Genomic DNA, 69,649 nt, shown 5'->3' on the forward strand with positions numbered 1-69,649 from the left:
CTGAACCCTAACCCTAACCCTAACCCTAACCCTAACCCTAACCCTAACCTAACCCTAACCCTAACCCTAACCCTAACCCTAACCCTAACCCTAACCCTAACCCCTCCACGCTGCCGCGCGACCTGCCGTTAGCGGATTTGCACGGGTTCACCCACCAACCCACAAAATCCTTCTCTCTAACCCTATCTCTTGTGCTGCCACACCCCTGCCGGGAGCTAAATATACGGGTTCACCCACCCACCTAAAGAAACCTTTCTTTTAACCCTAATCCTAACCCTAACCCAGCCCTAACCCAGCCCTACGCGCTGCACCTGCCGTGCGCCCCGCCTCCGGCGGATAGCATTACCTTCCTTCCTATTATACCCTTCTATTAACCCCTAAGTCCCTAAGCCCCTACTTAAACCGCTATCGCGCTTGCACCTGCCGTGAGCTGCGCCTTCGGCGCCTACTATTACCTTCCTTCCTACCTTACCCTCTTATCTCCTAACCCTTATATTAATTACTCACCCTAACCCTCATATTAATTACTCACCCTAACCCTCATATTAATTACTCACCCTAACCCTCATATTAGTTACTCACCCTAACCCTATCTCTTAATTATAGTAATATTTACTTCCCCTACTCTCTGCCCTTTTTACCTACTAACCTCCTTACTCTATATTACCCTTACCTCTCTATACCCTCTGACTTACTTGCCTTATACTATCCTTTACTCTCTGTCTTACCCTCTGACCTATCTGCCCTTACCTTAACCTCTTAATCTCTCTAATCCCTTTCCCCTCACTTTAATTTCCTTACCCTTTAATCCCCTTACTCTTACTCTAACCTTTATAGTAATAGCTTCCCCTAATCTTATCCCTTATTTATTATTGCATTTACTTCCTTTATTATTAGCTTTTTATACCCTATAACCTACTTACCTTATATTATTCTCTACCCTCTATGCCCTCCCCCTAACCTAACCCCCTTATTATTACACTATTTACTTTACCTAACCCTTATCGTAATCCCTTCCCCTAACCTTTATTTTATATTAACCACTTACCTTAACCTTTATATTAATTACTCCCTCTAACCCTCCTTATCTCTTACCCTCTCCCTCTCTTGCTCCCTTACCATTTATATCCCTTATCTCCTAACCCTTAGCATTATACACATACCTGCCGTTAGCAGATACACGGGGTTCACGTCCCTAACCGCCCCTCCCTATCCCTAACCCTCTCACCCTCCTGCTCTCTTATCCCCTTACCCCTCTTACCCTATACCCCCCTACCTCCTCTTTATCTCTCTCTACCCTATATCTCTTTATTACTCTCTCTATCTCTTCACCTCTCTTATACTAATATATCCTTATTATAATCCCTATAGCTACCCTATAGCTACTCCTTATCCTTATATATCTGCCAAACGACTGCTTCCCATAACGCGTGTGCATTTGTCCCCTTCATCCCGTGAAACCGCCTTTCAACCCCTAGCCAGCGATAAAATCCCTCCCTATCCTTTATATCAATCCCGAATGCAGCCCTTGCTATATCTCCGATCCGCCAGCTCCTCAACCCCATCAACACCACCGGCAGCAGCTTATCCTTATACACACACTTACCCTCTTCATCCCGGGTTTCCTCACACCAGTCTAACGGCAGCTTGCATATAAAGCAGCATGATAGCTCTTTAAACCTGATCTCCCTGCGCGCCGCATCATACCCTTCCTCTCCTACTACCTTGCACCACTGCCCGGCCTTCTCATGCCGCGGCTCATCTGGGACCTCCCCTACCTCTAGTCCCTTCTGATGACGTCGGACGTGACATACCGGACACTCCTCTGCAACATCGTCTAGCCATCGGAAAAGCATTCTGATCCGCATACCCTCTTCCTTGCCAAATGCCTTCCAAATCCTCCCGCCTTTTCTCGTGTCATAACCCTCACCCTCACCCTCACCCTCACCCTCACCCTCACTCTCTGCCTCACTCTCTCCTTCAATCACCTCCTCGGCCCTGCCCGCACCCTCATCACTGTTATTATCCTGCTGAAGCAGCTCACATCGATCACAAAGTGCAGCCCCATCCACATCCTTACACGTTTCGCCGGCTGCTCCGTCCATAAACGCCGAAACCACAGCCCTTCGACATCCCGGCGTCGATATGAATGCCTCCATCTGTGCCTGATTGATATCATCTACAAAGCTTCGATGCTGATCCTCTCGTTGCCGCCGTCCGTCGTGTACGATGATTGACCGGACCACCTCGCCTGCCCGCCGCCCTCCTCGCCCAGTCTGCTGCACAAAATCAACGAGCCCATACGGCTTCTCCATATGAACCACGGCCACAATCCCCTCGATATCAATACCTGTCCCTAACCCTGTTGTTGCTGCAATCCAACGGCTTGTGTGTCTGCCCTCTATCCATGCCGTTCGTGCCTCGTGACGGTCCTTTTCGCTCATGCCGCTGTGATGAAACCCGCAGCCGATCTCTTCAGCTATCGCTTCACACTGACTCTTTGACCGGCAGTATATGACCCCCTTCTGACAACCCGTCATATCTCTGTCTAGCTGTTTGATCACCTCGACCGTGCGATCCTCAACAGCATCACGCCCGGGCTTGACCTGCTGAACTTCATAGCGGCAGTTCGGCTTGACCGTCCGATCCCGCACCATGACCGCTGACTTCGCTAGCATCTCACCACGGAACCAGTCCTCCAGCACGACGGGTAGCGTTGCTGTGAGCAGTACTAACGGGCAGCCAAACCGACGTAGCCCAATTAGCTCGCCAAGCTTAGCCCGGTAGCCGATATCCATGATCACAGTATGACATTCATCCACGAATATCCGCTGCAGCAGCCCTGTACACGACAGCCCGTCAACGTACCCGGAAAACTCGGCGCTTGACACGATATCGGCACTGACAACGATCAAGCGTGCCGCCCGCGGCATGCCCTCTCGTCCCGAATTCATCGATGACCTATATCGGATGCAGTCGACCCCCATATCTGTTGCTCTTGCCACCAAGTCATCCATCAGTGCAACAAACGGCACGACCACGATGCTCGTGCCTGTATCCTGCATCACGGCCGGCAGCATGAATAATATGCTCTTGCCGGCCCCGGTCGGTAGCACATTGATCGCCGTCTGATCTGCTTTGAGTGCCATGATCGATCGCATGCACTCAGCCTGCTTGTCGGATCGCCAAGTCGTCTTCGGTCCAAGCAGCCTTCGCAGCCCATCCGCCATCTCGTCCTCTAGCTTCTTCCTCTTCTGAGCCGCCTCTCCCTCCTTATTCGTCTTTCTCCGCTTGCGGCTAGTTGCTCGGTTTGAACTATCAGCCTTTTGCTGCTGCTGCTGCCCCGTCACTTGACTATCCCGCTTACGCTTCACCGCCGTCTTCTCTTTATCCCCCTCTCCCTCTGCACCGCTTCCCTCCAAATACTGATGCCACAGCCTGCTGATCTCCTTGAATGTCGCGATCATCTCCGGTTGCAGCTTACCCGGGAAGCCGATATGTACGGCATAGTGCTGCCTCGCAATCCGTGTTCCGTGCGTCGACTGCAAATCCCACACGATATTCCAGCTTCCTCCACAGTCAACCGGCTCACCTGTGATCGGATCGATCTCGACGTTATCATCCTCATCTTCATCATCCATCTTACCTTCTAGCTGCTTCATCACAAGCCCTCGAATCTTCCGTCCCATCTCGATCGCGATCGCTCGATATCGTCCCACCCCGAGTCTGACCCCCGTCCCGGCCTGCATAACGCGAGCAAGCTTCCTGCTAAGCCGGTCGGTTTCCCATACCGACGAGTTGCCATCCCTCCACATATACTCTAGCTGCTCTCCACGCGGCTCGGTAAGCTGACATTCCCGCCGTAGCACCCTCTCAGTCGGAATTAGCCATGCGATATATGCCACAATCATCCGCCCGATCCGGTCGGGGACGAACCGTGCGACCTTCCGGCCGTTGTCACGGATTGCCTTCATCTTATCTCGATCGGTCACGATCATGACCTGACCATCTAATATGAATATATTCCGGATCAGCTGCCACGAATCGCAGTGCCGCAGTGTTGTGACTTCCGGTCCCCTTCCCGGAAGCCCACCCCACGTATGTACGAGCACGAGCAGCGTCTCTCGCAGCAGCCGCAAGTCTCGAAGCCACCTCTTAACACGCTGTCGCTTCCATCGAACCCTTGCAGCATCCCATATCGATGCTTCCATCAGCCGCATCACCTTTGCCGGCCCGGGCTCGAGCCAGTTGTTCTTCGGGTTGCTTGCGAATGACTGACCTGCCCCGAGCCGTACCATATTATCGATGATCCGCCCCATATCGATCTTCTTACTGACCGACTGCCACACCCCCCCGAACAGCTTATCCAGTAGCTTCTCTGCCTCGGTCACCTCATCGCGCAGTGTGCGGGTGAAATCCTCGACGCTGATATGCTCGCCCATGTGAAATAAGCCCTCTCCGTCCTCGGACCATCGTATCGACGGCTGCCCCCCCATCTTCTGCCGATACCCTTTCCCGTATGCCATCCATCCGATGATCGTGCTCATGACAGTGTGAGTGCCCATACACATCCACGATGTATGCTGCTCTTGAAATGCAAGTACGGCCTCGACCCCGACCTCGTCCCGATCTAGCGGCTGATTCTCAAATGCAGCCTCCAAAAAGAACAGCCGGGCCCACCATACTATAGCAGCTAGCAGACCAGTATATAAATGCGGCTCTATATAGCCCATCGGGCGTGGTTTGATACCAAGTGCCGCACAGAAGCACAGTAGCGAATTCGTATATGTGTTTCCGCCAACGTGAGTTTTGATCGAAGCCACGATAAACCGGAAGACGGCTCGGTCTAGTGCATCCTGCAGCGGGCTAGTCATACCTTCATCCCCTTGCTCGCCTTCGTCACTATCATCATCGTCTTGATATTCGTCTCCGTCTCCGTCTCCGTCTCCGTCTCCGTCTCCGTCTCCGTCTCCGTCTCCGTCTCCGTCTCCGTCTCCGTCCCCGTCTTCGTCTTCGTCTTTATCTTTAGCTTGTCTCTCTCTGCCGCTGAAGAATCCGCTGTCATGACTGCTTGGAACCCTATCACTCTCGAGCTCTTCAGCGACATCATGCAATAAGCTCCACTGCTCATCCGTAAAGCGAACGGCCCAGCATTTAAACGCTTCCTTCCGCCCGATACGGTATGCCTTCCAGCAGAAGCTTAAGTAACGGTGACCGACAGACTTATACTGGCTCATCGATTCTTCCTTGCCTTTACGGCCAAACGGCACGCCGCTTGGGGTCATTGATGTGATGCTGCCGAGCCACTGCAACGTCTCGGTCGGCACGCTATCGAGCCGCCAGCAGCAACGGTCCACCTCACGATCAAAGCTCTGTCCGAGCCGGCTGAGCAATAGTCGCTCACGAGCTGCTTCCTCATCTTCCTGATTCTGAGCCCACCTGCCTGTTGCTGCCCTCGCCCGTAGCCACTGGGCTGCATCGTGAATACTGATCAAGTCCCGGGAGCCAAAGTGTCGTACCCAGCCTAGCCTCTTGACCCACGGCGAATCACGGTCGATATCTTCCTCCAAGTCACCCTTCCGTAGTCGTACGGCGTCTTCTTCCTTTAGTCGAGCCAGACTTGCAGCAATGACCTTGTCTATAGCACTCTGATTTCCAGCATCAGCTTTGTTAGCCACTTCTAACGGGCCATTCCTATCGCTATCATCTCGAACGATCCAGTAGCGCGCATGCCTTCCTCCCATCCACGTCTGTAGCCGCACCTTAGTCCACGGTTCCTCTGCTGTATTATGCCCTGCCTCTCTCCAATGACGGACAATATTATCGTATGCAATAGTAAGATATCGGCATATACAACAGCTATACCCACCTGAAATAACGAGCTCTTCGATTGCTGGGCCGTTATCTTCTGGTACTGCAATACGCTTCGGGTCAGCTAGTTTTAGTTCACCATAGTAGTCTATGATATCCTTGAGCACTTGTCCCTTGAGCTGATGCTGCCGTCGAAAATGTGACTCAATGCTGCTGCCGGGCCGAACGGCTGCTTGACATAGCCGGCAGATGAGTATTTGATAATCCTGATTGAGCTGTACGATGTCCTCCATTGTTGTTTGATATCGCCTCTTTAATCTTGATTATAGAAAGTAAAGAGAAAGTAAAGAGAGAAGCAGTCTTGTTGTTTTTCTCTATCAATTATAGTCCCCTTTCCTCTGCATTATGCTAACCCCAAGCTCGTACTAGCTAACCCCAAGTGTGGGGTTGGGGTTATTTTAAGCCAATCAGCAACTCGGCCCAAGCCCAACCGATTCAAGTCCAAAATCTAAGCGAGATAACACAATTTATTAGACGATTACTGTTCAATCGTCTCTTAATAGTACCTAGGCTTTGGGTCAGGCTTTGGGTTAAGGTTAGGCTAGCTATTTTATTAGATAATAGCCCTTTGGGCTATTATAGAGATACAGAGACCTCTTTATAGAGGTTAGGGTCTAGGTTAGGGTTAGGCTTTGGGTCAGGCTTTGGGTTAAGGTTAGGCTAGCTATTTTATTAGATAATAGCCCTTTGGGCTATTATAGAGATACAGAGACCTCTTTATAGAGGTTAGGGTCTAGGTCAGGGTCAGGCTTTAGGTCAGGCTTTGGGTTAAGGTCAGGGTTAAGGTCAGGGTCAGGGATAGCTTAAGAACCTTCTAGAGAGATAGGCTAGGGGTAAGGCCAGGGATAAGGCCAGGGTTAGGGTCAGGGATAGGTTAAAAAAGAATTTACTAGAAATCCCTCTTATAGCTATATAATATCCTTTTTTTCCTTTTTTCTTTTTAATTAAATAACCTTCTCTTTTTTATCTCTTTATTATTATTTTCCCTTTTTATAGCTATTTATCTAGCTTATCTCTTTTTTATTAAGCCTATCTTTTCCCTATTTTATCTCTCTTTTATCTCTACTTATCCTACCTACCCTATATCCTTTTTTCTAGCTTATATAGCTACCTACTATATAACATGCCCTCTCAGGTCTGCCCTACCTGCCAAGGGGGCTATAGTGACCTACTAGAGCATATCTGGAAAAAACACCCTGCTGAGACCTATACTAACCAGCAGCTCCAGCCACTTGGCTTAGTCAGCTGCCCTTACTGTGCCACAGCCTGCCGCGGCTTACATGGCATAAGAACCCATAGTGCTAAAATCCATGGCATAGAAGGAAGAGCTAAAATCTCTACCTTACCTAGGCCAAGGACCTATATAGCTACTAGGGCCACTAATACCTTTACAGCTAGCCAATCAGAAACCTGCACTACTCCTAATCAGGCTAGTCAGGACCTAATTCCTAGCTATAAGACCTCTTTAAGAAGGAAAAGGCCAGCTAGGACCCCTTCCCCAGACTGGCAAAGACCTTCTCAAAGGCAAAGGCAGCTACAGCCTACCCTAGACCCTAGATCACAGTCACCTACCCTAGACCCCCTGCCTAGGTTAAGATCAGGGTCAGTTACAAGCTATAGCAGCCTATCTGCCTATATAGAAGACCCTCAAGAGGACCCTCAAGAGGACCCCCAAGAGGCTACCCTAGACCCCCAATACGAGGAGGCTATCCTAGACCCCTCCGAGACCCAACCTCCCCTAGAAGACCTTCCTAGGGCTAGGTCAGGATCAGAGGCTAGTTATAGGTCGTCTTCTAGCTATGAGGGCAAGGGAAGACCTTCTATAAGGGTCTCCTATAGGGCTTCTAATAGGGAAAAAAGCCCTAACCCTAAAAATAACCCCCTAGACCAAGGGGATCAACCTAGGACTAGGGAAGGGTCTATCTCAAGCTATACCTCTTTTTCTACTTCTTTTTCTACCTCTTTTTCTAACCCTCAAGAAGACCCTCCCCTATAGCCTAACCAAGAAGAGCCTACCCTACAGCTAAATCAGGAAGAACCCACCCTAGAGCAGCTACATAACCAAGCTATAGCCCCTATCCTAGAAAGGGCCCCTATAAAGAAGCTATTAGCTTTCTCAAAGGTCCCTATACCAGAAAAGAGGCTACATGCTAGGCAGGCTGTTATTTTCATAGCTGCAGCCTATAAGGCGGCAGAAGCCTTCCTGAAAAGGCCTACGGAAAGGGCTCTATTATACTTCCTTCTTCTCCCTAGGCTCCTAGGGCTAGGGCTACAAAAAGGAGGTCTAGGTACCTTATTAAGGTCCTATCCTACTAATATCCCTACCCTAGAAAGCCTACAGCCCCTACAGCAGCCCCAAAACTACCCCAAGGCAGCTAGACCTTCTATAGCTCTTAGCCCAGCCCAGAAGGCTACCAAGCTATTAGAAAGAGGCTACCTAGGCCGGGCTGCTAGGGCACTCATAGACCCTACCCCAGTGGCGCCTAATACCGCTGAAAATAGGGCTATATTACTAGAAAAGCACCCTATTGGCTCTAGAGACCCCTTCCAGGGCAAGACCCGCCCAAGACCTGGCCAGCCAATTACACCAAAGGCTATTATACAAGCTATTAAGTCTATAGGCAAGGAAAAAGCCCCTGGCCTTAGCGGCTGGACTAGACCCCTGCTAGACCTAGTAGTAGCCAAGGAAGATTCCCCTGTAATAGCCTTCCTTAGGCTGCTAGCTGATATGATTCGTCAGGGCACAGCCCCAGGGGCTGACCTACTATGTGCTAGCCGCCTTATAGGCCTAGAAAAGCCAGGTGGGGGGGTTAGGCCTATAGCTATAGGGGATCTTATCTATAAGGTAGCTATGAAAGCAATCCTTATGACCTCCTATAGGTCTGAGATGCTGTTACCCTTCCAGCTAGGCGTAAACAGCCCAGGAGGGGTTGAACCAGCTATTTTCCTTCTAGAAGAGGCTATCTTAGGCCCTAATAGTGCTGATTTTCAGCAACTAGTCTCTATAGACCTTGCCAATGCCTTTAATTCAGTAGATAGGGCATCTATAGCTGCTTCTGTGGCTACTTATGCCCCTACCTTCTATAAGGCAGCAGCCTGGGCCTATAATAGCCCTTCTCTCTTGGTTACAGAGGATGGATATACCCTAGCTTCTTCCAAGGGGGTTAGGCAAGGTGACCCTCTAGGACCTCTTCTATTTTCTCTAGCTTTTCGACCTACCCTAGAGACTTTAGCAGCTAAGCTACCAGATGTAACCTTGGTTGCATACCTAGATGACCTCTATATCCTTAACCCAGCCCCTAACGGCACCCTAGAGGCAGCTAGGAAGGTCTTCTCTAGGTCCCCTTTTCAGCTTAACCTAACTAAAAGCAAGGAAATAGCTATAAGGGACCTAAAAGAAGAAGGAATAAAGGCCCTAGGCTCCTTTATAGGACCTATAGCGCCTAAAAGAGCCTTCCTAGAAGGGAAGATAAGGACCTTAAAAGAGGCCCTAACTGCCCTTCAAGACCTACCAAAGCAGCATGCCCTCCTCCTGCTTAGGGGAAGTATACAGCTCCTTCTAAGGCACTTACAGAGGCAACTTGACCCTATAGGTCTTGAAGACCTGTGGGAAGAAGCTGATAGCCTTATTAGGCAGGCTATTATAGCCTTATTGGCTAGAAGCCCTAGTGACTGCCCTAAGGAGCCTAGCCTAGACCTTATAGCCCTTCCAGTCAGGGAGGGAGGCCTAGGAATTCCCCTACATAAGGAGCTAGCTGCACAGCTGCATCAGGCAGCTATGGAAGCCTCTGAACCTATCCTGGAAAAAATCAGAAAAAAGCCTCCTATAGATATAGGCCCCAGGCTAGGAAAAACAGCCCAGGAAGTACTAACAGAGGCTAATCAGGCCAGGTTACAGAGCTTCCTTCAAGACCTACCTACTAGCTATAAGCAAGCTAGGCTTGAAAATACAAGCTACCTAGGCCGTAAGTGGCTAGGAGTCTTGCCCACTAAGAAAGACCTATCTTTTGCAGACTCTGAGATCACTGAAGCCCTGAGAAGCAGGCTTTTTTACTCTATTAAGCCCCCTAGCTTGCCCTGTAGCTCCTGTGGGGCTATAGCAGCTTTAGGTCATGAAGATACCTGTAAAGGTGCTAGCAGAAGGTGGATTGCAAGGCATGATAAGATTGTAGGGGCCTTTTATAGAGCCCTTAGCAGCCAGCCTTCCCTAGAGGTGGAAAAAGAACCCCTAGTTAATAAGGAGACCAGCCTACGGGCTGACCTAGCTGTTACCTTAGGAACAAGCCGGTACTTCTATGATATCCAGATTGTTGCTATTTCTAAGGATTCAGCAAGGGAGGACCCTTATAGCACCCTTACAGAGGCTGCAGAGGAAAAACGCCGGAAATATAGGTCTTTAGGGGCCTTCTTTCAGCCTATTATTATCTCTGCAGGTGGCCTTATGGACCTAGAGACTGCCAAGACCTATAAGAAGCTCCAGCAGCTTGTAGGCCCTCTAGCAGCTGCCCAGCTTGATGCCACAATAGGCCTGACCTTGACCAGAACTAGGGCTATCTCAGCGGCTTCTATAGCCAAAGAGATCCCTGCAGGCCTAGCTAGGTCGGTCTGGAATACCTCTAGAAGGTCTTCCTAGACCTCTTATAGGCTATTCTAGCTATATCTCCCTCTTTTAGCTTTCCCTAGCTATACCTCCCTTTTCTAGCTTTTCTAGCTATATCTCCCTCTTTTAGCTTTTCTAGCTATATCTCTCTTTTAGCTTATCCTAGCTATATCTCTCTTTATTACCTATTTAGGCTATATCTCTTATTTTAGCCTATTTCCCTATATATCTCTTTTTATCTCTCTTTTTATCTCTTTTTACCTCTTTTTACCTCTCTTTTTATCCCTTATTACCTCTCTCTTTATCTCCTTTATTTCTTATTTTCTTACCTATATTCTTATTTCCTTATTACCTTCTTCTAGAAAAATCTCCTCTCCTTCTTATTAGCTATATCTTAGTTAAAGAAAAACACCAGGGCAAAAATAGCTTAGATAGTTAATACTAACCCTATCCTAACCCTATCTTACTCCTTAAATCCCCTACCTGCTGAAGTTACTACCCCACCTTTAAACCCCAGCTTAAAGAATAACTTACTTGCCTTATCTAGAGATAGTATATAAATATATAAAATCATTAATACTATAACACCCTGGTATTAATACTTAATATTATTAATCTCTTGCTATCTACCCTCTGCCGCATTCTCTTCCTATTTATTATATAGTTCTTGCAGAAGAAAGTAGCCATAGCAGCCACTAAACTTCTCTACTTCCCCTTCCTTTCTTAAGCATGCCTGCATTTAAAGCCCTATATTAAAAATCTTTTGCGGCAACCTACTACCTATCCGCACTATAGCATAGTCTATCCTAATGTAGTCTGCATTATAATTAGCTATACTAAGCAGATAACAGAATATATACCCTCTATATAATTGCTCCTAAAGCCTTTCCTGTAATAGCTTAACTTCCCTTGCTTTATAAATAGCCCTATTTGCAACCTGGCTTCGAATCTGCTATATACTAATCTCCTGCGCTCTTAAGTCTACCTCTTTATCCTCCTTGCTAAGCTCTATATCTTCTAGTTCTACTACCTTATTAGCAGCTTAATAGATATCGCACTACTCCTTGCCCTTCTTATACCTATCCTAGTTATTACAGCTATCTATCTCTAAGTCTAAGATTACCTGCCTATATACCTGCCTATTAATAAAATCATCTACTATCTTGCTACTCCTAAGCCCTATTAACCCTCTCTGCCCCTTAGTAGTAACCTAGATAATAATCGCCTCGCTTTATTTACCGTCCCGTCTAGCTTAACCACTCTACTACGCATAATCTGCCATCTTAAATGGCATCTCTATATGTATTACTACCTAAATATCTAGAACATTAATACCTAGACTAAGTGCATTAGTGGCTATAATTACCTATCCTCCGCCGTATTGTTCCTGCTCTAGTCTACTTATCTAAGCTTATAATCTTTCTGCCTTTCTATCTTATATATTAATATCTCGGTAATAAGTATTATAGTTTAGTTTAATGGCAAGAGTATCTATTACTACCACAGTATTATAGTATATAATTATCTTTGCTAGCCATAAATACTCCTTTAGCTTCTAGTCTAATACCTCCTAAACTTTTATTATAATTACTTTAGTTGCCTACTCTAGAGTCGCTACTATTAATATCTATATACTATATACGACATTAACGCAACTTATACTAGTCCTAATTATAATTACATCCTCTGATTACATATTTATAAGCTTAAAGAACTCTTCCTCCTTACTTAGTAGTAATATTGCTATTAAATATACTATCTAGACCCTAACTAGTGCTAACCGGCCTAGCTCTCTTAGCTTTAGTCAAAAGTCCTATATACCTTCTAGTATTATATATACTTTATTAAATACAAACCTATTAAGTTATGCTATTACCTAAAGTCCTTTTATATAATTATAGAACCGCTTAGTTATTGCTAATTCCGGCGTAATAAAAATAAGCAATGCCGGCCCTGGGGACTAGTTACTGCGCCACTTGGCATATAATATCTTTATCTTTCGGCACCATTCTATTAAGTCACCCTGTAGCAATATAAGCAGAACTACCATAATAGTTACCCTACCTAGATAGCTTGCTGCTAGTAGTATAAAGCTTAAGCTCTTCCTGCCCCCTGTCCCTATTATGACTATAATTAGGCTCTTATTTATTATAATCGCATAGATTGCCTTACGCTAAACACCCCGAAATCTAGCTTACTCTCCATATAAGTAGATAAGTTCTCGGTTAATATTAATCTAGCGATATAACTTCTATCTCTCTAACTGCAATTTTCGAAGCGCCTTATTATATATAAATACATTCTTTTGCTTACGGCCTGGCATAAGAACCTTGCTAAACCCTCCTATTATAAATAGGAAGCTTAATAACTAATGCTATTCTTTACTAATATAATAGAAGTTAACTTGGTATTTATTTATTTTAAATGCTCCTTTGGTAACTAACTATCTATAGATTAAGCCTGTAGTCTTAGACCTATAACCTACTTGCAAGTTATATAGGCTATCCTTATTACTATTACTCTTGCTACTGCTATTATCAGAGTCTACTTTGTGTAATAGCCTTATATGCGCTATAGATATGTTTTAGAAGTATTATTAGCTAATTATAGTAGAGATATACCTCTAGCTGCTAATATTTAGCTTTTGCCTATAAGATAGAGCACTAAGTCTCCTAATGCTGCGTAATAAGCATGGAGATATCTAATGTTCCCTGGGACCTAGTCTCTAACCATCCTGGCTAGCCTCGACTTAGCTAGCTTCTATAGCTCTATCTGCCTATTTATCATATTACCTCTTACTCTCTTAAGTACCTTCTATTGCCTATAAGCCAGCGTTGAAGATAGACTTATCCTATATATTAGCTTAGATATCTTCCCAAAACGGCAGAACAAGCTATAGATAGTACGTTAATAAAGTGCCAACCTCTTGCGGCAAGAAGCAGTAGATAATCTTAAGCCTCCTAGTCGTTATAAAGCCTTTATGTGCCCCTATAATAATTATAATAAGTCCTTAATCGCATAGAATATTACAAATCCCTCCATTACTGGTATTATAATGCCATATAATAAGAAGTTCCTATGCTCTCAGCAGGAACCTGCCGCTAATATATGCAAGAATGGCCAGCAGTTTTAATGCTTTCTCTATCCTAAGATTATATCAATATGCCATCTTAGAATTTATTTCCATGCCGTTATCGCTTATTAACTTAATCTATTTACTTCTTAAGCTGCTATATTATAAGATCTTTTTAATAACCTAGCCTTTACTAGCACCACTATCGCATTAGAATAATATATTAATAAACAAATGCCTGATTATTTCGTTAGCCGTATTATCTAGAAGCTAGTCCTATAGGATTTTAGGCAGTCTAAGTTTAGCCAGAGACTGCTCTAAGTACTTGCTAAATAGTAATAAATCCTTATAGAGTATAGTCTCTAGCTATTAGACTGCTAATCTTATTATTGCCTATATATCTAGAACGCTAAGATAGATACCCTTATAAATAAGCTCCTCTCTGCCTTTATCCCAGCTTACTAAGCTATATACTGCTATATTATTTTATGCGGCTATGCCAAAATTTCGGAGCCGGATAATAAACTGCATTAGTGTTATTTCCTAACCCTTGCCCCTACCTACTATAAACCGCTAAGTTATCTCAGAGATTAGTGCAAAATAGCTTAGGCTATTCTCCTCTGCTTCCTCCTGGCTTTATCCCTATTATATCTTTTACTTAATAGTTTTGGCTTATTAGTCTATAGTATATTTAATAATACAGAGATAAGAGATAGCTATAATGGCAGAAAGCTTTGGCATAAAACCCTTATAGCCCTCCTACGTACTATCTGCCTATACACTAAGAATAGTTAAGAAGCTAATAAGAATGCTATTATACTCCATATCCTTAGTAAAATAGTCAAGAACAGAGATATATAGCTCGAGAACGGCAGTTTCTAGTAGATCAAGAAGTCTAATAATCTCAGGCGCTTCTAGATTACCCCTACTTTCTTTCCAAGCCTTAGTTAAGTTATCTGCATGTTTTATTATAGTATTATAAGCTCTCTGTTGCCATATAGTGAGTTTAAACGGTGGTCTATTGGCTTTATTCTTAAAAGATATATATTAGATAATATAAGCAAGTAGCTGCTTAACTATAAGTATATACCTCCTCTATATCTTAGGCTTAAACTAGAAATAAAATAGCTTTATCCTCTCTTTTATTAGTTCTTTATAATTAACCTTAAATAAAGCATTCTAAGATATAATATCTAGTGTAATAATAGCCTTGGCATAGTTAACTAGCCGATTAAATATAATATATATAAAGCGCAGTTAAGTATTATCTAACTTATCTAGGTTATTTAGATTTACTTTATATTCTATAATAATTAAGCCCCTTAATAAGTCCTTTTTCCTACTAAAATCCTTTAAGTAGATAGTAGACCTAAGCCAATAAAGCCATAGGTTTAGCACAGTAAAGTCATTCTCCTTATTAATATGCTCTACTTCTTAACTTCAAATATCTTTACCCTTACTCTAGAATGTATTAACAGCCCTCTAGAGTGTAGCTTATAACTTATTATCTTAGGCCCTTAATTATTCGAGATTCAGCCCTCTTACTACCTTAAATAGCTTACTTCCCGGCCTACTAGAGAATAATTATTAATAACAGACTCCTATTCTCTACGGACTATTACTCCTTTCTTTATCTGTTATGGCAGCTAAGTAATATCTACCTTTAAGTTCCATATCCTAATTATGCTTAACCCTGAGATATTCTCGAATCCGCCTTAACTCTGCGCCTATATATAGGTAATTAGGCTAAGATAATATGCTTTGCTCTAGGATAAACTTATACTAAATACCTCCTATGCCTAGGGGACCTAAAGCTGCGATTAGCAGTGCATTATCAGGCCTAGGTAATAGATTAATATAGGCCTCTAGCTAACCCTTAAAGACATTATGCTTAGATGCCTACTTTTATGCAAGCCTAATCTCCTAGATATTAAGACTATATAAAGCACTGCAAAGATATAGCTTTACTTGCTTCTGCGTAACCATAGTCTGGCATATATAGCAGCAAAGAAGCCAGAATTCTGACTTATATATAAAGTATTTTATTATAAACGAAGTTAATAAGATTAAAGTCTTAACTTAACCTTTATATATTATAAGCTATTATGCAGTATTAATACTTTCCTTAAACCCCTTTACTTTATATCGGCAGTTTAAGCTAAATATAATTTAAATATAATAAGATATATGGCTATAGCTATTACTAAACTTTATAAGTTAAGAATATGCTCTGGTTAGTTATGGCAGACTGATTTATATTTATAAACCCTATTGCCTAATAACTATTAAAAAAAATAACCTTAAAGTAAATTTACTGCATACTTACTAATACCATAAGTTTATATATTAATATTAGTATTAATTAATTTATAAGTATTTCTTTTATATTCTTACCTGTTTTAAGCTTATTATAGCTACTATAGCGCCTAAAATGCTAATCGTTAGCACCTGCTTATTTTAATCGTCATAACACCTATATCTTATTAGTGCCACGAAATTTCCTATACAAAGTTAATTATCGGCAGGCTGTCGACGCAAATAATAACTATTAGGAATACTTATTATATTACCCTGCTGCTAAGGCCAGAGCCTATTAGATTATATAAAGTAGTATATTCTAGGGTTAAATAAAACCCTAGGCTATATAGTATACCACCAGCCTAGGTGTTAATCTAGAGCTAAGTCCTAGCTGCAAAGCAAATTATAAGATTAGGTACTTAAGGTTAGCTCCTTTAGTTAACCTATGCCTTTTTAGACCTAGCCGGATTTACACCCCTCTTATATACCCTCTAAGACCATTTTAATAGCCTATATGCCAGAGCTACCTTATATACTACTTTTTATTTTCTATAATATTTATTTATATAGGTAAATAAAAAAATTAACTTATAGCTATTAAACTATAAAACTATTTTATATATATTTTTCTAAGAGGTGCCCTATAGGTTATTTTGGCTAAGGCGAATTAAATAATAGTAGTCTTATTACTATATAGTATTTATAGCAGGCATAAGATGCATTTAAAGTATGCTATAGAGGTAAATAGGATTTTTACAGCTTAGTAGGCAGCTTAATAGGTCTGGCAGGTAGTATAAGTTAGCTCTAGAAGGTATAATAAGCTGCAGTAGATATAACTACAGAGGGTTAGCTATTAGTAATCTAGAAGGTAGTTACAGTGAATTATAGGGCTATCTAGTAGTGAATTATAAGGCCGTCTTATAGTAAATCGGAAAGCTGCTGCAGTGATATGGAAGGCTAACCTATAGTGGTTTAGAAGGTTATCTTACAGTGAGTCTAAAATCCTTTCCTTCTTCTAAGCTATAAGCCTCGCCCTTCTCTACCTCTTCTTATTTGGCTTAATATTATAACAGATATAGGCTAGGATTCCTCTTATTTATATTATATATATATATCTATTTAAAAGGTTATCTCATAGTGAATCATAGGGTTATCTTATACTAATTCAGAGGGTTATCCTACGGCAAATCAGAGGGTTATCTCACCCTAATGCAGAGGGTTATCTTGCAGTAAATTAGAGGGTTATCAGAGGGCTATCTCACGTTGATTTAGAGGGTTATCCTACGGTGAATCAGAGGGTTATCCCGCAGTAATTCAGAGGGCCATCTCGCAGTAAATCAGAGGGTTATCCCACACTAAATCAGAAGGAGAGATATATCTAATTCATCTTTAGAAGAGCCAAGCCCTGCATATATAGATAAGCGGCAAAGAAGACAAATAAGGCTATAAAACCTCACAGCTAATGCCAAGATCACACATAAGCAGCAAAGAAGATAAATAAGGCCATAGAACCTCACAGCCAATGCCAAGATTATATATAAGCAGCAAAGAAGACAATAGAGGCTATAAAACCTTATTACCAATGCTAAGATCACACAGGCATAAGTAAGACCTATATAAGGAGGAGGCCAGTGAATTAGAGGGTTATCTTATACTAAATCAGAAGGTTATCCCACGGTAAATCAGAGGGTTATCTCACACTAATTCAGAGGGTTATCTTACAGTGAATTAGGGGGTTATTTTATACTAAATTAGAAGGAGAGATTTATCTAATATATATTTAAAAGACCTAGCCCCTGCCTATATAGATAAGCGGCAAAGAAGACAATAGAGGCCATAGAACTTCACCGCCAATGCCAAGATCACATAGGCGCAAGCAAGACCTATATAAGGAGAAGCCAAGTAACTTAGGAGGCCATCTTACAGTAAATCAGAGGATTATCCTACAGCGAATCAGAGGGTTATCCTACAGTAAACCAGAGGCTTATCTTACAGTAAATCAGAGGCTTATCTCGCAGTAAATCAGATGGTTATCTCACAGTGAATCAGACGGTTATCTCGCACCGAATTAGATAGTCATCCTGCAGTGAATCAGAGGGTCATCAGAGGGCCATCTCACGTTGATTTAGAGGGTTATCTCATAATAATTCAGAGGGTTATCCTGCAGTGAATTAGAGGGTTATTAGAGGGTTATCTTATAATAATTTAGAGGGTTATCCTGCAGTGAATCAGAGGGTTATCTCACACTGAATCAAAAGGAGAGATTTATCTAATATATATTTAAAAGACCTAGCCCCTGCCTATGTGGATAAGCGGCAAAGAAGACAATAGAGGCCATAGAACCTTACAGCCAATGCCAAGATTACACATAAGCGGCAAAGAAGACAATAAAGGCCATAGAACTTCACCGCTAATGCCAAGATCACATAAGCATAAGCAAGACCTATACAAGGAGAAGCCCAGTGAATCAGAGGCTTATCTCATAATGAATCAGACGGTCATCTCGCAGTGAATCAGATGGTCATCTCACAGTAAATCAGACAGTCATCTCACAATGATTCAGAGGGTCATCCCGCAGTGAATCAGAGGGTCATCAGAGGGCCATCTCACATTAATTCAGAGGGTTATCTTATAATAATTCAGAGGGTTATCCTGCAGTGAATTAGAGGGTCATCTTGCAGTAAATCAGACAGTCATCTCGCACTAAATCAGACGGTCATCCCGCAGTGAATCAGAGGGTTATCAGAGGGTCATCTCATAATAATTCAGAGGGTCATCCTGCAATAAATCAGAGGGTCATCCTGCAGTAAATTAGAGGGTTATCTCGCACTAAATCAGAAGGAGAGATTTATCTAATATATATTTAAAAGACCTAGCCCCCGCCTATATAGATAAGCAGCAAAGAAGACAATAAAGGCCATAGAACTTCACCGCCAATGCCAAGATCACATAAGCATAAGCAAGACCTATATAAGAAGAAGCCTAGTAAATTAAAGGCTTATCCTATAATAAATCAGAGGGTTAATCTTATAATAAATTAGAAGGTTATCCTATCTCTAACCCTAAGCTCCTGCGCCTATAGGTAGGAATTATCTTATTTACTGCAGGTTAGTTAACCTTATAGGTAAAGATAATAATAAGACTTAGGGTTATCTTCTTAGCCTATTCCTTTTACTATTCTAATATAATATAAATAACTCCTTAGTCTTATCTTATATAGTCTTAGTATTAGCGGTAAAGTCCTAAGCTTAGGGTATAAGCTTGGGGTGGAGCCTCGGGGTGGAGCCTTGGGGTAAGCCGGGGGTTAGCTGGGCTTTTGTAGGTGGTTCTGCGTGAACTATGGTTCTGCGTAAATGGTCTGTGTGCCTGGCTCTGTAGGCCAATCAGCTTACATAGGAGCTAACCCCGCGCCCTACCTGCCGCTGTGGTTCAGCGTGAACCCGCCCGGGACTGGCGACCAGGAATTAGGGGAAAATGGTATCCTTAAACCGCTGATTGAATTACCTTTCGAAGGTTATAGTATTATATCGGTTAAGAAGATGATTAGTGGCTTTTCTTCCGTTAATTAGTACCCAGGGTTGAGCTCCGGGAGATATTATAATAGATATCATTCTTCTTACTTCTGTAGCATTATGCAGAAGATGAGGCTGACCCTGGAAAGGGTGGAAAAGGAATTGCCTTGCCTTAGGTTGAAAGATTTCGGACTTTTGACAGGGCATTAGTGCCTTCATGGCTTGAAATCCAACAGTACGAAAGAAAAAGGCTGAAAAAGGATATCAAAGTTACACTTGGCAAAGGAAGTAACTCGAGTTATAAAGCTTCTTACGAGAGGGAAAGATAACCTATCTGCTAAATTCGTGTGATAGCAAGTGAATCGTTATACGAGCCGAGTTTACTCGGAAGACTTCAGATAATTCTTCGATTCTTTAAGTATTCATGTTAGACTAATACTGAAGGGTAGGCAATGTTCATAGACGGAGTCTTTCTGAGTTTCTTCATCAGTAATCAGTGATAATCTACGATAGTTGGGGGGGTCCGGGTTGACATCTATGTTCAGATAGAAGGGGAAATCAGATTTTGACGCACCACGTCTCAGCCACACCGATGCACGAAGTAAACGGTATACTAGAGTATAGGAAGAGACCTTTTCAATTGATTCCTTCCAATAAGTTGCATTTTACTCATTTGAAGTAATCTGTATCGGCCAAAAAGACGATCGCAAAGACTGTATAGGGTAAGTAACTGGTAAACCGATCGGAGACTGTTTAAAGTGTACGGCCATCTCTGCTGCTTCTTCGCGAGCCAATGAAAGCAAGCACCAATTAAAAATTCAGCGAACGAATCAGTTGATTCAAGTCTCTACGGGCTGCTTTGTCGACTTTGTGGATTTCCCCGAGATGTCGAGATACGCGATCCTTGTCTGCCGTTATAGCATAGCCACATTGCTTACAGATGATAGCAGGCTCGGGCTAGAGTTGGACGTAGAGCCTTGCGTAAGTAGAATACTCGTTGTCTGGCATCGTTGTCAATCAGTTGATATAGAAGCACTACCTAGGAAGGGAGGATACGGATGAGCCAGTGGTGGTGCCGTGGTCAATTGGTTTCTACAGGGATGACACGGGCCAGGGCGACGGGAAACGCGACGCGGCGCATTTTGACCAAGAATACTTGAGTAGAAAAGTTACAATTAAGACAACGGGGCTAGGTATCTGTTTTTTAACTTGAATGAACCTGTGTGCTATCTATCTAGTCTCGAATATGTCCAGAACCGTCGCTCGATAGGTTTCAAGCTGCGAAAGATCAGTCTGTCCAACAGTATACTGTCCCTCAGCTCTTCTCGCTTCCATAATAACCCTCCCCGTCTTCCTCTTCACCAGCGCCCTAGCACTCTGATATATGCCCTGTCCAGGCAAAGCGACCAACCCTGCAGCACCAGAAGACATCTTGGTTCCCAGGTTCAGCAGCCCAATACCAACACCTTTAGCAGCGCCTGAAGCGCCCTCCTTCTTAGCCCCTCGGACAGGCTCCATCACTATGCCTCCGATTCCTTCAACGATACCGTGTGCAAAGTTCTTTCCTGCTGCAATACCACCGGATTTCCAATCTGTCACTGCACCTGGGTTATACACTTCACCTCCGTAGAGTTTTGGCGCATTGCGCATGCCTTCTGTGATGGCATATGGGAGGTCGAGGAGGACGCCCTTGGAGGAGTGCTTGAAGAAGCCACTAATGCCAGATGCAGAGGCCTTCATAGCAACGAGAACGCCATGTTGAGGTTTCTTGGTGTTATTGGTCTGGGGGTGAGGGAGTTCCAAACCTGCTGGTCGTCCAAAGATGTCTTCCTCAGACTCTCGCTTGGAACTGGTGCCAGAGTGGGTTTCGGTCTCTCGACTGCTGGCCCTACCGCTGCCCGGGGTAACTGGGCAGAATGCTTGGATTGGCTTGACGACGATGTCAGCAGCTGATTTGGTCATGCCCCAACCTGTTGAGGCGAGAGTAGAGAGTGTGGCTGTCACGGGGTCCCAACGTCGGTTCTCGATGTGAACAGGTTGTGATTGATACCTAGCACAGGGTTAGCAAACCTTATACAAGGGGCTTTGATGACACTTACGGCTTTAGGTTATTCCACGAAATCTTTCCGGCCTCCACCAATATCTCTATAGCAATCTTAGATAGTTTGACGTGTTTCCCCTTCCACTCATATGACCAGACTGCAGCCAGATTAGGTAGCACATCACAGCGCATCTTTTCTAGAGGCAAGTTGGCATGGAAAGAGGCCACTGCGCGTCTAACCCCTGCTTCACTAGACATTTTATTAGCGATTTGACGAGCAGCAGCAGATGCTTCGGGCGTCAGACAGAATCTTATAGCATCGGCGAGGTTCTGGCAGTTGAGACTCTTAAATGGGATGGGAGCTGGACCAGCACCACCTGCGTGGGCCATATTTCCCCAAAATGGTTGACTGGACGATGACAATTAGTTTCTGAAGCTGCTATTGGTGTTTGAAATACGCACTCTCCAAAGAACGGCACAATAGCTGTGGGCTTTGCGTTGAGTAACCCGCAAGCAGTTGTTCCAGCTCCTCCATGATGTACGACTGCAGTGATATGTTGAAATAACCACTCGTGAGGGCAATCGTCGAGGAAAAGCACCTGGTCGTCTCCAATTGAATCTCCTCCAAGTTTACTCCAGCCCCGTGAAACAATGGCCCTGGTGCCGGTAGCGCGCACAGCTTCCATGATTGTCGCGGTGAGCTTCTCGGGGTCGTCGATAACGATGCTGCCAAAACCTATATATACTGGAGGTGGGCCACTGGAGAGGAACTGGTGGAGTGCGTCGTTGGGTTTATAAGATGGTACTTCGCGAAAGAAGAAACCACAAACATCTATAAAAAAAAGGTTAGATAAGAGATATATTAGGCATCAAGGAGTCAATCCATACCAATATTCTCAGGCCAATCTGCTGGTTTAGGGACCAAAGCTGGCGACCAGCAATATGTAACTGGAACTCCCAGTGTCTCGGTCAAACAAGGACCCTCACTAAACGGGATCGGCTCCAGGTCTATCGTATTTCGCCATGTGTTAATAATATCCCCAAGACTATCACTTATTAATATGCCATTCATTAGTTCAATCCGCTGATAACTTACCCTTGCCATGTCATCCACTCCACCAACGAATAAGACACATAGTTCGCCGCGCTCGCAGACATATCACTGCCATTAGCCCTGAGGTTTGCAAGTGGGTGGCAGAACTCCCGAGTACTGGTCCAAGGCATCGTGAACATAAGATGCAGCGGAACACCCAGGGCTTGTGCACAATGAATATGAGCAAAGCTTGGCGGGTTCGCAATAATTGCATCTGCCACGAATGACTGACCCGTTAACTCATCGGGTTCAATGCAAGACTTCCAGCACTTATGCAGCATCTCGTTAACCATCTTGCGTTTTCTTTGGATCTCACCTCCACGCAGTGTCTTCATGCTAGGGAAGAGACCAGGATTCTTAACCATATACGCCATCAGCCTTTGTAACAAATATTAGCAAAACCATAGCCGTAAGATTGTTTGAGTTCACTCACTCAGAAGGATCACCACCGATGGAGAAAAACTCAAGACCAGACTCTTGCACGAACTTGTAGAATTGGCCGTGTGTGGCAAGTCGCACTCGATGACCGTGGCGCTGTAATTCTGTCCCGAGGGCAATGAATGGCTGAACATCTCCTCGACTGCCGACAACCTGAATAACAATGTTGAGGCGGATGCTTCTTTCGCTTGTCTCTGAGTATTCTGGCGGGCTGCTTGGGCGTTGTTCATATGAGAACGGGGGCTTCTCAGTGGGAACTAATCGCGAAAGTCGTCGAGCTATCCTTGAACTGAGATCAATGTCAATGCGACCATCGTCTGTTACTAAGTTAGTTCTGCTGATAAAAATGTTTAAACTTGAGTTCTTACCTCGGGCGGTTGTGGTTGCTTCCAATTCCGCCAATGCCTCGTATTGTGGTGGACCATCTGGCGTTTGAACAGCATTCTCGCCATTTGCCACCATTTCAAAGTACCTGGTCTGGCGATTGAGTTGATCATCCATTGAGGGGGACATTCTGTGTATCCCACAACGCTAATAAATATCTGCACAGAATGTAAGTCAAGGTTTTCAGAATCTCTATCATAGCGGCAGGTATTTTCTATAAGTATCTGCTGCGCTCAATCTACGTACGGGTTTTGAAGGCTATTGCGGTGGGCCAAATATTCTTGTATTCTGACCCAGACCCAGAATTCCCAAAGAAGGTGCATGGGCCACAAAAAATGGTAATAAGTGCCGTTACCGGTGGTTATTGGTACAGTAGGCCTTCTAGGATAGAAACTGGCATAGGGAAGATGATCCTGAGATGGGGGATGAAATAACAACTCAAAGGTTCTCGTAAACCCCCTTCTCTTTGACTGTGGTTTAGAGATGCTTGGCGCCATCAGAGTTGATGGTATGCATCTACATTCGATCCCGACCACGAAATCCTAAAATAGTTCGACGCAATGCTTCCCGTACATATGCAGCTAAGAGAGAGCTCTATCTCGTGTTTATCGAAGATTTCCATGGTGGGGTATCGGATTCGTACTAATGCGAACCAATCATGAAAGACCCGAGTCATTTGGCTCGAATTTAGGTCTTGACCCTGGTTAGCCATCTGCGCCTTCATTGGAGCTGCTCCGCACAGCCCCATTATTCAGGGATTCGGCTTCGGATAAAAGCACCTCGTTCCCCAAACGCGAGAGGCAAGTGTCGCATTCCTCGTTCGCTCGTTCACTGACGGCTTCTGCCTACTCTTCGTCATCATGACTCGGCGCAGAAAACATACGAAATCTCGCACCGGATGTTCGGAATGCAAACGTCGCAAAGTGAAGGTACGTAAGGCTCGTTACATTGGGATCCGACAAAGCCAAACTCCTAGAGGAGCCTTTATGCAGATGCGAGGCTGAACGTCGTTTCTTTTCCGCAGTGTGACGAATCGCATCCTGTCTGTTTTAACTGCATACGATATGGAGCTACTTGCAGTCTCGAATCAGCCCCTCAACCAAACAACCCGGGCTCGGTCCACACACTTGCAACTCACCCGTCGTGTTTTCGGGTCGAGGGCTCATATTTCCGTAATAACAATGCTGCCGCATGGGAAAGCACTATCCCTAACCTGAGCCGCCGCTCTCGCAGCAAGACCCCGTCTCTGCTGAACCCCGACCCATGGAGTCGCGACGCCGAGCTGATGCACCACTGGTGCACTGTAACAGCTGACACCTTGGCTGTCGGCCCCGACTTACGTTATGTGTGGCGCGCTGTCATGCCTCGAGAGGGTTACCAGAACCGCTTCGTCATGCACGGCGTGCTCGCCCTCTCGGCGATGCATAAGGCGTACCTGGCCCCCAGCCAAGCCGATACGTACCTTGACCTCTCTGCCCATCACCAAGTTCTGGGCTCTGAGGGTTTCCGGGCCCTCCTCGGAAACGTCACGAGCGAGAATTGGAGGCCGGTGTTTTGTTTCGCTGGTGTGCTTGTCGCGTACATCATGTGCCTGCCCGTCCGGTCGCCGAATAGGCATCTCCAGACACCGATTCTGAGCTTGCTTGATCTCATCTCGTGCATGGCTGGCGTTCAGACGTCCATCAAGCCTTTTCTATCATTGGTGACCTCGTCCGAGTTTTGCCCTACGGTTCGAGGGTTAGAAGAAGCAATTAACGATAGCTCCGAAGGGTGAGTGGCCACTGGTATTCCAGTCATTGTCCGTAAGCTCACTAATCGCCTATTACCGTTGAAGAAAGCCGTTCCCCAGTCTAGAGCACTCCCTGCTCCCAGTGGACACATTCGACGCACTCTCCAACCTACGATTATTCTTTGAGGCCGAACTGGCTCCAGGAAACCAGAAGCCGTACCTCGCCGCCGTCAAAAAGCTCGAGACGGCTGCAAGACTTGTCGCCCGCGCTGGCCTAGACACCGAGGTTGGGACAACACTCTTCTGGGTTTCCGAAGTGCATGAGTCCATCATCTCCGACACGCGAGCATTCGAGTATCCGGCACTGGCACTGATGGCGCATTTTGCCGTATTCATGGCGGCTCTAGAGAAAACATTTTGGTATGCGAGGGGATGGGCCAAGGGTGTTGTCCGCGATGTCAACAATCAGCTCTCTAACCAGCCCAGGCTGGCTCAGGTGTTGAAATGGCCCGAACAGAAGGTCTGGGAGCTTGCTTTGTAATATTTGATAGAACTTGATGTGGTGTAATTGGGTCTGAGAGTATGAATACGTATACTAAACTCATAACTTAAAATCAGTTGTGACTCTCCCTCGGAAATACTCAACTTATTGCTCCATTGAGTCAGCAACAGCCGACAGGAAGGCGACTAAACGCTTAACTCTACCCATGAACAATCTTTTCTTTCATTGCAGTTGCGAAGAAGTCGCTTCAAGTACCAGAAAACCCAACCCCGAGCCGTCAGAGTGGCGCAGAGACACTCCCATAGGCGTTGCTCAATCTCTATCGACACGCAATGGCCTAGACCAGCGGCGGCCCCTCGTCGTGGTCGCCGGGCAATTTCAATCTGACCTTGTTACTTTCCATTCAGTCATTCTCGATAACGACGCCTTGTCTCCTGTCGAGTTGGCACGTACTCATTATGCAAGTGCCAGAAGATCCCGAGCCATGCGTCAGGGATTTGGCGCTTACTCTTATGGCGAGCGTCTCTCTATCACGGACCTACATGATTCCGCCGAAGGCAATCCACAAGTGCTATTTTTGAGCCTGACGCGTAATATCTTAAGGCTGCGCGACTCTAAGCAAGTCTAGTCCTGTTGTTGGCGCAATGAGTGTGGGGAAAACTAGCCCGTAGCGAATCAAATGGCTCGTCTTCGTAGTATGCCTCGGTATTTGCTGTCCGAGAAAGCCGAACTAAGTTTCTGTGTCCGAGAAAACTCGCTTTTAGACTCACTGGCCAGGACTGGGATCGTTAGCTCAGACATACGGTATATTAACTCGTCCGCACCGCAACTCAATATCATGTCTTCCCTCAGTCAAGCAGCACCTTATCATTCTTTTGTATTTCATTCTCATTCAAAATGATTCCGAGACTATCGGCCACTCTATTGGCCACCGTCGTCTCGGTATGCATAGTCGAGGCGTCCACTGTATCATCATCACTCGCTCATTCCTACCAAGACGACAACTCCAAGGTCATTCTTGGAAACACCGATAGTGTTACACTCACATCTGACGGCAAGACTCCTGGAATCTTAATCATTGATTATCACCAGAATGTCGATGGGTTCCCGACATTTGAGGTGGTGAAGACCAAGGGCAACACGTCGGTTTTTGAACTCACTTATGGTGAGACCAAAGCGGCTGTCAATCAGTACATGGTGAGATTTAAGTCTAACACACTCTTCTTCGCCTGAGACTAACATTCAGATAGGGTGATGGCCCAATGTCTTTTGCCGCCGCGATGGACAACTATCGCATCAACCGTCACAACATCACCGGGCCGTCTGTCATTTCTCAACGTCTTATCCAAGGAGGCTTCCGCTACCAGAAACTGAACCTCTCATCTGCCGGAACTCTCGTCCTCAAGAACATTGGCGTTAAACCAACCACAGACACCACTCCCCTTGACAAATTGGCAGCTTATTTCGAGTGTTCTGATAAAGACTTGACCAGAATCTGGAGAACTGGTGCAAGGACAGTTCAGCTGACCGAGATCCCAAAAAATTCTCTTCCTGACTTTTGGAACATTACCAAGGAGGGTGCTTTGGTCGAAAGCTCAGCACCTCAGATTCTCGCCCAAGCTGAGTCGCTCACAGATTACAAGCTCCAGTTTCAGGTAAAGCCTTTGACTGGCCAGTTTGGCTTCCTGGTCCTGGGTGACTCGCTTAATACGGGCATATACATCTCGTGCAATCTCCTTGACGGTACCGTATCGGTTCATGTTGGATCAACCAACCTCGACAAAGTCATCAAGACAACCAAACTCTCCACGCGTCTCCCGATCAACAAATGGCTTACAGTAGCCGCCACTGTCAACTCAACCCAAATTCAGGTCTCTTTCAACGGCAAAGCTGGGCTCGACTTTACTCAGGCCGAGAAGTTTGCTGGATCAGTCGGTCTTGGCGCGGATTACCCTCATGCCGCTGTATTCCGAAACTTGAACCTCACGACACTTACTGGTGGCGATATTTACAGTGCATCTCTTAAGGACGATTCATTCTTGGACGACTTTCTCATGGGCACCAACCCTGCAGACACTATCGTTGATGGATCCAGACGAGATCGAATTGCTTATTCTGGAGATCTTGACATTGCACTCGCCGCGTCATTTGCAAGCACCTATGCTCGATCCTTTGTCGAAGGAACTATCGATCTGCTTGGATCCTTCCAAACCACCTCTGGCTTCTTTATCCCTACAGCAAAGATTCAACAACCCCCTCTCGCCTCCTCCCTACCTTTCAACATGACTGGTCTCATCGGATACTCGTTCAACATCATGACAGCCATGGCATACAACTACGAGATGACGGGTGACGTTGCCTTTGCCAAAAAGTGGGCACCAGCTGTTATTTCGATGCTTGACTGGGTACACTCTCAGTCTCGAGGTGGTCTCTTCTCTCTGTCTGATGAGTCTTTTGGCGGTGACTGGAACTACTATGACCCTCCCCAATCTGGAATTGTCACCAAATTCAACGCTGTCTACGCATATGCTCTTGCACAGTGCATCCCGATGCTCGATGCTGCTGGGAAAGACGTGTCGGTATACTCGAAGCAACTGAAAACTCTACGTACGGCGATGAACGACAAGCTCTGGGATGAGTCAATGGGCGCTTATGTCTTGTCAGAGAAACATCGGGACGGGTTCGCTCAAGATGCAAACGCCATTGCTATTCTTGCCGGCGTTCCCAGTGGCAAAGCCTCATCCAGCAGAATTCTTTCCACCATGAAGAAGGAATTGATGCTACCTGCTGGACCTCTGGCCTTCTCCAACTCGACATCTGCTGCTGGTTTCGCTCGCAAGATAAGCCCATATGCCAGCACTTACCACTTGCGAGCTGCTCTCCAGTCAAACAACACAGAGATAGCAAAGTCTCTTCTCAAGACACTGTGGGCGCCCATGGCTGATCCCAAGCATACAAACTACACCAACTGCTTCTGGGAGACTCTCAATCCAGAGGGAACTCCTGGTCTCGCTCTTGGCACCTCACTGTGTCATGGATGGGGAGCTGGTCCTACAGCTGAGCTGATTCGCCATGTGCTTGGTATTCAGCCTGTAGAAGCTGGTTTCAGGAAGTGGACAGTGGTGCCACAGACTCTTGGTCTAAAGTGGGCAAAGGGAAAGCAGCCTACTCCTCACGGCGATATCAGCGTTGAATGGAAGTTTGACAACAAGCTCCTCCATATGGAGGTTCGGGGACCGCGAAAGGGGTCGCAAGGAACTGTGTTCTTTCCCCAACCTCTGTTGACTCCTTTGTCCAAGACTGTTATCACGGTCAATGGCAAGATCGTTGACGAACCCAGTTTCAAGGTGCAGCCTAATGAGAAGCTCATCATTGAACAGAGGAAGCGATAATTCCACGTGTAAGACAAGTTCTTTAGATAGCTGATTTTCTTTCTACTTTTCCTCTTTTATCACTGTATTTATATAACATAGGCCAATAGCCAATTGTTGAGGAGTATCTGGCTATTACTTCATCTGGATTGTTCCTTTCTGTGTCTCGGACGATGCCTTCGATGCTTACTCTTCCTGCCTTTCCCGGGGCGCTCGTTGCCACTAGGATCACATAATTGTATGTGCAGTACCGATCTAATTAACTCCTCAGACAGTGCTAATTTTAACATAAAAAAAAGAGCGTAAGCAAATTCAGCGGAGATGACCCTCGACCTGGGCATTGAATGAGGACTGAAAAACGTTGTGAAATGTAAAGAGAAGCGAACCCGCGTAACCAGAGCATTGAGCAGCAAGGATACTCCGTACCTGACAATAACGCGCATCGTCCCGGCAGTGCCTAAGCGTAATCGAACGTCCCACCCACTAGGCTGACGAGCCCCTCAACAAGGGCTGGTCAGGAATATTGTTTCTCGCAAGGCTGACTCGGAAACTTAGCGATAACAAGGGAGCGGAGGCCGAGTGGGCCGGCATTGGAATTTGATCCCGACGAACTTGACTGCCTCATTGCGCCCAAGGCCCAGATTGATTTGCATGATCTGGTAGCTGACCTTGCATAGTAGCGTCCGACACTGGTGATAGCCGGCTCCCCGCTGTTAGGGATACCCGGCTCGCATTCGTATCTGTTTCCGATATCAGTAGTTCCCCCACTTCCTCAGACTCTTAAGCCCCTCCTCTCACTAAGTAAAAATGGAGGCTCTATTCTTGCTCCTGTGCTACTATCCTTACCACATGCTGGCCAACTCCGCGGCTCATAGATAAGTATTGTGTAGAATCAAGGGCATACCGAAGCTATGCAGCTCTTGCGAGCGTCTCTGCGGAGCAAATCCGACGCCTGGGCCGACTGGCATTGCTTGGATCAGTAGATACAAATGCCCGAACGACTCGCTTGGAATCTTCTCCCATTAAAGCCTGACTGATGGCAGGCTGCAACGCATACGAGATCTAAGGCAGATGAACTGGTCGTAAATGCTCGGACTCGCTTTCTATACGACTGTGGGGATGGGACCTGGCCGCCCCTGAAAACGACCGCCGGTCAAAGAACCTTTAAAATGGTTTGGAAAGCTGGGTGATCTATGGGTTTTTCGTGCACTTTTTGTTTTCCCATCTAGTTGTCCCTTGCTACCCCTTCCGGCGAGACCATATTCAGAAATCCTTCCCTAGCTCATTATGGATCGTCGAGCTGTCTCTATAGACCCCGAATCACGTACATTCGAGTTTAAGCCCTACAGATACACGCCCTCTTTGGTTGCCGCCGTCGTTAGCGTCGTCGTCTTCGCAACTCTCACAGCCCTCCACACATGGCGTGTGCATAAATTTCAAGCCTTTTACTTCGCAGCCTTCACAATCGGTGGTCTCTGTACGCATTTGCTCCCTTTGCGCCTCTGTCTTGATCGTGGGCTGACGTCGGCTGGCTTTTAGTTCAAACGGTTGGCTATGGCGGGAGGCTATGGTCGCACTTTGATCCAGAAGCTCTCGGCGGCTTCATAATTCAAGAAATTCTTATCCTCGTTGCGCCAGCGCTCTACGCTGCTTCCATCTACATGGTCCTCGGTCGCCTCCTCCGGTCCCTCCGGGCCGAGCACCACTCCTTCATTCCCGTCAAGTGGATGACCAAGATCTTCGTCATTGGCGATATTGTCTCTTTCACTTTACAAGCCGGTGGCGGTGGCATCCAGTCGGCTGGATCGCTCAAACTATACGAAATAGGCGAGAAGGTCATCATCGTTGGCCTGTTTGTGCAAATTGCCGTTTTCGGTTTCTTTATGGTCACCTCTCTGATCTGCCACGGTAGACTCGCCGGTGCGCTGGCTCCTGCCGCGGATCAGGAGATTATACCGTGGAGACGCCATCTTTATGTCCTTTATACCACAAGCATCATCATTCTTATCCGAAGCGTCTTCCGCGTCATTGAATACGTTCAGGGCAATGGCGGGTACCTCATCTCTCACGAGATCTTCCTCTACATCTTCGACGCTTGTTTAATGGCAGCTGTCATGCTCATATTTTTCGTTTGGTACATTGGGGATCTCGAGCCCAAGGAGACTCACAAGAGGCGGTTGACCGTGGAGTCTGACATTGGTTTGACAGGATTGGATCAGGTCGAACTGAATGGTGTTCGGATATGACGGAATGGGCCACATTACAATACCTTTTTTCTTATTTTGTATGAACTATATATTTGGTTTAAAGGCTGGGGCCGTTGGCTGTGGCGAGGACATGGGCAAGCTAGGTTTACCGCAGAATGAACCACGGCATTGGGGTGATACTATGTCGTTGATCTCGACACGACTGGTGCAGAATAGAATAATGTGGCGGAATATCTCGAATCTAGTTCATCTTAAGCTCGTGTTAGGACGAGGTGCCTTTTAGCCATCGTCGGAGAGTTGTCCGGGGCACTTGTAGAGGTCAGCGATTAATTTGATACTTAGATTTGGGTCTTAATTTTGTTTATATTGCGCAGTAGTGCTAGGTGAAAATATATTTTGTGAAACTTGATTGTTGTTTTTAAGATGAGAGTTCTTCTTGGGTTTATATCTCTAGATGATTTCATCTAGGACTTTGAACTCTAAATCCAGGACTTTCAGACTAACAGTCTGAATCCTAAAGGGAACGGGGGATCTCCGGCTTTTCCAACACTTAATGGCTAGCGTCGATAGCTAAGAGTCTTTTTTTCCTTCGAGCGAGGGCGATTTCATTCTACTGGAGTGAGAAAAGCGAGATTGATTGTTAATGGTCGCGTCAATGCAGTCGCGTGGGCCCCTCGCTTGTTCAGGCCGAGAGCGATGCGTGTTCGCCCGTCGATCTTCCTTGACAGTCTCTGCGTCTTCGGTCGGACACGAAACACGGCACCTAAGATGGGCGAAGTGTATATGAGTCTTGAAAAGAGCTCTTTCGGGACCTAAGCTAGGCCAAAACATCTATTATGCCAATTCTATCCTTCTGAAGGCCTTCACCAGAGCTGGAATATCTGACGGATGCACACAACCAGCTGCCAACTCCAAGCTGGACAGTCTCCCTGCCTCCAAGCCTTCAACTTTCTTTTGATTCAAGGCCCTGGCGCTTTTGTAGGCACCCTGCGCAGGATACGCGACAAGACCAAACATGGCTGTTGCAGACTGAGTAAGCGATCTGGATCAAATGACCATGTGCGTGTTCTGGGAGATGCTTAGAAGGTAAAACACTTACCACTGCCTGGCTTGGTAACAAGGCCAAGGGAACCCTTGCCAATTCCTTTCAGGAGCCCAACCGTGCCTTCGGCTTTTGCGCCTTCGATTGGCTTTGTGACGACGCCGGTGACGCCGCGGTAAAATCCGGACCCAAAATTCTGATTAGAAAAATGGTATTAGCGCCGCGCTGGAAAACAGTAGCGACAGAGCAAGAGGCGGGCTAGCAGACCTTTGCAGCAACAACACCGCCACTCTTCCAGTCCTTGATAGTACCATGGTCTTCGACTGTTTCGCCATAGAGCCGCGGGGTGTTCTTCAAGCCTTCGGCCAGTGCTAGCGGCACGTCAACGAGCGCGCCCTTTGCGACCGTAGTCGTCATGCCGGTGAGCCCCTGTCCGACGGCCCTCGCGGCGGAGACGCTAGGGGCCGGACCATCGCCTCGACTAGCTCGGCTGCGCTTGTACTCCTTGTAAGGGTCGATGAAGGCCCCGCCGAGCGACATTGTGAAGTCCGTCATCATGCCTAGCAAGGACGACGCACTGGCAGTCAGGGGGTCCCGTCGCTGCGGATCAACGTCGTAGTCTTTGGGTTGTAGTCTGGGAGTGTTGTACATTAGTATCGGTCGGCTATTCGTCGTAGGAGGGTTGTGCACTGACGCTTTGACGTTGGAAATCTTCAGTTGCTTTTGGTCAAGAAGAACTTTGAGTGCGGCATCGGAGAGCCTGACAACGCCAAGCTTCGGGTCTCCTTGCGGGTGGTACGTCCATCGAGCGGCGCGTTGAGGCAGCAAGTCGCAAGTGAGATCTTCCACGGGTAGGTGGCGGTGGAAAGATTCAACGGCTCTGTCGACGCCACATTCTTGATGCATTCGGGAGGCGATGGCCTGAGCCGAGGTGCGCGTTTCGGTCTCAAGACAGAGCTTGATGCCGGCTGCCAAGTTGTCGGGCGTCAGGGACTTATGGGGTATCGGACGCGGACCGGCATTGTTTGCTGCAACAATGTTGCCCCAGAAGGGTTGGCTTTGAAAGTCAGAGTGTGGTCAAGACCGTGAAACGTTTGATGGAAGAAATTCCGGAGGAGAGTCGAGAGATGAAAACAAGTCCAGCAAGAGGCGCACTTACTCGCCGAAGAACGGCACGATGATAGTTGGACGCGCGTGGTAGAGGCCACAAGCTGTGGTGCCTGCTCCACCGTGATGGACAACAGCTGCAACACGTTTAAAGAGCCATTCTAAAAGAGGATCATCAGCATCAGGATGGTTTTTAAGAGTTGGGATAGCCAATTCCATCTTACCGTGGGGGCAGTCACCAAGATATAAGACATCGTCCGTGTTAGGATCACTGCCACCTAGCTTACTCCAGCCCCGGGACACGATGACCCTGACACCAGCCAACCCACAGGCCTCAAGTATGGTGTTAGTCATACTGACTGCGTCCTCAAGCACGATGCTCCCAAATCCGACGTAGATAGGCTCAGGCCCAGCAGCGAGGAAGGCGGCAAGCTCATCGGGCGGTGTGTAGGATGGCTCATCGCGCATGAAGAATCCGCAAATATCTGTTCAAGACGTTAGCGAAACCCTCGCACAGACAGAATTCTTTTCTCTCGCCTATATTGGAGCCCCAATCGCTAGGTTTCGGGATCAAAGCAGGCGACCAGCAGTACGTGAACGGTATTTTTAACATGTCGACAATGTCGGGGCCCACGCTGGCCGGCAGAGGATCCAAGTACAGATCATGCCGCCTCCACTGGTTTATGACGTCTCCTAAGCTGTAGGGATATGGTTAGTTGGAGATGAACTGATGTAAACCACTATGTGGTGAGGGGACGTCATCACGTACCCTTGCCACGTCATTAGTTCAACCGCTCCAAAGCTCAGATAATTGGACACTTTGGGGTCCACGTTGTCGCTTTGGACGTTTGCCAGAGGGTGCGAAAACGCCCTCGTCGCAGTCCAGGGCATGGTGAACATCATGTGGACTGGTATTCCGAGCGCTTGTGCGCAGTGCACATGGGCAAAACTGGGGGGGTTGGCGATGATGGCGTCAGCAACAAAGGGTTTATGGGAGATTTCGTCTGGTTCGAAGCACGACCTCCAACAGCCTTGCAACATTTCTCGCATCATTTGTCGCTTTCGCGAGATATCACCCCCGCGGAGACTTTCTAGGGACGGGACAAGCCCGGGGTTCCGAACCATGTACTGAAAGCAATCAGTATCTCGTTACGGCACAGGACTAGGAGCCGAAGAGGCGAGTAGCCAAAGCAAGAAGGGCGATAGGAGTACACTTACGGACATGAGATCCTCGGGGTCTCCTCCAATTGGATAGAACTCAAGGCCATTGCCGGACGATCTTACAAAACTGGCAAATGTGTCGTGGGTCGCGAGTCGAACGCGGTGACCATATCGCAGCAAGGCCGTAGCGAGTGCAATGAACGGCTGTACATCTCCTGGGCTCCATGTCAACACATTGGGTGCTTGAACAGCGAAGGGAGCGGCCCTACCTCGACTGCCAACCACCTGGATCACGATGTTTAGTGGCGGACACCTAGCGGCAGTAGCAACGGGCGGTTCGCAAGAGGGCGATGGGAGCGGAGGTAGGACTCGGGTCAACTGTTTTGGCGACGTGGACGAGAAGTTGACATTGAAGGTGGCATCGGCTAGATTTGGTTAGATGAAGTCAGTTTAATCAGCCGGTCACTGGAAGGCAGGCGTCTGTCTAAACGGGAACCTCACGGTTGATAGTTGTGGAATTTGACAGAAGGGCGCCCGAACAGTGGAGCGCATACGGAGGCGCAACCTCCGGTATTTCACTTGGTTGATCTTTAGGCGCCTGGCCCGATATGACTTTGGCTGGTATGTTGTCTAAAGACATCATTGGAAAAGCGCCGGGGGGTTTAAGGGCATATGCATACGCTGAGTTTGACGTATCCTGAAAGGGAGCAGCACGTTTACCTGGACACTCTCTCGTTTAAATACCGGGAGCCAACTTCTCAGTTCGGCTCATCCGTACGCTTGGGGCTTTATCGCTAATGGCATTACGTAGTACCGTATGGAGCCGCGCTGATCGCTGCAAAGTCCACTAGAAAACCTTGGACTAGACATGCATGATCTGGCGTAGCGCCCCCTCCTTCCCCCTAGTGAAAACTAGACTCGGTCCGTTGGGGCGAATGCGCGCGGAGCTCGGATCCAAGCAAACTAGCTCTACGGTTCGAAGCCTATCCACAAATCCTGGGAGGTAATTAAAAGCGGGGGCCTACTTCAGACGCTTCCTAGGATCTTGTTACTTCCAGAATGTCACTAATAAAAGTGCATGGAAAGTGGAACCATCTGTTGTCACATCAGTGGGACAAATCTGAAAATCCGCTAAGAGGCGAGGAGATCTTCGGAAACAGCTGAGCCCGAGGCAATCCGACGTGATACGAGCAAGGTACGAGTATAACGGGGAACGAAGCGGACCGCCCAGGTCAATTGCAAGGCGGAGACCCATGTTGCACGCTTTTCAGCATATAAATAAGTTGAAACGGTTAGTGTCGGGCTCCGGGGACTATACTGATAATCTTTAACGTTTCATCATGCTTTTCCTTCCGTCTTTGGTTTCTATTCCTATTGTAAGGAATATTTATGTCGCTCATTAGGTACTTCTTTAACCAAATCGCCAGTAGTGCCATCACGATGATCGCTGTATTCGCCCTTTGTGACGACTAGAACAACCGCCCCCTCCCACATTCCCAGATGGCCCTGCACGCGTCACCACCCTGAAGTTGACACTGGGCTACAACATTAGGTCTATGCTCAACCCGGCCTCGGACTTCATGCCCTGGGTGATGGCATATGTGGTCTAGTATAAGGATTTCAACGTATTCCAGTCGCGTTGGTGTGTTGGCGGTTTTATGGGCTTGGCTCGCTACTTTGTCGGGGTGTGTGTTATGCGACAGGACTAAGACCTTAGCATAAACCGTGTTGTATGGAGTATGCCGTGTAACCTATGACCCTGGTTCTCCCTCAAAGAAGGTTGGCCAATGATATTTCGGCAAGCGCTGTCATGCTTTGCCCTTACGACACCCGAGTTTTATGCTTAAATTGGCGATAAGAGTGAGGTAGATACGAGTGTTGTTTACGAAACCGAGGAATACTATGAGACTCGTGTATTCAAATTCCCCTCTCTAGCTCCATCCGCAAGGGTGCTACGTAGATCTGTTCCCTTAATACTTATATACTGTCGATGTGACTTGGCTCTTCTCACCATCGGCCTCACTGTCTCTATGTCCGTTACACAGCAAAAATCTGAACAATATTTTTATTCTATGTACGCTCATTTTAGTTCCTCTGTTTAAGTTCGCTTTAAGGCCCGCCCGGACATCTTGTTTCTCTCCCGTTCTCCATCCATCTACGACACTATCGCTAGTCTCATAGTCAAGGAATATCAAAGACCACTTCCCTTATACCACCCGATCTCCCACCAGTTAGAGACCGAACTGCGCTCTCTTCGCAATGGCAGGCAAAAACAGCCACGGGATGTATCCGTACGAGCCTAGCATCATCGCGGCACTCATCGCTGCCGGTGTTTTCGGCCTCAGCGCAGCCCTGCACACGTTTGTCGTGGCCAAAAAGAAGACTTGGTTCTACAGCTGTCTCATCGTCGGTGCTTGGAGTACGTTATCTGATTTCTGCTGACACTTCATGCTAACTGGTTGCCTATAGTGATGACCGCCGGCTATGTCTTCCGAATCCTCTCGTCTAAGAGCCCTAACGAGATGATTCTGTACATCATGCAGTCACTGTTCATCATCCTCCCGCCATCCCTGTATGCAGCCACCATATACATGATCTATGGCCGGATCGCCCTGTTCGTGCGATGCCCGCAGGCATCCCTCATCTCCCCCCACAAGATCACCAAAATCTTCGTCGTTGGCGACTTATTCGCCTTCCTCCTCCAGGCATCCGGCGGAGGCATGATGGCTATGGCCAGCCTCGCCGACATAGGCCAGAAGATTGTCCTCGTCGGTCTTTTCATCCAGATCATATTCTTTGGCCTCTTTCTTATCGTCTCCATCATCTTCCTCAAGCGTATGGCCGTCCCGGGTGCCGGTAATCCCATTTCCCGCGGCAAGCGGAGCTGGCAGGCCCTTTTCATAATCCTGCTGGTGGCCTCGGCAGTCATTCTTGCCAGGTGCATCTTCCGCATCATGGAGTTCGCCCAGGGGCACAACGGGGAACTGGCATCGAACGAGTTACTCATATACCTCTTCGACGCGCTCCCTATGGCGGCGGTGCAGATTCTCTTTCACGTCGTGCACGCGGGAGACGTCTTCAATGACCAGGTCGGTTTCACTAAGTTTGACAACGATACGGAATTAGCTCTCAACCAGGTCTGAGCTGATCAAGGCGGATGAAACGACTTTTCATGTTGTCGCCTGGTTAGTGGTCATACTCTACTTTGGTTGTTTCCTTGTTGGCGAAGAAGAATGCAGTTGCGAGTCGTATTGGACGCAGGCGAGATGGAACTGCGTATGTCTGAAGGGGTTGCTGTGCTCGGTCTAGTCTTGGTGTCTGCCAGTGGCGAATGGTCTAATCAGTACCATCATATACATATGGGACCTGCATCGCAGGCGATGTTGGTGAGGAGCATGAATATCTATAAGATTAGGTAGTTAATATAGAGCTAATAGACACTGCCTTGACCACGCGCCAACAGAATTAATATTAGATTTTATATTAAGGATAATTAAGATAATATAAAGCCTTTCAGCGTCGGGCCGCAAGTCTGCCCTGGGAGAAAGTAAGTAGAGAGCACGGGTCTCACGCCCTGGTGCAAGTCCCATCTTGTTGCGTTGAAAGCTAACAAACAGTAGTTTTGCATAGGCTAAAACGCGTTTAGTGCTTACGTATATGCTGTGGAATTTGGACCTAGAGCTCGCGTCAGAGAGTAACGACTGGATGGCCTGGCAGAAGGTGTTTATGTTTTGGGCAAAGCCGCCTCTGAAAGTGAGATATATATCAGCACCGACACGGGCTGAGTAAGGGATTTCTGGTCCTGAATATCTCTATGTATCTCTAAATTTAGCATTTTGTAATGCTTTAATCAAATATCGTGCTAAGGCTGCTTAAAATCCTTTTTGTATATTGCTATTTTCCTTTTTTTAGAATCCCCTTCGCCTATTAAGGTTGTCGATGAACATTAACTCATACAAAAAGAGCAATTCTTACGATGCATTACCAAGCTCTGTATTATAAAGATATTCATCGATCACGACTGCTTTGAGCTAAATGACGATGTCAAGGGCAATTGGTCTCTGCTGTTGAAATGGTTTGTGGTTTACTGATACCCTACAACGACGCACTGAGCTTTCGAACTCATTCTTGATCGCAGGTTCAAGAGCACCTGGTTAATAATTGGTTTAATAGCGTACCGGTAAAGCTCCCGATCACTGTTTTATCAATCTCTCGTGTCTCTATGGCAATAGCTAAAACTCGTTTCCGAATTGGCACGCTAGTCTTTGATTCGGTGTTGATGGCACCCCTGATAAACTGGATACATTGCACAGCCTCGACTTGCCAAGACAAGCTGAGCCATTGACGCGACTGAGCCCAGCAAAGCTTAGCCCGCATGTGGTGGACCCTTCGTAATTAGTTTAACGACTCTTGCTGATGCTATTGGTCATCTTGTCGGCACGCTCTGGCTTGACGGGTCGTGGCTGGGTGACCTATACGCGTATGACGTGGAGCACGGGGCTTGAAGGGGTGATTAGTGGCGGCACTTGGCAAATAAGTTAAGGAGCTTATTACGGAGTGTCTGGGCTTAATTCAGTTGACAGCCGAGATACTTGTTCCCCGCCCAACAGTATCAAGGTCATTCATTCATTATAAGACCAAAGCGACTTATTCTTTCCTCCCCTTGTTTCCCATCTTCAATGCTTGACTAGACACAGCCCCGCCCGACAAGTCACGGTATCAAAAAACCAGCCACCATCACTCCCCCTGGCAACCGCCACACGACAATCGGAAGACTACAGTTGGCCAGACTAGCATTGCCAATGACCATCAGTCAGGATCTGCCCAGAGCCGGAGCCTTCATTTCCAGTGCCCAAAGGATGCACCCGCTCAAGCAAGAAAATGCTTCTCATGAGGATATACACAGTCACATGGAACTCGCTCCAGGTCCCTCGGCCTCTTGGCTGTCTGTTGCGGTGACGTGGCTTCGGCAAATGACCATTTTCAAGGCTCTCCTCATTGTTTACTACCTCAACGTGGTAGCATGGGGAGGAATGATCTTTTTGTTAATGTGCAACGCGGCACCAGCCATGTGCCATCCGACCTGCGATGACATCAACTCCCCACGCAAAAAATGGATCGAAATAGACTCACAGATCCTCAATGCCCTGTTCTGCATACCGGCGTTTTGGCTCACCCCTCGACGGTGTATCGAGGTCTGGAAAGCTTTGCAGTACACGACGAGACAAGACACGACGGCCTTGCGCCAGCTGGCTGCGGCATACCGGGAATGGTTTCGACTTCCTGGATCTGAATCTCTACCCGCTCACATAGGCCCATTCCAAGTTGAGGCTTGGCTCCATCAAGCCTCATCTCTAGACATAGTGCCTTATCCGGTACGAAGTGTTCCAGAGCCACCACCGTCTGGGCGACGAGCCACGCCGACTCGACTGTGGAAACTGCAGGCAGTCGTTGGATTGAATCTGTTGATCACGATATTCCAGGTTATTCTCTCCATGTTTATGTGGTGCTACAACCGGCACAATCGACCAGGTTGGTCTGTGGGACTGTTTCTCTGTCTAGCCTTTGTGTTATCAATAGGTGCAGGCGTAGTGCAGTTCCTTGAGAGAAAAGGGGTTCAGCGGGTCGAGGGGAAACCCGATCCAGAGGCGTTGAGAATCGAAGATGAGGAGCTTGAGTTGGTGGATCGTCAGAAGTTCCTGAATAGCAGTCAAGTTGAAGCATCACGGTAGAAGGCCGGTGCGTAGACCACGACGAGAGTTAGTCGAGAAGGTTCACTCTGCATTGCAAAGGGGGCTCTGGTTGCTGAATAGACCATATCCGCAATATTTACGGTCAAGGAGGGCATATCGCCGTCATGATGCATGCCACGTGGTGTTTACCTCGATATATTCTCGGAGTCAGCTCAAGCCGAATGTCAACCGTCGCAATACGCTCTCAGCTCCCAAGAAGGGTTCTGCCTGGCCGTATCGGGAGCTGCTAGCCTTGCCATGCAAAGTTTGCGTTTGTCATTGTCAATGGGGCCCCCATCTCGTTTCGAGCTAGAGCTAACACGACGAGCTAAAAGTTAAGCGAAGACTCTAAACGAATCTATACGAGGCTAAACGAGGCTGCCTTGCCAAAGAGCGAGAGACGCAACGAATGGGAGATGGTCAATGCATCAAGCCCCCCTTGTGATCGGAATTCATTCATCATATGCAAGTCTAGAGCGAGACAATGCTTCTTTTTCTTCCTCACTCTTTTCTACCTCGTTCATCTCCCTACCAATTTTGATTCTCATCTACTTGTGAATACGACTCGATAAGAAGCTATTGCCATCATGTCGGACCAGGAAGCTCCGCCGATACCACGTCCCATACGCAGGCCACACGGGAAATCCAAGACGGGCTGCCACGACTGCCAAAGACGTCGTGTCAAGGTGAGCTTATCTCTACTCCCCCGCGCCTTCTCGTCACCACCAGTTTACTCAAGGCTTTTGTCCAGTGCAGCGAGGAGCGTCCAAGCTGCCGTCAATGCGTGCGACCAAGTGTCTGCTGCCAGTACCCAAACCAGCTTGCACGAGCATCTACAACCAGCCCATCCACGTCGATACCAGCCTTGCCGGACTCTCCTGGGAAATTCCGCTTTTCTCAGTCACCCTCGCGGGAATCAGAGCCGACCCCCAAGACCACGCTGTTTGACCTTCTCGATCATGCCTCGTCCGCCGAACTCAGACTGAGTGATCTACGTCTGTTTCACCATTGGATATTATCTCCCAGCCTTGACATGTCCAAATGGCCCAAGGATTGCTACATATGGCAAGCAATACTTCCTCAGATCGGTTTTCAATACACTTTTGTGTTACACGCCATGATGGGCCTCGCTGCTTTGCACATCGTCTCCAACGATACGCCTGAGAAAAAGTCCATGTGGATGGCTGGCGTTTACCATTATAGCCAGGCCCTACGTTGTTTCCAAAAGGAGATCGCCAATATCACCGAGCAGAACAGCGAAGCGCTCTTCATGTGGTTGGTATGCAACATCATGTACACTTTCGCCATGTCGAACCCACTTCGACAAGCTCCAGACGCCGTTGTCCCTCTACGACGTCAACACAATATGATAAGATACTCGGAGCTGAATTCATTCCTATAATTCGCGGTGTGGATGCCGTTCTTGTGCCTAGTCATAATTTTATTTGATTAGGCAGGATGATAGCCACAGCGCTGACCTCAATTCAAATATCAAGTCAAGTATTTCAAGTAAGTTAAATAAGTCAATAACGTATTTTATAAGCAAGTAAGCCATATAAGCGAGTGAGCCACCTTTTATCACCTTTATAATAAGATTACTCCTAAAAATATCACAATCTATCAGATTAATTAAAACAAATTGCTATATTCTTCCATATTGACCTCTATTTCCTCCTGACAGGTCCTTGCATTATGCCCAGCCTTACCGCATTTACCATAATACATAACCCTTAGTCCTTTTAGCCCTCTGCAACTACTACTTCTTAACGACTTAGCTGCTACCTATATATTAATATCTATCTAATTAATTGCTTATAATGCCTCTTCTATAGTTAAAGGCCCTCCTTTCTATAGTTTAGTTCTTTTTACCCTCTAGTACTGCCTTAGTATCTAATTCTTATATTTAAGTTATTAAACCCTATCCTTTAATAAGGCCACCTTATAGATAATAATACTATTTCCCTGCTTAAAATACTTAATAGCTTAGATAATTAACTCTAGGGAGCTGCTCTTATAATTAATAATTTATACTTATAGATATTTAAAATATAATTAGGCCTCTAATACTATCTTAGGGGTCCTTAAAGCCTAGGAGGTTAAAAGTGCTAAGACCTCTATAGGAGGCATTAAGGTCTATAACTATATATTAAGCTTTAAGATAATATTTTCTAAGTTAAAAGAAGTAAGCCTAGCTCCTCTAAAACCTCCTTAGATATTACTTTTTATAATAATAGCTTAATAGGTAGTATAAAAGGTAGGAAATGTTATGACCCCAGCGGTTACATCACGTGTGCCCCATAAGAATCTCCACCTTAATAACTAACCAGGATAGGACTAATAAATACAGGACTAACGGCGCTTTAAGACCGCATCGCTCCAGGACTAATAATAACCTTATATTATATTACTCCTATATAATTACTATTAGTATATAGAATATATTTATTAGCCTTTTATAGATTCTAGCTTACCAGCTATTAATAAAACTTTTTTATATTAATTAAGCCTAATATGCATTAAATCTACTATTAAGAGATATAATACTTTAATAAGCTTAGTATTATACCCTATGTAATCTGCTAATAATAAACCTAGTATAGCTTAGTTTATCTATAGTTAGAAACCAACTATTACATATTAATAGCTCTTATTTAAACGATATTATATAATACTAAGTAATACCTATATAATAGCACCTACTACTCTAAACTGCCCTTTAACTATAGGATATGCCTAGTATATTACTCCCCCTGAGGAATTATAACCCCTTGCAGAGGAGCTATAGGAGGTCCTAATAGAAATAAATAAAAAAGAAGAAGAAATATAAAGCCCTCTTATCTATTTAAACTCTTATAAAGATAAAGTTAAAAAACTTAAGAAAAAACTTTATAACCTAGGAAAATAATATAATATCCTCTTAGATAATACTAAAAATAATACTAAGATTATATAAAATAGGATTAAGGTTTTAGAGAAGAAGGTAGCTAATCTTATTAAAATCGCAGACTTACTTAAAGAAATAGCTAAGAAAAGTCAGAAGCTATATAAGGAATATATTAAGTATACTATAGCTCTTACTACTACTAGAAAAGACCCTAAAGAGATCCTTAGACCCTATTAGCCTAATTTATTTAATGGCAATGCTGATAAATTATAAGGATTCCTTACTAGCCTCTTAAGCTACTAAATATACTATCTAATTTAGTTTATAACTAAAGAACTAAGGGTGTAATATAGAATAGGATTCCTTAAAGATAAAGTACTATAAATAATAAAACCTATTATCTGCAATTATATTAATAATCTACCTAATAAATAATAATAAATAACTAAATATATCTATAAGAAGTATAAATATTTTAAATCTAAACTTAGAAATACTTTTAGAATTATAAATAAGAAATAAATAGTAGAAATAAAGATCTAATAACTTAAATAGAGAGGATCTACTGTAAACTACCTTATAGAATATTATTACTAGGTAGTAAAGTTAAACTAAGGCAAAGAAGCCTATATAGCATAAGTATACTTAGGACTTAAGTCTAAGGTTAAAAACGCCATAGTAAATATTAAACCTAAACTTAAGGACCTAAATAAACTTACTAATATTACTATAGAAATTAATAACTAGTAGTATAAATAATACAAGGAGAAATAAGCTAAAAAGCACAGAGGATTATATAACCCCTAATAAAACACTAAGCAGTAAGCTGCCAACTAAGGAAGGAAGTAATAAAATAATACCTTATATAGTACTAACGCAGGACCTATAACCATTAGAATAACGAAATAAGATAAATCCTAAATTACTTATTATAACTATAATAAGAAAGGATATTATAAATAAAAATATAAAAACCCTATTAAAACTAACCAGAAATATAAGCCAATACCTAAAGGAAAGAAAATTAATATAGTTAAAAAGGATAATAAACCCTAGATAGTAATTAAAACTATTAATATAACTCGAAAAGATAAATATAATATAATATATTCTAAATAAGAGCTATTAATATATAATAAATAAGGTTTTAAATAGAGAAACTAATTTATATTAGGTTTATATTTATAGATAATATAAGGTATTAATACTAAGTAGGTTAATTATTATATCTCTTAATAATTAAGTAATATATATTAGGCTTATTAATATAAAGAAGTCTTATTAATAGCTAATAAGCTAAGTCTATAAAAATACTAATAACTATAGTTTATATACTAAGTATAATATAACAGTTATACAAGCCGTTAAACCACAGGGCAAAAGATCAGGCCATAATCGCTATGCAAGCAATCATGGGTGTGCTATAACTGCCTTATAGAAGCCTTACAGCGCTGTTACGGGCACGAATCGTAACACGATGCTCCCTCTCTAGGGGCTTTCGTCCTCGAAGCCCGCTGAAGCCGGCCGCCACAGGGGGAACCAAGCCCTGTGCGGTGCAGCTGCCAACCTCCCAAGGCGTACCCCGCAGTGCCCCTCTGCGTTACGTAGGCACCCTTGTGAGCAGCTATACCAAAGGAAGGGGAAATCGAACCCTTGACCTTCGGGCCACCTGCTAACAGCGATTATCATGTAACGGTTACACAAGCCGTTAAACCACAGGGCAAAAGATCAGGCCATAATCGCTATGTAAGCAATCATGGGTGTGTTATAGCTGCCTTATAGAAGCCTTACAGCGCTATTACGGGCATAAATCATAATATATAATCTAAGAGGATTACTAAGGCAATTAGATTATAGTAATCCTAGATTTGTTACGACCCCAGCGGTTACGTCACGTGTACCCCACAATTTCACTCCTTTCAAGAACCAATCACGATGCAACCATGCAGGGACGACCAGCGTAGGGACGCCGTCGTCCCATGGAACGAAGCGTCCCAAGGACGACAGCGTCCGCACATATCGTCGTCCTCACATCACACACAGTAGTATATAGAACACATTCATTTGCACTTTCATAGAACTTAGCTCACCAGCTATCAATAAAGCATCTTTACATCAATAAGCCTAACACGCATTACTTGATCATTAAGAAACGTGACACTTCGCATCGCTCAGCATCACGCCCTACGTTATCTGCAAACATAAACCTAGTACGGACTAGTTTACCTGTTTGGAAACCCAACCGTCACACGTTGATAGCTCTTGTTCAGACCGTACCGCGTAACGCTGAGCAATATCCACGCAATGGCACCTGCTACTCCAAACCGCCCTTCAACCGCAGGACGTGCCCAGCACGTTACTCCCCCTGAGGAACCACGACCCCTCGCAGAGGAACTGCAGGAGGTCCCAATGGAAACGGACGAAGAGGACGAGATACAGAGTCCTCCTATTCATCCGAATTCCCATGAGGACGAAGTCAAGAAGCTCAAGAAAAGACTTCGTGACCTGGGAAAACAGCATGACACCCTCCTGGACAACGCCAAAAACAACGCCAAGATCGCGCAAAACAGGATCGAGGCCTTGGAGAAGAAGGTGGCCGACCTCGCCGAGATTGCAGAGTCACTCGGAAAAACAGCTGAGAACAGTCAGAAGCTGTACAAGGAACATATCGAACACACCGCAGCTCTTACTGCTACCGGAAAAGACCCTGGAGAGATCCTTAGACCCCGTCAGCCTGACTCGTTCAACGGCGACGCCGATAAATTACAAGGATTCCTCACCAGCCTTCGGAGTTACCAAATGTACTACCCGATTCAGTTCACCACCGAGGAACTGAGGGTTCGACACGGGATGGGATTCCTCAAGGACAAGGCGTTACGAATGATGGAGCCTATCATCCGCGACTATGTCAATAATCCACCCCACGAACGGAAGCAAATGACCAAATATGTCTATGAGAAATACGAACACTTCGAATCCGAACTCAGGAATGCTTTCGGAATCATGGACGAAAAACGAATGGCGGAAATGAAGATCCGGCAACTCAAACAAAGAGGATCAGCTGCAGACTACCTAGCTGAATACCGCTACCAGGCAGCCAAGTTAAACTGGGGCGAAGAGGCCCATATGGCACAGGTATACTTGGGACTCAAGTCCGAAGTAAAGGATGCCATGGTGAACATTAGGCCCAAGCCCAAGGATTTAAACGAACTTGCCAGCATCGCTGTAGAAATCGACAACCAGCAGTATGAACGACGTAAAGAAAAACAGGCTGAGAAACACGGAGGATCATACAACCCCCGGTGGAACACCAAACAGCAAAATGCCAATCAAGGACGCAAGAGACACGTCGACACTCAACACGGAACTGAGCCTGGACCCATGGTCCTCGGGGCCACACAGCGAGACAACAACAGAAGACCCCGCGACATGTCCAAAATCAGGTGTTACAATTGCAACAGGATGGGACATATGGCCAGCAAATGCCCGGAACCTAAGAAACCTAGAGACCCTAATCGAGGTAAGCAAACACTAGGAGCAACTAACGAACAGGACCCTCAGATGGCCATCAAGACCCAGACACTGGGAATGACACGAAGTCTGTACGACATGGCGGAAACCACCGCCCTGTATGAAGACTACACGCCAGCAAAAGAATGGAACCCGCACCCGGACAGCTCAATCAGAGAGCCCCGGGATATATTTCCCACTTACGAGGAAGCAAACAAAGAGAAACCAGAACCACGAACTAGGGAAATCCAAAATCAACTCCAGAGAGAAAGGCATGCACAAAGGATGCGAGACGAAGAAGCATACCGCAAAAGGATGGCAGAATACAACGAAAGGAGAAAACAGAAACTTCGCGACGATCCTGAATACAGAGAACGAACAAACGCCCGACACAGAAAATACAAGCAAGACAAGAAGAATAGCACACAAGATGCACCCACCGAAACCCTAGGCATGATGAGAGAACAAAGACTCTCAAAACAAGGAACAAAGGAATACCTAGAGGGTCTACAAGGGAAGGACGCTACCCCTAACAAGGGCAAGCAACCCGAAGTACTCAAACAAGTGGATGATATCCCAGTTAGAGTCACCCTACAAGACACCGAGCAGGCATTCCAAAAGGCACGAGAGGCAGGAGCAAAGATCCGCACCTACCACCATCGACAATCCCGCCACATGGGACACAGAGGAGGAGTAGCACGAGAAACCGCACGATACCTCCGCAAACAAGATGAACGCCTGGAACAGAAATGGCAACAACCCTACGAACAACTGTTCGACGAAACAGGCAGCAGGATGTGGACCTCACCCGAAGACAGGTACACCCAGGAAGCCAGAGAACATGGCGAAACAAACAAACTCGCACCCCTGAACATACGCGCCTACCACATGGACACTGCTACAAACCCACTCCACAGGGAACCAAAGTTCAACGTCAAGGACGATGTAAGAACATTTCCAACGCATTCAGAACATGAGGAACTATCGTGGCTCTCATGCAAATATCATTGGTGTAAGGAACATAGACAAAACAAGGAAGACAACGACTGCTTTCCTGTGACGATTCCTGGCACACCGAACGACAAGCCCTACCTAGCAACTGAAACAGAAGGATACCTAGTACACCTATGGTACGAAAATCTCGGAGTAGTGGAATTACGGTTCCATATGCCGTACTATCGCGAGATCCAAAAGAACAAGAACCTCTGCGAAGGAATCAAGCAAATGACGCTGGAAATCACAGAAGTTGAAAAAGAACTCGAAGCCTTGACCTTGAAAGAATGTGCGAAACAAGGAAGCACCTTCAAATCCATCGACTTCGGCGAAGGATTCGATCAGGCTTCAATCGACGACACCAGTTCGGAGGACACGATGCCAGACAGCGAACTCGAAGCCATAGAGGAATTCTTCAAAAAACCTCACGACACCAGAGGGAAGCCAACAGACGAACAAAAGAAAGCATGGCGACGATGGTGCAGATATGAGTTAGAACTCATGAAAGAACGACAAGAACTAAGCGAGGTGGATCACATCGAAGGATGTACGGATCCGGAAAAATGTCACCAACTATACCTCGAAAACATCGGAGCGTTACATGACAGACAGATGACGGAATCCGAAAAATATGAAGCACGTCTAAAGACATCTGAAAAACAATACGAAGAATTGGAAATACGCTTTCAACAGCGACTATTCGACGACGAATTCAGCAACGATTGCACCGACGGCGAAGAATGCGCAGACAGCGACTGCGAACAAACTCACAAGGACGCCTCGGGAAAAGAGATACGCTTCCTGTAACAACAGAGCCACAGGAAAGCGCCAGACAAGGACGGACAAGACCCGTACCTACAAGTGCTCTGGGAGCCACACAAGACAACAAACCCGATCGCCTAGTGCTACGAGCTCAGATCAAGGGAAGATGGCTAAACGCATGGATCGATAGTGGAGCAAAGAAGAACTTCATCGACCCAAGAATAGTCACAAAGCTAGGATTACCATGGAAGAAGAAGCGACTGTCATACCGACTTGTGAATGCGGAAGGACAGTACTTTGATTACAACAACGGTATTGTGGATCAAGAGATTGATCACCTCAAGGTCCGTATCGGAGGAAAGAATCAAGGGATAAGCTTCGACATCATACCTTTGGGAGAGAATATGGACATTCTACTTGGTATGAACTGGCTTAGACGACAAAACCCGCACATCGACTGGAGGACCGGCCAGATCACTTTCCCCAGTGACCCCGACAGCGATAGTAAAACGATCACGATGAGCAAGAAGAGATCTCAATCCACGACTAAAGGAGAAAGCGTGGACCGGCATGGAACAAAGATTCCACCACCTCCAAAAGGAGTACGACACAAGCACAAGAAAGGCCAAAGAAATAAAACAGAAATCCTAGGCATTCTCCAACAACAAGATCCAAGAAAGGACGAACCACCAACGACAAGCCAGGACCGACTAAAAAACATTCCGAAAGAATACCGGATATACGACAAACTGTTCAGAGAAGAATTAGAAACAGGAGTCCCCGAACACAGCCAATGGGACCACGAAATCAATCTCACAGACGACAACTTACCATTTCAGAAGTTGTATTCGCTCAACGAAAAAGAGCTACGAGTACAGAAGGAATACATCGACGAGATGCTAGCAAAAGGCTATATCAGGGAATCTAGTTCACCCTCAGCATCATCCATGTTCTTTGTACCAAAAAAAAACGGAAAGGATAGACCCGTCATCGACTACCGACCGGTCAACGCGAAAACCATCAAAGATCGAACCCCGCTTCCGCTCATCACGGAACTCAAGGATCGGTTACAAGGCAAAAAGATCTTCACAGCTCTAGACCTTAAAGGCGCGTACAACCTCATCCGTATCAAGGAAGGAGACGAATGGAAGACGGCGTTCAGAACCAGATTCGGACTGTTCGAATACCTGGTAATGCCTTTCGGTCTCACCAACGCACCCGCAACGTTTCAGCGGATGATCAACAGCGTACTTCGACAATACCTCGACATCTTTGTAGTCTGTTACCTGGACGACATCCTAATCTTCTCGGACAACGAAAAAGAACACAAGGAACACGTCCACAAGGTCTTGAAAACACTACAAGACGCCAAGCTATTGGTCGAACCAGAGAAAAGTCACTTTCACGTTACGAAGGTAGACTTCCTGGGACACACCATCACACCCGGAGAAATCCGAATGGAAAAGAAGAAGATATCCGCGGTAGCAGAATGGAAAGTACCCAACAACGTCAAAGAAACGCAAGCCTTCTTAGGCTTTGCCAACTACTATAGACGATTCATTAAGGACTTCAGCAAGATCGCGAACCCCTTAACAGAACTTACGAAGAAGGATAAGCCCTTCACCTGGAACGACAAGGCACAAGAAGCCTTCGACGGGCTCAAACAATCAATCCTCAGCGAACCCGTACTAGCGATGTTCGATCCCGACAAGGAAATCGAACTAGAGACGGATTCATCGGATTTCGCACTAGGAGGGCAAATCGGTCAACGAGACGACACAGGAAAATTGCACCCTATTGCCTTCTATTCACACAAGTTGCACGGAGCAGAACTTAACTATCCAATCTACGACAAGGAGTTCTTAGCAATTGTCAACTGTTTCAAGGAGTTCAGACATTACTTAATGGGAAGTAGACATCAGGTCAAGGTTTACACCGACCATCAAAATATTTCGTACTTCGCCACGACACACGAACTCAACCGACGACAATTACGCTACGCAGAGTACCTATGCGAATTTGATTTTGTAATCATCCACCGCAAGGGATCCGAAAATGGAAGAGCAGACGCAATCAGTCGACGACCAGATTACGACACTGGCACTACCAAAGCAAGAGAACAAGTGCTAGAAAAGAACGAAAAGGGAGAATACCGATTCACCCAACAAATGCAAACATTGGGATGGATACAAGCAGCAGACACCAAAGAAATTCCAGGAGATCCACAAGAGTTTATCCAAGAATTCCACGCACATCCACTACATGGACACCCAGGGGTCACCAAGACCCTGAAACGGCTATTACAGCAAGGATATCGCACGACACGAAAGGTAGTAGAAGAGGTTGTCAAACAATGCGATGTCTGTGCTAGAACGAAAGCACGACGACACAAACCCTACGGAGAACTACAACCAATCGAAGTTGCAGAACGACCATGGAGTTCAATCACTATGGACTTCATAACTAAATTACCGTTATCTGAAGACCCCTCAACCGGAATCTTTTACGACAGTATCATGGTTATCGTGGACAGACTCACGAAATTCTCAATCTACTTACCCTACAGAGAGGCAACGGACGCAGAAGTCATGGCCTACATTTTCTACGACAGGGTAGTAAGAGAACGAGGATTACCCAAGGAAATCCTATCGGATAGAGGACCGACATTTGCCTCTAAATTTTGGCAATCGCTTATGGCACTCATGGGAGTCAAACACCGGCTCACAACGGCTTTCAGACCACAGGCAGACGGACAGACAGAACGAATGAACCAAGTGCTAGAACAGTACCTTCGGTGTTACATCAATTACGAACAGGATAACTGGGTTGAGAAACTACCGAACGCCCAGCTAGCCTACAACACCGCCTACAACGAAAGTACGAAACTCACGCCGTTCGACGCAAACGCCGGATTCACCCCAAACGCGTACTACGACGCTCAAGAACCCAAGAATGTGAACCCCGCAGCCATTATCGCAAGCGACAAGCTGAAGGAAATACACGACGAACTCAAGACAGAGCTAGAATTCGTCAGAAAAAGGATGCAGAGACACTATGACCCTAAAAGGTTGAAGGGACCAACCTTTAAGGAAGGGGACATGGTCTACTTATCCACCAAAAACATCAAAACAGACCGACCAAGTCACAAACTGGACTACAAGTACCTAGGACCAGTTAAGATCAAACGGAAGACAGGGGAAGACAGATACGAATTAGATCTACCCCCGAACATCAGATGTCACCCAATCTACCATATCTCGATGTTAGAATCAGCCGCCGACACAATACATGTCAAGACCGGCAACGAACCCCGACAAATCACAGGACCAGAGGTATACGAAGCAGAAGAAATCAGGAAGATGCGCAAAGAAAACGGCAGAAAGGAATACTTGGTGAAATGGAAAAACTACCCAGAAAGCGAGAATACGTGGGAACCAACTAAGCACCTTGTTGGTGCCCAGCGGCTCCTGAAGAACTTTCACCAAAATCAAACAAAGGCGATGCGTTCAGAAAATCATCCCCCAAACCAAGAGAAGACCAGTCAACATCATTAGGAACATGATCCACCTGGAGATCACGCACCACGGCATCTTCATGAGCATCCAACATGGACAAGATACCATCCTCCTTCTCGACTTCTTGGAGACCACGGCGAGTGGCCTCAGAACGTTTCTCCTTCACCCTAGCACGAATCTTCCGGATACGAGACAGACGCCCAGCAGCCGCAGCAAGACGAGATTGCAAGGCCGCCATTTCCTCATGAAGCTTCAAAAGGTCATCGCTCGCTTCATCCTCATCCACCTCCAGTTTCTTCTCCTGCTTCATAAGGGAAGATACTAAAAGCAATCAGCGACAAACAAGAAAACACAGAAAAGAACTCACGAGAGGACGCCACCCGCGTACCATCACAAGGTTTTCTCTTGCGCACACATTCGCTACAACGACTGGAATCGGGAGACATCAAACATTTGTCCCCATTACCTGCCCTAAAACAACGGGTGCACGGCATATCCGCTTGCTCGCCGGACAACGCAACGGACTCAGCAAGTTTGGCAACGTCACGCTCCTTTTTTAATTTTTCTAACTCACGTTCCGCGTGGGTCTTGCGAGAATACTGTTTGGAGACACGGTCAGACATTTCGCGACATGATGATGAAAGGTTTAGGTTAGAACGCACCAAGTGAAATTCGGGATGGACAGGGTATGCAGGTCTCGAGGACGAGGCCCAACGGAGGGGAGAGATCGTGTTACGACCCCAGCGGTTACGTCACGTGTACCCCACAATTTCACTCCTTTCAAGAACCAATCACGATGCAACCATGCAGGGACGACCAGCGTAGGGACGCCGTCGTCCCATGGAACGAAGCGTCCCAAGGACGACAGCGTCCGCACATATCGTCGTCCTCACATCACACACAGTAGTATATAGAACACATTCATTTGCACTTTCATAGAACTTAGCTCACCAGCTATCAATAAAGCATCTTTACATCAATAAGCCTAACACGCATTACTTGATCATTAAGAAACGTGACACTTCGCATCGCTCAGCATCACGCCCTACGTTATCTGCAAACATAAACCTAGTACGGACTAGTTTACCTGTTTGGAAACCCAACCGTCACAAGATTATAATAGTTCCTAAAGTATTATAATCCTATTTATAAGGTAATCTAGCTTTAATTAATTTATAGCCGTTTAAGGGGCTAATATCTTATATAAACTTTTATAGGGTATATATAATATAACTGCTAGGGTTATAATACTTAGCAGCTTCCATAGCCAAAGAGATCCCTATAGGCCTAGCTAGGTTAGTCTGGAATACCTCTAGAAGGTCTTCTTAGACCTCTTATAGGCTATTTTAGCCTTATACCTCTTTCTTTACCTTTTCTTTAGCTTTCCCTGGCTAAATCTCTCTCTATTAGCTTTTCTAGTTATATCTCCCTTTATTACCTTTTTAGGCTATATCTCTTATTTTAGCTTATTTCCCTATTTATCTCTTTTTATCTCTCTTTACCTTTTTCTTTATCTCTTATTACCTTTCTTTTTATCTCCTTTATTTCTTATTTTCTTACTTATATTCCTATTTCCTTATTATTTTCTTCTAGAAAAATCTCTACTCCTTTTTATTAGCTATATCTTAGTTAAAAAGAAAACACCAAGGCAAAAATAGCTTAGATAGTTAATACTAACCCTATCCTAACCCTAACCCTAATATAACTACTAATACTTATATACTTTATTTAATATTCTTTCTTATTAGAGGGGTTTTTTCTTTTATCCTTCTTTGGCTTAATAAGCTAAGTAATTTCTTTAATAAAATAATATATTTATTAATATTATTTTTTATATTCTACTATTAAATATTAAAATTATAATAATAATATAAAGTAAAATAAGATACCTAATACTTAATTTATACTATAGCTAAGGGCTAAGAGATATTAAATAATAAATTCTTTAGTCTTATAAATATTATAGCTTTCCTATAAGAGTTTTAATTAATTATAAGTTACCTTAAGCACTAAGCTAGCAGGCAGAGGAAATTAGGGAAAACATCTTAACTTATATATTAAATAAGGAAAGAAGTAACTCTAATAAACCTTAATGCATAGTTATAATTTTTATATAATTATTATATATTATATAATATCTCTAGACTTAGTATTCTTAGACTAGATATAACTTTACTCCTAACCCTAGTATCCTAGTTAATTTATTAGCAGGGTTAAATAAAGTAAGATTTATATATTTAGTTATTTAATATTGTATTAGTTTAGTAGGTTAACTATTTAGTTAAATATAATACTATTAGTCTTTAGTATTAGTAAAATAAAGGATAGATATACTAATAAAGGATAATATAATTTTAGATATTATAATATCTAGCTTATGCAAGGTACTATAGTTTAATTAAGCTATATATACTTATATATTCTTAGACCTTTATTTATATTAATATTATATAATTACTATTAGTATTATAAGTAATAAAAGCTAGATTCTAGCTAATATCTTTTCTAATTTCCTTCTCTGTATTTATAATAATAATTCTTAAAGCTAGGTCTTATTTAGATAATTATTAAAATAAAATATAAAATATTCTAGCACTAAGAAAAGTAAATATTAAGAGTATTATCTATAATTACTTATAGTAAGGTTAGCTAAGATTAAGTAATAAAGATATATATTTAGTTATTCTTAATAGGATTAGCTATAATAGTAAGCTACTTATAGGGTTATAATAGTATATACTAGGCAATTAATAGGGGGGCATAACGAATTGATACGCGGGCATGATCCTTAGGGGGGCATGACTTTTATGGCCTCTGATTTATCTAAAAAAAAATTATTAATATTAGCAGAATTCTGCTAGAACCTCCTTAGTACCTCGAGCCTTGCTCTCCTTTAACAGCTGGTGCGATACGACTAAGCTCTCTCCATTCCTATCTACTATGTCTCCTAACCCTCAATGATTAGGATCTTCATTTTATCCCGATCCGAGTCTCCTTCCGGCTCATAGAGAAATCTAAGACGTGGAACCCGCAGTCCTAGTCCTAGCGATTAATCACGCCGCCGAAAACAACAGTTACAGGAGCTAATAAGCTGGCTGAAGCCCACTGTTACCACCGAATAGACCTCCCTCAGCGAGCAGTGTTAGGAAATAAGTATCGGCCTATACTATGCAACCTAGCGTTCAGAGACGGAGGAGTTAATAGGAGCTGCATAGCAGCAACGAGGAGATTCTTCCTTCTATAGTAGTAAGAGTAAATAAGTAGATAACTGCCTTTGAGGGCATAAGGGAATTAGATTTTTCCTTTATTGAGAATAAGGCTTTGTTGCCTAATACCTGAATATAAGCCTGTCTAAGCACTCCCTTAACCTGATTGCTGCTGTAGTAATAATAGATCTGGGCTTATTAAGCGAGCTGGCTTTACTGCCTTTGCACAGAGGTATTTATAGGTCTAGAAGAATTTGGCCTAATCAGGTATTACAAAAAGTCATGCCCCCCTAAGGATTATGCCTGTATATTAATTTGTTATGCCCCCCTATTAATTGCTATATACTAAGTAATATTTAAGTCTAGAGTTAGAAAACCTCTAAGAAAGGGAAAAAAAGTATAAAGAAATATATAATATAGATCTAAAATATCTAAAATAAGTAATAGTAATTAAATTATATTCTAGGCTATTATTAAATATAACTTATATATTATCTTTTATAGTAGCAGATTTATTATAGATTTTTATCTATAGTATTAACCTATAACTAAAATCTCACTAAGATATTTATAACCATCTTAACCCTGCCCCTACTTATCACACTAATATTACTTAGTATTATATAATATAATCTAAATAAGAGCTATTAATATATAATAATTAGTTCTTAATTATAAATAAACTAAGCTATACTAGGTTTCTTATTAGCAGATTATATAAGGCATAATACTAAGCTTATTAAAGTATTATAGCTTTTAATAATAAATATAATATATATTAGGCTTAATTAATATAAAGAAATTTTATTAATAGCTAGTAAGCTAGAATTTATAAAAGTATAAATAAATATATTTTATATACTAATAGTAGTTATATAGGAGTAATATAATATAAAGTTATTATTAATCCTAGAATAATGCAGTCCTAGAGCGCTATCCTTCTTATACTTATTGGTCCCGTTCTGGTTGGTTATTAAGGTGGAGTTTTTATGGGGTACATATGATATAACCGCTGGGATCATAATACTCTTACCATATTAATGCATATAGATAGAAAGTGTAGAATCTATGGGTGATTTTTCGGAAGAATATCGGCAAAAATCAAGAGTGGTCTAGGTTGGCATGGATGAAAATTAAATAATGCGACGCGTTTTCGTTTAACCTTGGTACAGTAAGTTCAGTGGATTGCTTGAATTATCATCTCCAATCAGCAGAGATTTCACCCTCGTAGTACCTCGTTTAAGTCCTCAACCTCGTTTAGATCTCGTTTAGATCTCGTTCAACTCGTTCATCCTGAATCTTGACTCCGCCTCAGTGTAATTGCACCTTCGTTCCATCCGTCGCAAACAAATTTTCTTTTTCCGTTCGTTTACCTACACAAATGGGATCCAAAAGTCAAAATTTAAGCAGGCAATCTCGTTCAGCTACCAGCCTTGCCTCGCGGCTCTGTTATTGGTCGTCATGGATTCCGAGGTTCATGACGTCGTTACAGTGAGAAGTGGATCGAAGCCCAGAAGGCCACACAAGAAAGCAAAGACAGGGTGTCTCGATTGCAGAAGACGGCGCGTCAAGGTTAGTGGCTCGTATGTGGCGGTGTCAATCTTGGAACTGATTGGTGCTACAGTGTACCGAGGAGAAGCCTGAATGTCGAGCTTGTCGTCGTCGTGGAGTTGAATGCGAATACCCTTCGTTTCAAGGGATAGCATTTGCATCACCAGCTACGCAACATGGCGACGAAACCTCACCCGAGTCAACTTCCTCGCAACCTCTGAGGCGGTCCCAGAGAATTGCACCTATTCCAAGTCTGGTGTTAAGTGCATATCAATCAGTTCTTGGAGTACAGCCACGCGACAGACCATCTGTTACCTATGCAGTAGAGGACATAGCTCTGCTTCACCATTGGACAGTCTCAACTAGTCTCGATGTTTACAAGAACTCGGCTTTATCGGTTATCTGTCAGGTCATATTCCCCAAGATCGCATTTAGGCATCCATTTGTGATGCAAGCTCTCCTTGGTCTGGCTGCACTGCACATCGCATATCTCGAGCCTCAAGAGAGGTTGAGGTATACAGCAGAAGCAGCAAGCTACCATAGTCAAGGCCTGCAGGGCTTTAATGAGGCTATTCCACAGTCCAGTGAGGAGATGGCTGATGCATTATTCGTCTGGTCATCTCTTAACTTTCTGTACGTATTTGCGGCATCAGGCCGACTGGGCGAAGGCCTTTGGGATGAATCGAGCTGGGGCGGTCGCAAAGATCGCATCTTGGGGTCGGGATGGGTTCCCATGCTTCGAGGTGTCCAGACCGTACTGACACCGTATTTCTATCACCTGGCAGACGGTCAGTTAAAAGAAGCCCTAAATCTTGGGAATTGGGAGGATATGGATCCGGATCTGATAGATGATGTGAACGACATGCTCTTCTGTCAGACGAGGGAAGTCTGGAAGGATAATCCTGATGCATCGATATACGAAGAAACTTTACATGTACTTAGGAAAATCAGGATGTTCATGGCACAGTTCTCAACTATGGAGGCAGAAACCCCTGGGAATTCGGTATTCAACAGGACCTGGCAAGGAGCCTTCCTCTTTGTACCCTTCGCGCCAGAGCGATACTTTACGCTGCTGCATCAGAGACAACCGCCGGCCCTTGTTTTATATGCTTATTACGGTGCTTTGCTGCATTTAGTCAATGATTCCTGGTTCATGGAAGGATGGGGATATGATATTGTTGGAGTGGTAGATGATCTGCTTGGCTCTTATTGGGAACGTTGGATGTCATGGCCACTGGAAGCAGTTGGTTTACGGATGGCGGACAGGTAGAGTTCAACCCGAGAGTGAGAGTATTCTAATGAATGATTTGATGATATAAATCAGAACTACTGGTATTCTAGTGCAACGCTGGCGTCTGAGTTTCTCTCGTTGTCCTGCATTATCTGTTTGAATGTCCCACTTTACTACCCTCTCAACAGGGTACCTCTTTCAGAGTCCTGCCAACATAGATGTATGATTCCGGATCGGAATGCTTCCGGTATTTTGGAGTTTAGGCAACCTCGGTGAATGCGTGCATGCTGTAGCCTTTACCAGCGCCCCTACCATCCAAAATGGCGGTAATCTCAGATGGATGGGACCAGTTGAATAAGATCATGGCGCCAGTCAATTTGGGGATGTGAGCAGTGTGATGTAGCGATTTGTAACTCGAGAGATTGCTGGTACTTCTATCATAGGCTAAATTAGGGGGGGCAATAAGTATCTTTGTACTGACGCATTTTAATTGGCTGTAACCCCCTGCCGTGACCTGGTGGGAGGTTCAACACAACTCAAGGGATACTGATTTAGGTGGTGTTTTGATGAAAATGCGTCTCGAGCTGAACTTTTCGTACCCCGCACGTACTTTTGTGATTACCTAAGGGCTGTGGGGCTCGTGGCGTCTGACAGGTGGGCGTCCCCTCCAAGGGTACAATATGATTGGCTCAACATATCGTGCATGATGACAAATAATCCCCACATCATCGACCAAAAAGGCTTCCAGAATCAGTACAATGCCACTAACAATTAAGAAACGTTTACAGCAATATCATACTGTTACTATATAACGAAGCTTGCTATTCTAATTAAATAACTACAATCAGAAAATAGCTACAGCTATTTTCAGTTGGGCTATATAAGAATTTCGAGTGAGGAATCGTTATGCATCTATGTTATTCTCAAGCTTCTTGAGAAAGGCGAAGAAATTCGTCGCTATAGCGGTAATAAGAAAAAGGCAATTGATAGGGGTGCCAACCCATTTTGATACGGGTGCCGCACTTTTAGCGCTTCTCATTGGCCCAAATCTCAGGTGTTAGTGCACCGGTACGTACCAAATTCTGCCGCACTTTTTGCCAGTTGGCCACCAAAGCTTCGTATCGCTTAAAAGCAAATGTGTTGATTGATTGTTGTTCTTCGTACGGGGTATTCCATTCCGCAGAGTTATTTAAGCATACAGCTAGATTACTAATGCAGTTGTTTCCTGACGCCGTGAAGATCATGCTTACCCTGCGACGCTTCGACCAGTCGTCGTCAATTCGCGTCGCGTCTTCACCTTCCTTTGTCATCACACTTTCTTGGCATACAAATGTTAAGAAAGTGGCCCTGTCTACACGTAAATCCTTAACAAGTGCACAACAAACATTCCAATCTGCGCTTTGCGCAGTCGCAAGCCGCGGCGATGGCTTCGTCTTCAACGATCCCACCCGCTGCCTTGGATCCCTTCGATCTAGGGATCCACACTCCCATCAACCTGAACCGGGGAGCCCGTGCAGCCCTCTTACAGAACAGTCCGGTAGTCGTCAACGGCACTATTGGTGTTTCACCTGCTCCCGGCCGGATGGCTCAGTAGGCGGGTTTGAGCAGGTGACACCGTCCTGCAACGTCCGGCGCAGCTGAACGCCATATAACGTTAGCCACGTGTCGCACAATGGATTGAAGGTTGGGTCATTCAGAATGAGCAGCAGTAGTGAGTTGATTGATTCTATCTTCTGTGTGGGGTATTCCATCCCACAGGTTTTACTGTAAATCACCCAGCTTGATTACTAAGGGCTGTTGTTCCTGAGGCTCGTTGAGACCATGCCCGGCCTGCGACACAATGGTACAGGGAAGCCTTGATGCCGGAGATGGAGGAAGGGTCCCCACATGGCGTAATCTAACAAATGACTATGCACTCATAAAGTCACGTGCCTGCTAGTTGTTACCTCTTCGCTCGCTCGCTTGCTTTGTGCCGTAGGGTACGCAGGATCTTCACGGCTTCGGGAAATAACTGTATTAGTAATCTAGCTATATGCTTTAAGTAACTCTGCGGGATGGAATACCCCGCACGAGACAACTGAACAATCAATCAATACATTTTTGCTGCTGCTCATCACATTCGCTTTAACCCTTTTAAGCACGCTAAGTGCGATACTTTGCCTTGCACTTTCCACTTCGAACACAGTAGAGCCCTATTATGAGCCTGGCGCAGCTATCCCTTTTACTTAGCAATCCTACCTGACTCACAAGCTGCGCCTGGCTACAGGGGCCCTTTCAGCTGCTAACGCCTCCCTTCCCCACACAATAAATCCCGCAAAGATGTTGATGCCCAAGTTGTCAGTGATGACAATCCGTTTGTCGTCCCGACGCATCGATCCGAACAGAAGCCATCTCGCTGATACCGTCATATCTCGCAAGGCCAAGGTGCCCTCTTCAAAGTGAAGATGGCGCCTCGCTGGTTTAGGAAAGTCGAATCCAAGGCCAAAAAGCTGTTGTCTCCTTCGGCTCCTTCACCATCACCTTCGCCGACACCGTCTCAGCCTGCATCTGAACCAGCAGCTCGACCAATATCTCAGCCAACGCCTTCTCTACCTACCTCGACGGATTCCGAAACCTCACCGCTGCCGAATCTATAGGAGCGACTTTGGAACCAGGCCTACGACGAGCTCAAAGCGAGCGAGCCCAAACTAGTCGAAGTATACGAGAAGATCCTATCAGTTAGACTTTACCGAAAGGACCTGAGCTCTGTTACTTGCGAATTAACCGAAAATAAAATAGAGGGGGCTCGTAAGACAAGATGCTGCCAAATACAGCAGTTAGTCCGGGATGGACTAGACCGGATGCAGAAAGCAGCGTCCATTAAGCAAGGAATCAACGAAGGCTTGCAAGCAGTGCAAGCGGTGAGGGGGATAGTAGATAAGGCGATATAGGCCGCACCGGAAGCCGCCATCGCCTGGGTTGGCGTCTGCCTTAGACTAGAGGTGTGTGATCTGCTTTCCTAACCGAAGAGAACGGTGGATGATCGCCTTCTAACAGTTGCTAGATCCTTTTGAACCCTGTCACCGAGGCATGCTGTAATTATAATGGCATTGCCTATGTCCTGTTGAGAATAGAGTGGTACTAGAACCTGGTGTCCCTACTCCTCGATAAGAATAAGGCAGAGTAATCTTCTGTAAGGCTATAAGTCTAACTAGAGAAGCATATTATGCAGCTATATAAGAAACTTCTCTTATATTAAGTAAAAAGCATCTGCCTTTACCACCATAACTAGGCTGCCATGGTCTTAAGGGATGTATTCTGACTAGATAACTAGGCTAGCCAGCTTAATAATATCTAGAAAGCCGAGGCTGCTATTGGAACCAACTGTGGTTAATATAATAATAAATAGAGTAAGATCTATCTCCGGAAACTCACTAATACCATAAGCGCTCTAAAGATAAATCTCTAAGATATCTATTTAGCTATCTAGGATTAAATATAATAGCAAGAGAAGAGATATTAAGACGCTAAGTATAAGAAATATATGCAGGATCTGCATATAACTGACCTACGCGAGGATAAGAAGCAAATCCAAGTCACGAAGGGTGGCCTGCTCAGGGACTCTTATCGCTGGATTCTTAACCATACTAAATTCTAGTAATTTCGCAATAATCTGCAGAGCCGGCTGCTCTGGATCAAGGGTAACCCTAGCAAAGGCAAGACCATGCTCCTATGCAGTATTATTAACAAGCTAGAGGAGGGATCTAATTATTTTCTTTCCTATTTCTTCTGCCAGGCCACTAAGACTTAACTAAGTAATATATTATCTATGCTGTATGGCCTTACCTATCTCCTTATTATCTAGCAACTATCGCTTATCTTATACCTCTGGTCTAAGCATGATGTTATAGGCAAGAAACTCTTCTAGGGCATAAATATCTAGGTATCTCTAGTTAAGATACTTATAGATATACTAAAGGACCTAACTTTAAAAGATATACTCTTAGTTATTAACGCCCTTAATAAGTATATTACTAATCAAACCTAGCTTCTTAATTTTATTATCTAATTATTATCTAGTCCTTTATCTTGCATTAAGTAGATTATATTTAGTTGCAACTGGCCAGATATTAAGGATAAACTTAACACTGCAAAGCAGAAGGTTAGGTTGCCCCTCGAGTTAAACAAGGACTTAATCTCTAAAGCTATTAATATATATATTAGATATAAGATGGATTAATTAGTATGCTATAAGAAATACAATAAGGAAACAAGGGATACTATTAAGGATTACTTAACCTCTAATGCTAATAATATATTTCTCTGGGTAGCCTTAGTCTATTAAGTGCTTATAGATCCTAAGGTCTAAAAACGGCATATACTTAACATATTAAAGTTATTCCCTTTAGGACTTAATTCGCTTTATAACTAAATAATAAGGCATATTAGTAATTTAAAGGATATAAACCTTTGCAAAGAAGTCCTAGCTATTACTTTAATTATATACTAACTTATAACCTTAGATAAGTTAAAGGTTCTTATTAAGTTACTTAAGGACCTTAACTAAGATAACTTAGAAGAAATTATTAAATCTTATAGTTCTTTTCTAACTCTTTAAAAAGGTATTATTTATTTTATATATTAATTAACTAAGGATTTCCTATTAAATAAGGCATTTAACTAAATCTTACCCTTTGGCGCTATATATTAGCACTATGCTATCTTTATAAGGTTACTAGAGGCTTTCTTAGAGACTCTTAAATATAATATTTACAAACTAGGCATCCTAGGACTTCTTATTAACTAGGTCTTATTACTTAACCCTGACCTATTAGCTTTAATATAATATTCTTATATCTTCTAGGTAGACTATCTTAATAACTTGGAATCCCTGGTAAAAATAAGGGACAAAGACCTATAGGACGCAGTAACTATCTATAACTTCCTTTAAAAGAAGTATTTATATTAGTTAAAATATCCTAGTTTATTATATAATATATTAGCGGGGGTTATAGCAGTGTAAAAGCTTAAAGCTTTAATAGTAGTAAGTTATTATAAAGGTATATATAAATTAAATAGTCTAATATATTAGCAGAAATCCAAGGAAGTATAATAATTAACTGAACTACTTTGCAATACATACTGCTTTATTCTTTCTTATAAGCAGGCCATAGAGATTGCTCTATTATAGGTCTATATATTAGCACTCGTATTTAGTCTTACCTGCAGCCTAATCAGAGAGCTCTTCGAAAAAGATAAGCCAAACTAGATTACGCTAAAGCCGAGCGTGGAATCAGACTGGAATGCATGCCTGCAGACACTCAAGGGCCATTATAGTTCGGTGACCTCGGTGACCTCGGTGGCCTTCTCAGCAGATAGCCAGCAGGTCGCGTCGGGCTCGAATGATAAGAAGGTCAAGGCCTGGGATATGCCAACGGGTGCATGCGTATAGACGTTTGAGGGCTATAACGATTCGGTAAACTTAGTAGCCTTCTTAGCGGATGGCCAGCAGGTTGCATTAGGCTTAAATAATAAGATAGTTAAGATCTGGGATATGGCAACCAGTACATATATATATACGCTCAGGGTTAGCCAGGTAATTACCTATCTTTTATCCGATCTAAGGATAAACTCTCTTCTCTCTACTGATATTAGACTTCTGAATCTAGATCTCCCGGTTCTACTGCCTGCCATCGATAATAGGTCAACTAATGCAATTTTATGGAGTGTTTGCCACTCTGGCTAGGATATAAGCACCGACAGTATATAGATTATAAGGGATAGAAAGGGGATGCTTTGGCTACCTCCTAAGTATCAAGTAATAAAATCAGCTGTGGTGGGACCAATGGTCGCTATCAGCTGTCATTCAGGTCGTGTACTCGTGATAAAGTTCTCTTAGAGTGGAGGCAGGCCTAATGACCTCTGGGTTACAAGCAGCCCTTTTCCGGCTCTCAGTGATCCACATAAAATAAAGCATTAACCAAACGAAAATTCCATCCACAGAATGTCCCAGTCTTCCAATGTAAAAGAAACCACATATCACATGATTGCCGGCTCGAGGCAGTTCGCGTTTGGTCTAGAAGGCAAGAACGTCTTAATTCGTTCCTACATCCTTATTGTTCGTCCCATTTTCACTACATCATTATTCCAGCTCTAGATTCAAGTCAAAGAGGACTTTGACGCGTCTTCATTGGGCTATTACCCCTGTTTTCCTCTTTTACTTGAAAGGGGCTACTTAATGAAAGTGCCGTGACTCTACTTTCAGTCATGGCAGGGGCGCTTAATCGTCCCATTGGCGCTCTACTTCTGACCCTGGATAATTCTCTTAGAGTTTGAGGCGGTAGCTTAAAGCTTCGCGATATATGTAAAGTTTGATTACGGAATTCTATGCGAACAACGCGTCTTTAACGCGCGCTCTTAGGACAGGTCCAAACTTCGTGAAGACAATAGCCCTTAGTGTTCTTTAAGATTCTAAAGGCAACTTTCAGTGAATGAAGAATAAGTTTTAAGCTGTGAAACGTGATGGAGATGCCAGAATTGCACCTGGAGAGCAGTCCCCATAGCCGTGCTGGAGTTATTAACCTAAACGAGATGACACCATGGCTCTGATATACTTGCTGGCCTGACCTATTCCGGAATCGATTACTTGAAGTTATTAGCATAATAGCATAATAGCCTGACTTCGTCTAAGGCTAAGATTATCTGCTTGGCTAATGGAAAAGAAATTCGGTTGAGAGCTCTGCTGAGGCCGAAGCTTAGCTGCGTATCTTACTCCTAGGTGTTGATATTATGTTTAATTATATAATAGCTATAATGGCCTAGTCCTACACACACACACACACACACACACAAGTCTATTACTCCCGGTAGGCCATTGCCCAGAGGGCTCTATAAGTTAAAAATAAATACATCTCGCTAGTTGTTGCCTTGATCTCGCCAAGCCCATGCGGTTCTTATCTTATTCTTTCCAGCCTAGTCATCGCTTATCCCCTTAATCCCTGTAATTATTAGTAATAGCAGGTCAACTTAAAGCCTAATTCCTCTAAGTGTTCAGTTTCCTATCTTCGGCGGCTGAAGCGGTGCCTGCTTCTGGTTGCACGGGGCAGTCGTTAGTAGGTATAAGTTTATGGTCGATAGGTTAGTAGTGATGTTGTTGTCATCTTTGTTCCAGGTGACCTGTGGCGATCGCGAAACGGATTGTGGCTCGTACTGCTTCCATGTTTGGTGTCCACTTTTGTCCCCCAAATGAAAGGAGAGGTTGCCGCGCTTTTCCTCTACACATTGAAGCATCATCTCCTACTCTTCTATTCCTAATTGTCGTGTACCCCTAATTGTCGCCTACCCCTATCTACTTCTCAAGCACCTGTCTATCTCCGGTTTATTCCCTTTCAATCCATACTATGGCGACTGATTTATCCCATTTCAATCGACGATCTGCACGCGCGTCACACATGTATAAGCGCGTATTCCAGAGCTAGGCAGCAAAAGGAAAGTAACGTGCTGTAATGCAGCCATTATTCCCTTCTTCCTTTTTGTTCTCAATTTCTAGTCAAGTAAACTAAAGTATTCAATGTTAAACATAACAGCAGAAAAGAAACTCTCCTACAGAGTATACACCTATACTAAGATCCATCTCCTGGTTTTACCTATAACAGCAACTAATTCAATGTATTTGACTCTAGATATATACGAGGGGGGTTATAATAGATCTTTTAATAGGAACGAAGCCTAACTGGCAAATTCCATATATTATCTGCTTTATAAACTATAATCACAGTCCCCGTGGTGCTTTTCATAGCATAGACCATTATATATAATTATCAAATAGGCAGCCAGTATAATTAGGTCAAGGATTAGGTGCAACAATTTACATCAGTCTTAGTTAACAGGCAAGGCTACAGCGGTAAGTAAAATAGGGCTTATCCCTCAACGCTCTACTACTTTAAAGAGTTGCTTTCCATACCTATGAGAATAGAACGGAATACATAATGAATTCATGTTCTATATAAGCTACCAAAAGCCTAGCCAAGGATCAATTTCAGAATTTTACGCAATCATATTACAGAAGCGCTATTCAATACATAATTATCGTTATTGGTCAAGTTCACCGCAGCAATTCACGGCTTGGTCCGGCTTTTAAGCCCTTTCCCTCCTGCCCTTAACTCATTCTATATTAGTTTATAACTTAATTGCCTTTACTATTTATCTTCTACTCTCCCTAAAGACTAAATCTCTGAAGCTATAGGGTATGTAGCTAGTTATACCAGCTTTAATAATAAGGCATCAGTCTGTATAAATGCCTAAATAATCTCTTCCTAGTATTATTTCATATTAGGAGTTGGAATACCAAAGAATTTATAAATTAGAATTTTTAGGTTAATAAATACAATTTAGGACGATAATATGTTCTTGAACTTATATAGTGTACAATGATAAGCACATTCTCATTCTGACATAGCCCGAGATCTATTTATGCTCCTCTTTAATAATTAAGGCTTCTAATAATTCACATAAAGACATCTGCCCTCGGAAAACTGCTTAATAGTTATCCGACCTTGTCTCAAAAGTTGGTCCCATACTTTGAATCTTCTGCAATCTGTCTGTATAAGTGTTATTCCAATAATCAATAAACTCTTATGCTTCTTTATATGTTCTAAACGATTTGTGGCAAGCAAAAGAAACTTATTTTACGGCCTCTTTGGCTCCTCCGGGTCCACTAATCCTGTTAGCAATTACTGAAAACACACACCTAACAAAGGAAACACCTACTCCTAGAATAGATAAATACCAGGCTTGGGACCATTAGCGACGGCATAATGGTTATATGGGTCAGGCAAGGGTGCCGTTTCGTCTGTTCCATCGTCGATCAATTGTTCGATATAGTCTACTCCTATTAGTTCCATATATATTCGTGCTTTATGAATTGTGTAGAAGCCCCTATGCTTAGAAGGACTCGCGGGTATGCATCTGCCCTGAGAGCCGTTAATCAACTTGTCTTGGGAGTTATCCTTGAGTAAATGGTACCAAGATGAGAAGATAGTAGGCTTGTTAATATGCCCTTTAATGACTGCATAATACTTTTTACTCTTCTTAGGGTTCCCCATGTTTCCAGATTAAAGTAAAATGGAGGCAATAAAATAGAACCATTAGGTTAGTTATCGAGAAGATAGCCATAATAAGGTGTAAAGTAATGCTTGCTATGGCTAATAGACACGAAGACAAAATGGGGCATGACGGTGACCACCGGTGGTTTGAGGTAAATCTTATAGTCCGTAAGGCATTACTCCTGGCTTAAAACTGATAACGTTTAATAAGAGGGGAGTTCACACCAGGCTTAGGCATCAAGGCAGATAGGCACAATAAGCTGACAGCCGTAAATCAGGCTGATTTGGTGAACAAGGGAAGGAGGGCGAGAGGAAACATGGGAACCAATGGACTACAAGCAAATAGGCTCAAAGTATCGAATCAATTGGAGATTTTGAACCAATCAACAGTTTGTTAAGGATTGGGTGTACTAATGGCGCCGCCAACTCTGTTTGATTAGCCATCGATGTCTAACAATTAATATCACCCCACCTGTGCTTACCACCTCCGAAATGCAGGTGCCTTTGTTGCTTGCTGGCTTATGGTTCGCACACAGATAAATAAGGCTCTGCACTGCAATGGGTTATTGAACGGCTGCACATGTTTCTTCCACACGATTTAACGAATAATTTACTCCTTAAACATTGCAAGAACCAGCTCTATCTATAATGCAGTTTGAGTTACAAATACCTTGTTGCCAAATATCCAATAAATAGACAATTATAAGAACTTTACTATACTCCTACAGCCTCGTCTCAGGAGAACTGGTCATAAGTCGCTCTGGGCTGCAGTTAGTACTGTGTCTGGTCCGGGGCTCCTTTTCTTTCGGCAGAATTCGCCGCATCGTGTATCAGATAAATGCGAACTAGAGTCACATAGCTTCTCTTTTTAGACTTAGGCGCAAAAGAATTGTCAGATGGCAGGCACATGAGAAAGTGGCTGGCTTCAAACTGTTGCAGTCTGCCTAGCCTGCATTATGCAGTCAGGGAAAGCATTACTAGTTGAGTTGCATGCGTAGGCGGGGCAAATCAAGATACCGTGTACTGCTATGCAGGATCTTCATGATCACGCAGCGATGGATGCACTGGGCCATCGGGCGTTCAGTGGCACTTGTGACAGGCTGACAAGGCGAGCAACTCAAAAGCGGCTCGGCGAGTCACTAAGTGGTGCGAGAGGAGAATTGCGGCATGGCAGTGAGGGGAAGAGAATGGGCAAACATTGGCTGTCGTATGTTTCCTCAATCGTGCGGTAACACGCTTTACCCCGCAAACCATATTAGTATTAACTTGTTGTTTGGCAGATTGGCCGACTCTGCGAAGATAGCTAAGGCCTGACGAAGGAACCTGTATTATGGATTTGCCCTCAAAGAAAAAAGCCTCCTGCTGCATTGCAAGTATATACTGTAATGGAGCTTCCTATCTTACCTCATTATGAATACCGACGAGTTGCTTAGTGGCAGGAGTGCGCCATTTTCTCAACCGGCGCAGTCGAGCTGAGGTGGCTAGCCATAAGGTTGCAGGACTTATTCCCGACGGTCGAATGTTGGAAGGAGGCCCGAGCATTAGTCTGACCAAATGCCCTTTTTCCGTCCTTGCAGCCTTATGGATCTTGGCATTGTGGATTACCATGTAGATTATTCTTAGTGGGGCTCTGATTGCAACAGCATATCCGCGTTTACTTATAATTAATATTAATACTAAGATAATATTAATCTGTTAGTAATTTACTTTTTATAGATATTATAAAGATAGTAAAAATAGTAATAATAATAATAGTAATAAAAATAAGGAAAAAGAGAATAAGAATTATAATAATTAATAAGAATTAAGAAGTTAAAGGGGGTTTTTAATATTTAATAAGAGTAAGACTTAATTATATATATAATAAGGACTAAGGTTTATATTACCTATGAGTTTAGATAAATTATATAATATAAAAGTAAGGTCTAGATTATATATATAATTACAAGGACTTAATCTTATATATAATAAATAAACCTAACCCTAACACCTTAATATAAAACCTCCTATATACTAGCCTAAGTAGCTATTAAAGGAATAATAATCTGGCAAACAGAAGGTATAGCCTGTTTCGTGAACTAAAGTCATAGCAGTGAGATCGCCGTTGGCGGCGCCAAGGCCCTGGCGCGTGGAGATAGGGTCGTAGTAGGCTTAAGAGCGGTAGATATAATCCGATGCTTGGCGTGTTGTAATGACATACAGGACGTCGACCTTGGGCGGGGGTGGGCGGGTGCTGTTAGCCGTGAAAGCATTGAGGGCGTCTTGAATATAATGATCCTGTCGCTAATTGCCGCCCTGTCTACCTATCCAGTTATACTCGGAAGCCGCCTTGGGCCAGACTTGCCTATCCTAATATGCTATCCTGATATCATCTCTGCTATCCTGCTATATCTAATATAATATATATCAGATATCAGATAAAGCTAGGCTCCCTTATCCTGATATTAGGATAGATATCAGGATAAGCTGCACACTCTGATTAGTCGGATGCTGCTTTATCGCCTAATAATATCTATTTTTTTTATATTTTATAATCTTTAGATCTCTTAAATATTACTTAAAAGTGCAGTTATAATATATTATATTATTTTATGCCTCTACTACTCTTAATAATAGCTTCTTCTTTACAGTAACCTATAGATTTTACCTTACTGCCCTAGATAACTATTAACCCTACTGTTAATATAGAATTAGTATTATCTAAGGTCCTAAACTTTAATTATATATTCTATATAATATATCCCAAAAAGGGC

General features: G+C 44.4%; 13 protein-coding genes across 13 annotated transcripts; 9 read left to right on the forward strand and 4 right to left on the reverse strand.

The window, feature by feature from the left end:
* Nucleotides 1-6,994: 6,994 nt before the first annotated feature.
* FOBCDRAFT_142413 (uncharacterized protein) lies at nt 6,995-9,292 on the forward strand (the record flags this gene model as incomplete). Its single annotated transcript, XM_059608144.1, has 3 exons — nt 6,995-7,649; nt 7,908-9,044; nt 9,168-9,292. Coding segments are annotated over 3 exons (1,917 nt in total), but the record flags the coding sequence as incomplete, so codon positions are not given.
* Nucleotides 9,293-12,431: 3,139 nt separating this feature from the next.
* FOBCDRAFT_142377 (uncharacterized protein) lies at nt 12,432-12,587 on the reverse strand (the record flags this gene model as incomplete). The annotated part of the gene is made up of 1 exon (XM_059608143.1): nt 12,432-12,587. A coding segment is annotated over one exon (156 nt), but the record flags the coding sequence as incomplete, so codon positions are not given.
* A 7,997-nt stretch (nt 12,588-20,584) lies between these two features.
* Nucleotides 20,585-23,439, reverse strand: FOBCDRAFT_296573 (uncharacterized protein; the record flags this gene model as incomplete). The annotated part of the gene is made up of 7 exons (XM_054706355.2): nt 20,585-21,404; nt 21,454-21,804; nt 21,858-22,227; nt 22,284-22,441; nt 22,492-22,866; nt 22,922-23,243; nt 23,295-23,439. 7 exons carry the CDS (start codon nt 23,437-23,439, stop codon nt 20,585-20,587), a joined length of 2,541 nt encoding a protein of 846 aa, XP_054562330.2.
* A 682-nt stretch (nt 23,440-24,121) lies between these two features.
* FOBCDRAFT_262873 (uncharacterized protein) lies at nt 24,122-26,169 on the forward strand (the record flags this gene model as incomplete). Its single annotated transcript, XM_059611319.1, has 4 exons — nt 24,122-24,239; nt 24,335-25,080; nt 25,145-25,459; nt 25,773-26,169. The coding sequence occupies exons 1-4, from the start codon at nt 24,171-24,173 to the stop codon at nt 26,167-26,169; spliced, it is 1,527 nt and encodes a 508-aa protein (XP_059465523.1). The 5' UTR covers nt 24,122-24,170.
* A 179-nt stretch (nt 26,170-26,348) lies between these two features.
* On the forward strand, nt 26,349-29,309 carry FOBCDRAFT_321614 (Six-hairpin glycosidase-like protein). The gene is made up of 2 exons (XM_054706357.2): nt 26,349-26,738; nt 26,792-29,309. The coding sequence occupies exons 1-2, from the start codon at nt 26,439-26,441 to the stop codon at nt 28,931-28,933; spliced, it is 2,442 nt and encodes an 813-aa protein (XP_054562332.1). The 5' UTR covers nt 26,349-26,438; the 3' UTR covers nt 28,934-29,309.
* Nucleotides 29,310-29,993: 684 nt separating this feature from the next.
* Nucleotides 29,994-31,468, forward strand: FOBCDRAFT_228608 (RTA1 protein). Its single transcript, XM_054706358.2, has 2 exons — nt 29,994-30,389; nt 30,452-31,468. The coding sequence occupies exons 1-2, from the start codon at nt 30,200-30,202 to the stop codon at nt 31,156-31,158; spliced, it is 897 nt and encodes a 298-aa protein (XP_054562333.1). The 5' UTR covers nt 29,994-30,199; the 3' UTR covers nt 31,159-31,468.
* A 454-nt stretch (nt 31,469-31,922) lies between these two features.
* FOBCDRAFT_186963 (uncharacterized protein) lies at nt 31,923-35,069 on the reverse strand (the record flags this gene model as incomplete). Its single annotated transcript, XM_059608643.1, has 11 exons — nt 31,923-32,138; nt 32,219-32,357; nt 32,429-32,795; nt 32,856-33,218; nt 33,321-33,429; nt 33,493-33,753; nt 33,788-33,966; nt 34,038-34,396; nt 34,487-34,644; nt 34,699-34,854; nt 34,931-35,069. 11 exons carry the CDS (start codon nt 35,067-35,069, stop codon nt 31,954-31,956), a joined length of 2,415 nt encoding a protein of 804 aa, XP_059465524.1. The 3' UTR covers nt 31,923-31,953.
* A 1,643-nt stretch (nt 35,070-36,712) lies between these two features.
* On the forward strand, nt 36,713-37,738 carry FOBCDRAFT_186967 (RTA1 like protein-domain-containing protein; the record flags this gene model as incomplete). Its single annotated transcript, XM_054706360.2, has 2 exons — nt 36,713-36,848; nt 36,899-37,738. 2 exons carry the CDS (start codon nt 36,713-36,715, stop codon nt 37,570-37,572), a joined length of 810 nt encoding a protein of 269 aa, XP_054562335.2. The 3' UTR covers nt 37,573-37,738.
* Nucleotides 37,739-39,288: 1,550 nt separating this feature from the next.
* FOBCDRAFT_141337 (uncharacterized protein) lies at nt 39,289-40,161 on the forward strand (the record flags this gene model as incomplete). The annotated part of the gene is made up of 1 exon (XM_054706361.2): nt 39,289-40,161. One exon carries the CDS (start codon nt 39,289-39,291, stop codon nt 40,159-40,161), a length of 873 nt encoding a protein of 290 aa, XP_054562336.2.
* Nucleotides 40,162-40,748: 587 nt separating this feature from the next.
* Nucleotides 40,749-41,610, forward strand: FOBCDRAFT_186971 (uncharacterized protein; the record flags this gene model as incomplete). The annotated part of the gene is made up of 3 exons (XM_059608644.1): nt 40,749-40,847; nt 40,913-41,503; nt 41,536-41,610. The coding sequence occupies 3 exons, from the start codon at nt 40,749-40,751 to the stop codon at nt 41,608-41,610; spliced, it is 765 nt and encodes a 254-aa protein (XP_059465525.1).
* Nucleotides 41,611-56,205: 14,595 nt separating this feature from the next.
* Nucleotides 56,206-57,886, forward strand: FOBCDRAFT_186973 (uncharacterized protein). Its single transcript, XM_054706365.2, has 2 exons — nt 56,206-56,603; nt 56,656-57,886. Exons 1-2 carry the CDS (start codon nt 56,493-56,495, stop codon nt 57,850-57,852), a joined length of 1,308 nt encoding a protein of 435 aa, XP_054562340.1. The 5' UTR covers nt 56,206-56,492; the 3' UTR covers nt 57,853-57,886.
* A 2,006-nt stretch (nt 57,887-59,892) lies between these two features.
* On the forward strand, nt 59,893-61,177 carry FOBCDRAFT_228626 (uncharacterized protein). Its single transcript, XM_059609783.1, has 3 exons — nt 59,893-60,346; nt 60,491-60,725; nt 60,857-61,177. Exons 1-3 carry the CDS (start codon nt 60,258-60,260, stop codon nt 60,935-60,937), a joined length of 405 nt encoding a protein of 134 aa, XP_059467697.1. The 5' UTR covers nt 59,893-60,257; the 3' UTR covers nt 60,938-61,177.
* A 5,386-nt stretch (nt 61,178-66,563) lies between these two features.
* On the reverse strand, nt 66,564-66,896 carry FOBCDRAFT_142173 (uncharacterized protein; the record flags this gene model as incomplete). Its single annotated transcript, XM_059608138.1, has 1 exon — nt 66,564-66,896. The coding sequence occupies one exon, from the start codon at nt 66,894-66,896 to the stop codon at nt 66,564-66,566; it is 333 nt and encodes a 110-aa protein (XP_059467698.1).
* Between the last annotated feature and the right edge of the window lie 2,753 nt (nt 66,897-69,649).

The sequence above is a fragment of the Fusarium oxysporum genome, chromosome VIII (genome assembly GCF_013085055.1).
Source record: "Fusarium oxysporum Fo47 chromosome VIII, complete sequence".
NCBI lineage: Eukaryota > Fungi > Ascomycota > Sordariomycetes > Hypocreales > Nectriaceae > Fusarium > Fusarium oxysporum.

Excerpts from the sequence above, each read along its gene's own strand:
- FOBCDRAFT_228626 (XM_059609783.1), top strand. The coding sequence starts at position 60,258 with ATGGCGCCTCGCTGGTTTAGGAAAGTCGAATCCAAGGCCAAAAAGCTG. Across the intron at positions 60,347-60,490 it reads CCATCACCTTCGCCGACACC|CGAGCCCAAACTAGTCGAAG; the intron begins GTCTCAGCCTGC and ends GCTCAAAGCGAG. Across the intron at positions 60,726-60,856 it reads TGCAAGCGGTGAGGGGGATA|ATCCTTTTGAACCCTGTCAC; the intron begins GTAGATAAGGCG and ends AACAGTTGCTAG.
- FOBCDRAFT_186973 (XM_054706365.2), top strand. The coding sequence starts at position 56,493 with ATGGATTCCGAGGTTCATGACGTCGTTACAGTGAGAAGTGGATCGAAG. Across the intron at positions 56,604-56,655 it reads GCAGAAGACGGCGCGTCAAG|TGTACCGAGGAGAAGCCTGA; the intron begins GTTAGTGGCTCG and ends TTGGTGCTACAG.
- FOBCDRAFT_228608 (XM_054706358.2), top strand. The coding sequence starts at position 30,200 with ATGGATCGTCGAGCTGTCTCTATAGACCCCGAATCACGTACATTCGAG. Across the intron at positions 30,390-30,451 it reads CTTCACAATCGGTGGTCTCT|TTCAAACGGTTGGCTATGGC; the intron begins GTACGCATTTGC and ends GCTGGCTTTTAG.
- FOBCDRAFT_321614 (XM_054706357.2), top strand. The coding sequence starts at position 26,439 with ATGATTCCGAGACTATCGGCCACTCTATTGGCCACCGTCGTCTCGGTA. Across the intron at positions 26,739-26,791 it reads CGGCTGTCAATCAGTACATG|GGTGATGGCCCAATGTCTTT; the intron begins GTGAGATTTAAG and ends ACATTCAGATAG.